This window comes from Myotis nattereri, assembly GCF_964212035.1.
Source record: "Myotis nattereri genome assembly, chromosome: 6".
Taxonomy (NCBI): Eukaryota; Metazoa; Chordata; class Mammalia; order Chiroptera; family Vespertilionidae; genus Myotis; species Myotis nattereri.
Window position 1 is genome coordinate 21,627,697 of NC_138081.1, and position 72,089 is coordinate 21,699,785.

General features: G+C 43.7%; 1 protein-coding gene across 4 annotated transcripts; it reads left to right on the forward strand.

The window, feature by feature from the left end:
- Positions 1 to 2,429: 2,429 nt before the first annotated feature.
- Positions 2,430 to 25,938, forward strand: TFAP2B (transcription factor AP-2 beta; the record flags this gene model as incomplete). Of its 4 annotated transcripts, none has more annotated exons than XM_081094911.1 (8): positions 2,430 to 2,779; positions 4,020 to 4,478; positions 9,234 to 9,294; positions 17,097 to 17,316; positions 19,159 to 19,277; positions 21,456 to 21,597; positions 24,579 to 24,838; positions 25,877 to 25,938. In XM_081094911.1, the coding sequence occupies 8 exons, from the start codon at positions 2,753 to 2,755 to the stop codon at positions 25,936 to 25,938; spliced, it is 1,350 nt and encodes a 449-aa protein (XP_080951037.1). The 4 variants fall into 4 exon arrangements, with proteins under 4 accessions (XP_080951037.1, XP_080951035.1, XP_080951034.1 ...); XM_081094910.1 differs by lacking the exon at positions 2,430 to 2,779 and adding an exon at positions 3,717 to 3,875; XM_081094909.1 differs by lacking the exon at positions 25,877 to 25,938 and having other exon boundaries at positions 24,579 to 25,756.
- Between the last annotated feature and the right edge of the window lie 46,151 nt (positions 25,939 to 72,089).

A 72,089-nucleotide genomic window follows, 5' to 3' on the forward strand; every position in this document is an offset into this window, starting at 1 on the left:
GCCACCCCCTCGCCCCCTAAGACTCCGATGGGGAAGGTGGGCAGGGAAGGCAGAGGCTGCGGAAGGCAGGGGCAGCCCTGGTCCGGAGTGTGGGCGAGGATTAGGTTTTCAGGTCTCATTGGACTCAGGCTTTCATTTTTTTTTAATTTTCAAATAAAATTTCTGAAATCGACCACCAACGGATCCAAACAGAGGGCGGAAAAGAGAAAGAGGGAGGTAGATAGATGGGTGTGGATGGAGCCCTCGCCAAGGAGTCGGCACAGTTATTTTTTTCTCTTTTCTCGGGTTTTGCTTCTCTGAGGGGCAGAGCGTCCACGCCACCCCACGTCTGGGCATTTTTAGCGAATTTGCTGCCGCTGCTCAGTGCGCGCGGTTCCCTGGCGCAACTCCCCGTCGGCGGAGAACTTGGCCGCCACCCGGGGCGCCCGCAGTCGGAGCGGCCGCGCCCGCGACGCCCTTTCGGTCCCGGGAGCCCAGCGGCGGGGCGGCTCCCAGGCCGGGCGGGCGGGCGGCCGGGCGGGAAGGAAAGGCCGGCGGCAGCCCGCTGAGCCCGGTTCCCGAGCGGGATGGCCTCGGAGCCCCCGATTAGGTGCTAGAGGAAGCGGGGGGGGGGGAGGCGTGGGGGGCAAAGATTTCCAGGAGACGTCGGGGGAGGGAAGAAAGAAAAGCCTGGAGAAAGGCGCCCCGCGAAGAGGACTTGGGGAGGGAGGTCGGAGCTGCGGGCCGGCGGTGCGAGTGCAAAGCGGGGACTGGAGCGAGGAGGGAGCAGGGAAGGGCCCGGGCGGCGAGCGCGGCGGTGCCGGGTCGGGAGGAGCGGTCGCGGTAGGACACCAGACCAGACCCCCTCTCTCCCCAACCAGTTGGGGAAACGCGACTCGGCCGCTCCGGGGAGACCCGGGAAAGCCGGACTCGGCCGCCCGGCGGACACTGGGCTCCCCGCGGCGCACAGGGCGGCCGCGAGCTCCGACGGACGCCGCCGGCCCCGGCCCGCCCGCGGGACACGGGGGGCTCGCCTGCCGCGCCCGCAGGCAGAGCTCGCGCCCAGGGCCCCCCAGCTCTGCCCAGCCCTGAATCCTAATTGTGGAGAGAGAGAGAGAGAGAGAGAGAGAGAGAGAGAGAGAGAGAGAGAGAGAGACCTCTTCCTGCAAATGACACATGATGCTTGGGGCTTTCCTTTCCTCTTTGTGGTTTTGTATCGACTGGAACCAAGAGCCTGGCCTCCGCCTTGCGGTGCCCGTTCGGTTCGGCCTCCTTTGCTCTAACGCGCGGGGCGAGCGCAGAGGGGAAGGCGGCGGGACGAGCGTTAGGAAGAAAAGGCGAGCGGCCCAGGTGGGCCGGACGCTGGCGGCGAGGGGCCTGGTGGGCCGCGCTCGTGGTCTATCTCGACGGGTTTCGGGGCGCGCGAGAAAGTCAGCAGGGCATCACTCGTTCTTCGATTGTGAAAAGTAAACTGGCTAAATGATAAAGGAGGGGGGAGAGAAGAAAGAGGGGAGGGCGAGAGGAAGGGGTGGCGTGGAAGAGGGGAAGAGAATAAAGGGGGGGGGGAGAGAGAGAGAGAGAGAGAGAGAGAGAGAGAGAGAGAGAGAGAGAATATTGCAGATATTCCCAGCTGCTAAATTTTGTGCTGAAAAATAGAGGAGAACCCGCAGCCTGGTGGAAGGAGCCCATTTAAGTTGGGAGGAAGGTTGAACTTTAACAGAAATGGCAGTCAAGCCAGTCGAACGGGTTCCTGAAATATCCGAAAAGGTTTTCTGTTGCCCCTGGCTTTGCCGGGAAAGGATAGGTTTAGTGTGCCTGAAGATTGATGGCATGTATTTTAAATTGAGGTAAAAATCACAGACTCAGTGTGTGAGCATTAAAGTGGGGACGGCTGCACGAGCCCCCATGTCGCCTCCGTCCTCTAACACATAAGCATCATCTCCAGTGTCCGGTGGATGTCCGCACACATCATTGTAAACAACGGGCCCACCGGCTTCCTCTCCTCTCCCCTCCAAACGCGGAGACAACGCCTTCTCATTCTGCTTTTTAATCTGCACACCAAGCACCTCGGGGCGATCAGTTCTTCCCATCAGGAAAGTCCCTCTCCAGGAACCAGGACACCTCCTGCTACACCAGCCCCCTGCGATGCTCTCCCTCACTGCCCTGTCCCGGGGAACAGAGGCTGCTCTGCGAGCGGCTGTCCCCAGCTCAGTCCATTGAAGTTCTGCCTCTTTCCTGCTAAACTTTTTCCCCCGTCCGCCTCTGCCAGCCCCCTCGTCTGATTACATCTAGTAATTCTCCACTGAATGAACGTCATTTACAATAGTAGGGGAGCTCTGCGCTGGCTGCTGCTTCACGCTCCATTTGTCCTCCATTCTCCCTTTAAAGTACTCGTGTAATATTAATAGTCATGAATATCAATTATTATGAGGCGGTGTAGGCAAGCGGAGGGAGGAAGGGGCGCCCGAGCAGTCTGAGCCCAGCTGCGGGTGGAAGAGGACGGCTTCTGGGGCCCGGGGAAAAAAAAAAAAGGCAGAAGAAAAAAAAAGGCCAAAAAGACAGCAAGAGACCGGTGAAGAGCTCTGTGTGTGACAGCAGTGCCAATCTTGTTTGGGGGTGGGGGGGACATTTTTTTTTTTTTGATGGCTGGCCCTGGAAACACTTCAAGCTCGGCTTCTGGGTCCAGCTCCTCGTTTCTTTGCTGGACTCCTTGATTTTTTTTTTTTGGAAATCATTGTTTGATTTTGAGCAGTAACCAGGCTTTTTTTTCCAGATGTTAGTCCACACCTATTCATCCATGGTGAGTTTGGATTCACGTTGTACCAGAACTGCATGCTCCCTCTCGCTGTCTCTCTGCGTCTCTCCGTCTCTGTGTGCGTGTCTCACTCTCTCTGTCCCTGTCTTCCTCCGAGCGCCTTTGGCTTGGTAATTTAGCACCATAATTGGACGAGGCTGCAGCTGCTTCTCTTGCATTGTGTGTTCTCCGTCTGAGCTCTTGGAGTCAGCTGGGGAGGGGAGGGGGGGAACCAAAGAGAAAACTTTTCATTTGCTACTGCAGTTTAGAAATTGAGGTGACTATTTCTCCAAAAAGAAACACAGGGACTTTACCGTGGCATTTGCACAGCGGAGAGGGAGAAACTTCAACACCCTTCTCTCTCTCACACAGACCTCCTCTTTTTTTTTTCTTTTTCTTTTTCTTTTTTTTTTTTTTCACTTAGTTTACCATTCCAGATAGGACCAACAGGGAGTTCTGGGCTTTTTTATTTTCCCTCCTTCCAACCTCAAGTCCTTCATTTTCACACCCTGGAGTATCTAATAGCATTAGATAGAGAAAGGCAACCTTCAAAATAGCTCCTTCAAACCACAGCTCAACTTCACAGGGGCTTAGGATGTGATTCCTAATGAGATCCATTTCAATCAAACACGATTTCAATTCATTCCTCTTGGGGCGGGAGGGGGGACTGGGGACCCAGATCACACAGATTCCTCGCAGCTCCTGGAATTGTCGGGCGGTGTGGGGAGTCCCTCGGGCGGCCCCCTCCCCTCCCCCCGGGTTGCCAGTGAAGGAAGAAGTTGGTTTTGAACTGGAGGAGCAGCACAGCTGACAGGGTGCAGTTTCATCTGTTGTGCTTGGGAACCCTGGCAGAGTTAGAAACAATTGCCCTGAACACCCAGAAGAGCAAAGACGATCTGTAAGCCGGCTCTATTTTTAACGAAGGACTTGAGAACCTCACCCCATGCACAGCGATTTCCCCCTCGCCCTTTTTGCTGGCTTTGCACTCCCCACGGAAGGCTCCGATGTCGGTTGTGTGGGTGATTCTCCCCATTCCCTGCCCCCCAAAGCCTTGCCTTTGGAATTGCTGAAAATCACTCGCCCTCTGAGTCAACTTGGCCGTGTAAGTTTCAGACTCCTGCTTCCCCCGTCCCGGGAAGAATCACTGAAGCCGGTTCTCCATTTGTCGCTTGTATTTTTTTTTTTCCTTCTTCTTCTTCTTCCCCTTCTCTTTCCTCTCTCTCTCTCCCTTTCTCTCGGCTCCCAGGACCGGCACGATGGCGTCCCGAGCCACAGCTCTCGGCTCTCCCAGCTGGGCTCGGTGTCCCAAGGACCTTACTCGAGCGCCCCGCCGCTGTCCCACACCCCGTCGTCCGACTTCCAGCCGCCCTACTTTCCGCCCCCCTACCAGCCGCTCCCCTACCACCAGAGCCAGGACCCCTACTCCCACGTCAACGACCCCTACTCCCTGAACCCCCTGCACCAGCCCCAGCAGCACCCCTGGGGGCAACGGCAGCGGCAAGAAGTGGGTTCGGAAGCCGGCTCTCTCCTGCCCCAGCCCCGGGCCGCCTTGCCCCAGCTCTCGGGCCTCGACCCCCGGAGGGACTACCACTCGGTCCGCCGGCCCGACGTGCTGCTGCACTCGGCGCATCACGGCCTGGACGCGGGCATGGGTGACAGCCTCTCGCTGCACGGCCTCGGCCACCCCGGGATGGAAGACGTCCAGGTAACCACCACCGAACAAACGAAAATGACAGTAAATGTATCGCGAAGGCTCCGGGAGAGGGGAGCGGCGGGGGAGGGGGGCTGTCTCCTGGGGGAGGTGGTTTGCATCTTTAGGGACCCGCTGGACACAGCATGTGTAACGGCTTCTGTCTGTAGGGACGTGTGTGGCTCTCTAGTGGTGATGTCTGGAGGTCCGATTATGAAAGTAGAACCGCTAGGAATGAAATCATGAAGGAGGGAAATATGTGTGTGTAGCTTGATCGTTTAGCATCATCAGCATCAAGGCTGGATGTGTTCGTCTCGCCTTCCTGCTACCGGCCCCTTCCTGTTCGCTGGTGTGTTGTGTGAGCGACCTGGGGACCCTCCCCACGGCACCTCCTCGCTCAGCCCGTCCTGGAGTGGGCCTGGCCCCAGGACTGGGCAGGTGAAGACCCAGCTGCCTAGGGGCTGGGGCTACTGTGCAGAGGCACAGGGTCCTCTGTAGGCTCAGAGGTTCTGCTGGATTTGCAAAGACTTGGTTAAGGCACTTTGGAAGAAAAACATGGGCTACCTTGATCCAAGCCAGGTATCCCTTAGAATGTCCCATAACCTGCAGGTCCCTTTGCCAAGATGTTTGAATTCCAGAACCATCACCCAAGAAATGGAATATTTGTGGGAGAGACCCAGAGAGCCACAGTTCTGTTTTCAGAGTCCACGAGCACAACTACTATTTGAGAGGTCCTGTTCACCTTTCGGTCCATTAAATGCCTGTGGAGCAATATTCTCCAGGTCCCTCTCAACCCTCCCCCTCCATTAATACTCTTCCTCCTCGATGTTACCATCCCAATGGAAAGGCATCACGTGTTTATTTCTTAAAACAAAAGGCTCAAAACACTCCCCCTACCCACACACCATCCCATCTGCAACCTACACAATGGAGCCTGATTTGGTTGAGAATACTTGATTAAACTAAACAAAGAGACATCAAAGAAATGCTTTTTAAAACCTGTCTGGGTGATTCTAAGCAGGTCTCCTTTGGCTCTTTAGTTTAAATAGTCTCCAGAAAAGATAAATATGGTGGAAAGGTATTTAATTGACACTTTGGTCTCCTTGGCATAGTTGTATACTTTGTGCATTATGGTAGGCATACCTCGGAGGCAAAGAAAAACGAAATGGGAAAGGGAAAAGGGTGCACAAGTCCTTCCTCTCTATTTTGATGAAGAAAAGAAATGTATGCTGAACAGTTAAAATGCGGTGGCAACATCAAATGCTGTCTGTGGGTAGTCTGTGATGGTTTACTGTTTTAAAGGAAATTCAGTTATTTATTGTTTCCAAAAAATGACGGTCTCACCTGATTTGTGGCTGAATTTACCCACCGTAATAAGAATGATAGTTTTGTTGATTTAATCGAGCTTGACTGTCCCTGTCTGGAGATCATGCTCATTTCAGAATATCATATGAGAAAAGAAATATTTAATAGTTGTGGGTTTTTTTAATGCATTGGAGTGATGTGTGTCTGGGGGGAAGGAGTTTTTAAATTAACCTTTCTGAGTACGGTTCAAAGTGCTAGATAATGAAAGTGGATCAGCTCATCACCATTGCTGTTGGCAGTGCTGACACTGGCTGTCACTTCACCCCCACCCTGCTGGCCGAGTGGCTCAGGTGACCCAACAGAGGAATTCCCCCCAAAGAGGGAACGGATTTATTTGGTTTTAGATGTTAAAGAAAAAGATCGTTGTGAGGCGCTTTGAGTGTTTTGGGTGTTTGGCCAAATGTGAAGGGTGAGAGAAAAATGGGGCTAGCATTTGGGAGAACACCCCTGTCAAAGCGTGGCCAGTGGGCCCAGCTGCTGCAGGTGGGAACACAGACCACAGAGGCTAAGGTAGCTCAGAGGGGAGCCGGTGCAGGCCCAGCCTCACGGGTTCCCCACCCCACCTCTGCCCAGTTCATGCTTTCCCCAGAAGCATCCCAGCCAGGAGTCCGGGGAAGTGGGGAGGCTCTGGGGACTTTGTGTGGATGGTCCCGGGTGCTAAGGGTGGCGAAGGATACACCCCGCACCTTTCCCAGATGGGGCCCATCTCGTGAGGTGTGCTTGTCTTGACACAGGGTGGATGACAAAGACGGGGAAGAGGAGATGTATCCAAGACCAGAGCCCAGGATCCAGAGGTTCCATTTCCAGCTTCAGGATCTGGAGCTTGGGGGGCCCAAAGTTACAGGAACCTGCTGGGTCTCAAAGTTCCCTGCAGCCAGAATGGGCTTGCTGCGCGGGGTTCCACAGGCCTGGGCTGTAGTCACGGTTCAGTATCAAAGGCCTAGTGTGTGTTCTGGACCCCCACCCCACCCCACCCCACCCCGCCCGCCAACCAGACAGATCCCGAGAGTGCTGCCTGCTGGCGGACTTCACAACCAGGGGTCCTCATCTGGCCAAGGGTTGGGGGGCTGTTGTGTGACACACACACACACTCACACACACACACACTCACGGCCACCGCCCCAACCATGAGAGGAGAGCTAATTAACCAAATGCTCCTAATATTTTTTTAAATGAAACTATAAAACCCTGTCAATTTCTATTTCAATTTACTCACAGGGGCTATTAAACTAGCAAATCGATGCTTGGGTTCTGGGTATGCTACATTTCACCGTGTGTGTGTGTGTGTGTGTGTGTGTGTGTGTGTGTGTGTGTGTTGGTGGTGGGGGGCAGTGTTTAAAAAAAAACTTAGAACAAACAGCATCAGAAAGAAAGAGGGGCTGAGATGACACCTCGTTTGGAGTTTGTTTAGTTGCCAGGAACACCTCTTTGCTTCTTCCCATCAGTTGCTCTCTCACCTCTCATCACCTCTACCACCCATGAGTATAAACACATGAGGCTGTTCGGTCAAACCTCCCAACGCGCGCGCACGCGCACCCCCCCCCCCCCCACACACACACACAGGCACACACACTCACTCCCACACACCCCAGTGTCTTAAAGCAACCCCTGGTATCACTTTTAACTAAAGAAGTCTAGTAATTACGAGTCTGAGTTGTTTTTCTGCGCTTCCGCATGCAGTCCTAATTAAATCTTTACGATCCTCCCTGTGACGATTAAGCGCCAGCATGCTGCGTGAATATCCTGTACAAAAACCCAGCAGGCGGCCGTAATTAGATAGAAAATCAGACAAGAGCCTTCTCATTAACTACCACAACTACCCCACGTCGCTGATGAGGCGTATATACATATTTACGTACCGACGTGAGGGCGAGGTGTGGGGGGCGCACTGGTCCGGGCGCGTGAGATCGCGGGGCTCTGCCCGCCCCCGGACGCAGGCGAATGCTCTGGTCCTGCGTGGACACGTCGCCACTGTAGACACGTGGGCACAGAGAGCCGCGAATCGTGTGTGTGTGTGTGTGTGTGTGTGCGCGCGCGCGCGCGTGTGGTGGGGTCTCTTGAGGAGTTTCCAACAAGTTCCATGAAGTCGGTCTTGTTTTTTTTTAAAAGGCTTTTTGCTATTTCTTAAGATGTGCCTGGCATGTTGCAACTTGGGAAAACGGTTCTTACTGAGAATAACAATTTCCCTCACCTTTCCGAGAACGGAGGAGTGACTATTAAATACCCAAAGAAACAGAGTAACGTGCCCCCTCCACGATTAGATCATCTCATCTCTAGTTTCGAACGCGCTGCTTGTTTGGGGCAGGCAGTCTCTCCCCTGGGAGGAGCACACACCTTGTCTGGGATGCCGCACGAGGGAGGGGGTGGGGAGGTGCTGTAAAAATTCCACCTCGCCACCGGGCCCTTTGCTTTGGACTTCTCTGTACCATGGGTGACGAATGGGTCCAAGCTTAGATTCCTGTGGATCAAGGAAAGCAGTTGTCCGTTTCAGAAGGACCCAGCATTTATCCTCATTGCATGGGCAGGGAAGGGAACCCACTGCTTTTGGAGGCCCAGGGATGCACAGCCAGACAGTGAGAAACCCATTCCAACAGCTATTTCCCCTCAGAAGTGCTGCCAACACCCAGGGTGGAAACTTGCCTTCTGGGGGATGAAACTGTGGCACAGAAGATGAATGCTCTTGCCAATCGCCAGGTGCTGACTGGGAGCATCCGGGCCTCTGTGTGTGTCTGTGTATCTGTAGTGACTGCCGTCCTAACAGGTGTGCTTCCTGCTGGGCAGCTGGGTTGAGAGGGGAGCAACTTGTGCAGGTTCCTCGGAGGGACTGTCGTACAGCAGGAAGGCCACAGTGCTTGGGATGTGTATGGACTGCAGTGGGTGTGCAGTCCTGGGGGCTTGCAAACATGTTCCTATGTGTTGCTGTTTGCATTCCATTCCAAATTGCTCAGACTTTAATTAAAATCCCATAATGTAAACTGTTATGTATTTGTGAAATGATTCTGGAGTTAAGATGCGCAGGGATAGAATAGAAAACTGAAATTGCTCTTACTAATATTGGTGGAAATCTTTCAGCTGTTGCCAAATTTTCACAATTCATAAGAGCAAATAATATAAAAGTTTACATGTCTTATGTAATGTCTGTGTTGAATATAATAACTGAACCAATACCACATCCCAGATGACTCTCCCAGTTTCCTTTTTCCTCTTCTTTCATGGGAAGAATGTATAATTTGGGTGAATTTCATCTCGATGTCGATTTGGAGATAATAATGATAATAATAAAACCTCCCTTTGTGAATTAATATAAATGGAAATAACAGACACTCCAGTTTGGAATGACATGATTTATGTGTGCGATTCTTTAATATCCAGTCAATTTGAATAGTGATGTTTTTATATTCACAGTCAGTTGAAGATGCCAATAACAGCGGCATGAATCTATTGGACCAGTCTGTCATAAAAAAAGGTATGGAATATTTCCCCCCAAAAGTAACCAGAGTTCTCCTGTGCATTCATGGTCTTCATGATGAGTTTTCACTTTGGGCAATTCATTATTTTATAAGACACAAATGTTTGTTAACAATTACAGAACAGCGGCTGTCTGGGTGAAAGGGCATGTCGGGAAGAAGGAAATGGGGGGAGGAGGGAAAAACAAAACCGCAGGCAGAAACCCGGATGAAAGAGACAGAGGGACAGAGACTATTGCCATTTCTCTCCTGGTACATTTGGTAGCAATTCTAAATACTCTCTCAAATGATTGCACTACCATCATGTATGGAACTAGCTGGGAAACACTGCTTTCAAAAATGTACTGTAATTATTTCATTGAAACTGGAGTTTGCTGAACTAAACCCTAGGTCATTGAGACAGTGCCCTCTCTCCTTGTTTTTGCATTTGGTTTTTTCGGTGGTACTCTGTTCCCAGGACTCTGTGTTTTATGAGTTGTTCCTTATTTTGTTTAATTGTGCCAAATGTGTCGCTAAATATGCGCATCCTGAGAAGCCGAGCCAGCCAATGCACATTTCTAAGTCTTCCTACATATGCGTTCATGATTTAGTGTGACTGTGGAATCACCCCATACTGTTAAAGGGCATGCGATATTAACAAATGTTTGCAGTCTCTTGTACAGCTGTAAGCAAAATAATTAACTAATTAAACTAATTAAATGTAATTACAATAACTCATTTCGGGCGTATTGCAGCTGCTTCATTTTTCCCCTTCTTCTCTGACTGTCACTGAGAGAACGCGTGGCGATTAGTGTGGCTGTCGCAGGGCCCCAATGTCACTCACATGCCACAGATTTAGGAGCTTGAATGTGTAAACAGAACGATCTTTAATTATCACAAGAACTGGTGTTTGGAGATACATTTTTAACTACAGTAACCCTTTCTTATCTATGCTGGAGAAGACCTGTCCTTGTTTGGTGTCAACAAGCCCCAGCCTCAGTCATTTATGATTCATGGGAGCCACATGACTTGCACAAAAACAATGAAAGATGTTTTGGAAAATAATCCAGAGTCAAGCTGATAGAGTAGGAGGGTTGTGAAGTGAGGATTCCAAGAAGGGTGAGGCATTCTACATTTCTTTTACAAAAGGCAGAGAAAGTAGCTCTGAGAGGTGGGAGCTGGGAGGTGGAAGCTTAAAATGATGCCATTTGGCTTTGGAATGAACGAAGAATAGTAAGGTTTGGGGCAAAACTACTTAAGTGTTGCTTTAAATATCTCTCCCTCTCTTCTTTAGATAGTATCGTTTCTTCAGTTTTTAATGCCAGCTTTTGGGTTCGCTCCAGTGTCTGGTTGCTTAGATTTGCAACTGTGCTGACAGCTCACTTTCACCATTTCCTCTTGGGTCTTCTCTTTTGGTTAATTGCTGGTTAATGGGGGGGGGGGGAGAGGTGTAATTCTTCATTGGCTGCTTTTGTTTCTTTCTGTTTTAGTTCCCATCCATTTTCATGGAAAGCCAGAATCCTTAGCTCAGAGTTCCAGATCCTAGAAGCAGCATTTGGGCTGGCAGTGGGGCATGCCAACCGATGACCAATCAGAAATGTTATTCATAGCCAGGCCAATAAACATAATTGGAATTTAGCTTGCCTAATCAAAGGGAGCTGAACATACAGTGGGGCCTTGACTTAGGAGTTTAATTCGTTCGGAGACCGAGCTCGTTAAGGAGCTCGTTAACTCAAATTACTCTTTCAACTCAATGCAAAAAATCGGCGGAGAGACAGCTGGTATCTCAAAAAACTCGTTAGTCGGGACACTCGTAAGTCAAGGCCCCACTGTATTCTCAGATGTGTGAGGCTTTCCTTTCAGGGCTTGTATGTGTTTGTCATCAGAATGTGAATATTTATGCGTGAAGGTATCTTCAGGAATAAGAAAAGGAGGATAGTGACTAAAGATACTGGTTTTGTTTTGGAAACATGCAGTACTTGTTATGGCCCTAAAAGGTTTTTTGGTTTTTTTTTTAAATAACGTGCAGCTTAAAACATCTAAGTGGCACCCTTGTCACTTTATTGATTTAGGAGGTGTGGTATGAATAGGAAGTGTTAGGTTTACTCCATTATTTAATATTTTAGGTATTTGCTTTATTATTACATGAAGAAAAGATCCCAATATCATATTTTTAGTTTCGGAGAGTCATGGGTGAAATAGGAGTAAGTGGTTGATTGGCTTTTGTAAATTACTATGTACCACTTAAAAAAAGGTTATGAGTTAGTTCATTAGCTCCTGCTCTGCTCTTTGGTCTCCATCTTTGTCCCACCCCCAACCCCCACCTTTTGAGGGATGTCTCCAAAAGATTAATTTCAATAAAAGAGGAGGTAAGAAAGTTTTCTGAACAAAATATTCTAAATTTCAACAACTGGCAGGGGAGTCGGTTGCTTAATTTATTTTCTAATGGGCTTTTAAAGAGATTTTTAAAAATTCTGCCTTGTTAGTAAAATTGCCCCAACTGGCCCAGGTTTGGGTGTCTCTGCCTGTTTATGAAGCCAGGAAATTTAGGTATAAAGGATCTTGATCTCTCGATCTCTCTCTCTCTCTCTCTCTCTCTCTCTCTCTCTCTCTCTCTCTCATTATGGAAAGACACCCCACTTTTAAAATTTGACCACTCCAATTTTTCAGCCGTGTTGATATCACCCCATAGATTATAGGCCAGCTCTCTCGTTATGTTTGCTATCTGGGCTTAGCTGACATTTCTGAAGTAATTTAGTTAAGAGGAAATGAGTTGTTCCCAGTAGAGAGAGCAAACGAGTGGAGTGAAGGTAGCCAGCGTGATAAATGGCTCTTTCATTTGAGGATCTCCAGAGCTCGTTTACGGCTAATTTTCTGGATTGGCCCCCTTTGAGCTATTAATGCAATGGGCAGGGACCGTGGCCCCTCTCCTCTTAGCTGCCCCATTAGAGCTCCCATTAAGCTGCCAAGTCTCAGAGTCTCAACTCCATGGCAGGAGTGGGGGGTGGGGGTGGGAATAATGAAAGGTGCTTTTTAAACTCTCCTAATCTAAACCGGCAGAGGGTGGTTAATACGATTTGAAGGGGGCTGGTCAATGAGCAATCAATAAAGTAATAATGAGAAGGATTCGGTACATTAACAGTCTAAAAATCCAACGAGACATTAAAAAATAATTCTTAACTCTCAGTTCCATTAGGATTGGGAATCTGGGCTGGTTGGGGGTGGGGGTGTCCAGCTAATACCATGATCACTGCCAACATCCTACAGACAAATTAAAAAAAAAAGTCTCACCTAGATTTTAAGAAAAAAAGGTTTGGGTGTAATCAGAGGCCAATATGCAATTGGTTATACACCTTAGGCATCAGAAAAAAAAAATGCTGGGATTTCTTGGAAAGGCTCGTGTGGCTGGAGTCCAAGGTCCAAATGTGACTGTGGGGCATTTTCGTTGGTCTTAGGGATATCCTGTTTGGTTAGTTTCAGTGTAACCTCCATTCTCTCCCTTTTCCCCGTTAATTCTGGCCCCTTCCCCACAAAAACACCTTGATTGGTGCGGATTTTCTTTTGGGTGGGGGAGAATAGAGAATTTGCCAGTTTCGATTACAGTAGGTTCTGCTGGGATTCTTCCTTCTGACTTCAAAGGTCAAAAGGACTGAGAGTCTGAAAAGGTGTGAGTTTCCTCTCCAGCGAAGAGGTGTGCCTTCCCAGAGCTGACTTGGATCCCTCTTGATTCAAGTAGGAACTCTGAGATACATTCCAGCCACCCAGGGAGGAATCAGAGTGCGTAGAATTTCAAAGCTGGGAAGGTTAGACGCGCTTCTTCCACCCCCCACCCCACCCCACCTCCGGTGTGGGAACATAGAGAATCCGTCAATGACTTTCTCGAGGTCCCACGTCCCACGCGTCGAGTAAGCCATGGGACCCAACTCAGTTTCTAGCCTCTTTAGACTTTGTCCCTAAAGGGTGCCAGCTCTGGATGTCTGCAGCTTTTCTTATGTTCCAGCTTTCTTTGTGGGAATCCTTTTATTTTTCTTTCCAGGATTTCAGTCCTCATTTTGTACAATTGTTATATATACGTTTGGAATAAAATTTAGCCCTCTGGTAGATGAGAAACAATGCAAGTGTAGGGAAAGGGGGTGCTCTGTTGGTGAGAAGTAATTATTTCAAGCAATGCTCAACCTCTTGGAGGCTTCCTGGTATAGTTTACACATCTAAGCTCAGGTACCTTTCAGAAGGATGTAGCCCTTGAATCTATTTCTTCCCCCCCCCCCCCCAGCAGATCAGATTAAGAGGGTCTGTTTCCAGTCAAACACAAAGATCTAAAAGCTACAATTTCACACTTAAGTTTAACGAATACAGATTAAGAGCTAGCCTGTTAACACTTTGGCTCTGTATAGTCCACTAATAAATAATATTCCTTCTAATCATTTTTCTTCCTCTTTCTTAAATAAAACTCCAGTCACAGTAATGGAATACTATTCAGTTTTTAAACCTTTTCCTTCTCCCCAAAATAAGGCAAGGGAAAGGGGAGGAGGGGAGCAAGTTTCGAGGGTGTTACATCCAGAAGTTGGCCATGCCATCCAACTGAGAACTGAAGAGAGAAAAAACACACACACACCACAAAACAGTTTTAATGTATGCACAGAAAATTGTAAACATGTAAAGAACTGAGAGCTTCGTGCTGAGTTTTGCTATGCTCCATTTCCTTACCATTTCCTGCTGTCGCTTTAAACCTATCTTAGTCATCTCTGGGTTCCGTGAGCAGGAACAGTGTACTCATAATTACTAACAAATCAACCGGGCCCTGTTGCTCCCTGGGTTTATTGATAAACTGGAGGAAAGCAGAAGGGGAAAGACCAAGAATAAAATATGGGGTTAATCAGCTGAGCTAAGCAGGTGTGAGAGTGGAGGGGAAGGTAGATGATAACAGTGCTATGGAGTTACAGGAAAGTTGGGACTAGAAATGTGTAGGCTCTAGTCTAGGTGACCAATGCTAAGGTCCCGGTGGAAAAGAGGTTTGTAACCTGAGGTTGAGAAAATACAGGATAGGACTATGACGGACACTTAAATTAAAAAATGGAAATATCTGATGCATGTCTGTTCAAATAGTTGTTTATGGATAAAAACAAACAAAAAACTCCCCCCCCTTCTCCCCCAGACAGCAGTGTGCTGACAGAAGCTGACTGGATTGGTGATATTTAGGTGATAATGTATATGTGGAAAGGAAGGTACAGTCCACGGGAGGGAGCAATACACATTCCCCAAAGGAAATAGCTCTTGTCAGGTAAATCAGGCAATTAACAATAGTGAAATTAGAGGGCAGGTTATAAAGTGTCTCTGAAGGCCTGGCTCTTTAAGAGATCTGGCATCTGGGGCTGTGAGAAGCAGGTACAATTCCAGTCCTCAGGAGATACTCAGTTATCCAGGAACTAGGAACTGAACTTACTATTTTTAGATGAGTGGGGTTTCTTCTGTTAAAATATTCTAAGTAGTATTTAAATATGAAAATGTTGCTGAGTAGCAAGTGTGAGATTTTCATACAGTTTACTTCTACAGCTCATACCATGTCAAAATACAAAGGGCAATCTATATTTTGGGGGAAAGTTTTCCAAGGTGATCTAATGTCAGTTTCCACGATCATAATTTATTTGTTTATAATGCTTGAATATGAATCTGACATACGGAAATCGGAACTGCTGTGAGGAACAAGATTGATTAAAACAGATGTGGATGCTGTATAAGAGAATTAAATGATAGATGGTCCCATCCCAATCACTGTCTATTAAGTGAATTTAACTCAAATTTAATTAATACTCACACTTCAACTTTTTACTGGCTCCCTCTTAAGTGGGAAGCAGCATCACTGATGAGAATATGATGAGGGGAATGAGAAAGAAGCAAGTCCCTCTGTAACTCACCACCTCCACCACGTCAGTGCACAAGATCCCCTCTGCTAGCTGACATCATTCATCTGCCCTGGGATAAGGTCTTGGACTCTGTGGACAGAGCCAGAAATCCAAAAGTATCTGCTAAGCACTGGCAGAAGGGAATGCTTCAGTCCAACACCCACTGCCCTAGGAAAGCCCCCTTCCACAAAACCTTTGTAAAGGGCCGAATACAATTCATAGTAAATGAAAGATTTGGGACCTACCTGGCTTTTAGGAGGTTCTATCAGTGGTTCTCAACTTTCTGGCCCTTTAAATACAGTTCCTCATGTTGTGACCCAACCATAAAATTATTTTTGTTGCTACTTCATAACTGTAATGTTGCTACTGTTATGAATCGTCATGTAAATATCTGATATGCAGGATGGTCTTAAGCGACCCCTGTGAAAAGGTCCTTCGACCGCCAAAGGGGTCGCAACCCACAGATTGAGAACCGCTGCTCTAAATAATCATGAAGGTCTGAATGCTGTTATCTGTGATACAGAGAATAAGCTGTTACCAAAATATTGTGCTGGTTAGTCTGTTCGATACCAGGGAAATTATACAACTTGTTTGACATGTAGAGTTCTAGGCTCCCGATGGCAGAAAGCGCATCTCTTTCTACTACCAGGATTACAGGGTGAGACAGAGTCCTTATTAAAGAGGGGGAACGGAAGCCCCCCTTTTCAGTAAATTTCCTGGACTGGTGATGAACAAATACTGCTGGAGTATTTGGAGCCTCCTTACCCAGTGGAAGAAGCTGAGGCATAGGGCAGGTCGGAAGAAGCCGCCTGCACAGTGGCTTCTAGGGCTTGCAAAAAGCAAAGTCCAAGGGAGCCAGAGTGCCAGGGAACTGGGTGGTTGACCGTTCACTGTTCCTCATTCCCAGCCTTCTGGTTCTGCTGAGCCCCGCCTCTGCCTGGGGTGCAGATGACACTGAGACAATTAAACAGAAATACAGGCTGGAGACACTGAGTGCGCCTGGGTAGCAGTGGCAACCAGCTGTCAGCTCTTATTAACTTCTGCATAAAACATACCTTGAGTGCGGTTTGTTATCAATTACTTGCCGAAATGAAACAACTGGGGCAAGGCAAGACCGCAGCTCACATGAATTAGAGTGATTGGTTGATTGATCAGGGCACCTGTTGTAAATCATAAGGGCTCCAAACAATCACAGCCGGTGCTTTATGTTAATTTGTAAACAAAATTCATGTCACTGCGGAATTGCTTTCACTGGAGAGGAGCATTTGGGTTCATTTCTAAATGAATCTGCTGTTAGGATGTAGGAAAGAATGCGATCCGTTTTAGAGAAATGAGCAACTCTGGGGCCCAACCTCCCCAGCTTAATGGTATTTATTACTTGGTCGGTCTTGGGCACAGCACCTGATGGGGCCCACCCTTTTGATTCTCTCCAGTGATGACCAGGATTTGGGTCCAACGGGAGAGGAGAGAGGCCCCACTGCATTACCATTTTATATCATGCAGAGTGACAATTCACCTTCAGGAGACAGATGAAGAAACCAGGCAAGATTCAGAGAGGTTCAGTGACATGTCTAAGGTCACCAAGCCAGCATGGAATAGGATTTTCCCGGTTCCCTAGCACAATCCAAACTCTGGGTTGCGTCTTTATGTGTGTATGTAACGAAGGGGGCCGTGGCCAGCGACACTCCTCTGTCTGCACACACGGGGTAAATTTCCAGAGGACTGGCGGCTTTTCCATTTGCTGGTACACAGTGCTCTGAACGCACCGCAGCGCCACAAACACTTCCTCCTCCCGCTTTCCGCTTAGCGCGCGTCCTGTGGCCCGGGCCCTGCGCACGCACGGACACATTCTATCAGCCGGTCACCAGGATCGAAACCCGGTCACCTTTATGGCATATATTTTTTTTCTCTCTCTCTAGTTCCGGTTCCTCCCAAATCTGTGACTTCTCTGATGATGAATAAAGATGGCTTCCTGGGAGGCATGTCCGTCAACACCGGCGAGGTGTTTTGCTCGGTTCCCGGCCGTTTGTCTCTGCTCAGTTCCACTTCAAAGTACAAAGTAACGGTGGGGGAAGTGCAGAGACGGCTCTCGCCCCCCGAATGCCTCAATGCGTCTCTCCTCGGCGGCGTCCTCAGGAGGTAAAACGCCCCCACGCTAGTTATTCTGGGGCGAGGGGGAGAGGGTTCGCGCCAAAACCTCTGGGAAGCTGGACGCGGTTGCTTAGCAACCGGGCGGCCGGAGCGCGGAGCGAGAGAGGAGTTGCGGGCCGCACGTGGTGAGGCCGGGGGCGCAATCGCCTCCTGCGGCTCCCGCTCTGCAGGTCCGCGCTGCCTTGCTCCGCCCCGGGGTGGGTGCTCGGCCCTGGGAACCTTCCACTTTCCCAGCCCTGGCCCGCGTCCCGCTCCCTCCTAGCCCCAGGACACTTCCCGGGCATGCAGCCTGAGTGAGACCTGAAAGCTACACACACTTGTCTGAAACAGAAGTTTCACAGAGCAACCCTCTTCGTACCTGCAAGGTACTCTGATCAATCTCTCTATTTTGATTAAAATGCAGTTGGCGTCTAAGTTGGTCACAACCCGCTAATGCACTGTGCCCCACAGTTTGGAACACTTTGTTCTAGACTTGTGACCTTCTTTCCTCAGTGATATTACCACCAATAATAACAATGTCACCGCTTTAGAAGTATCAATAGTTATTCCTTGGGGCCATTAAGATACGCCCTAATAGTGGAGGAAGACAATCCATAGGCTCCTTGTGGAAAGTTGAGGTGGCTTTTATCTTAAGATGTAAATAAAGCCTCCCCCAGAGTCCCTGCCAAGGCCTGAACCCTTTGGTAATGGCGCTGACGCGAAGGTGACATTGTATGAGGTGAACTTCTCCGGTTAGCCCATTTCAGGGGTTGGTGGCCCCCTTCTTTCCAAAAAGTGGCTGAGGGAATAGCAAGAGAGGTCCGAGTAACCGGTTCTCTTCTTGTGTTTTTGCCCGTACCTTAGCAGGTACAGGGAGAGCCTTGGGAGGAACTAAGGGTGTGACCTGCGGGCTTTTCTCACTTTGAATCCTCTAGCTGAGCTCTACTTCGGTTCAGTTTTCTAGTGAGTCCTTTGAGCCCCAGAGTGTGGAAGTTTCTTTCAATCACCCCCAGGCCTTAAGCGTGTGTGTGTAAAACTTGCTGTGAGATTAAGTGAGATAATATAAAGTGTTTAGCACATAACTAAACTCCCCAAAGTGTTAGTTTTACTGTTGTTATGATTAGCATCACCATTAGTTTCATGTTTCTATCTTCCTTCCCCTTTTAACCCAATTCCATTTCATAGTGACTCTTTTTTAAAAAAAATATACATATATGTTTTTTTTATTGGTTTCAGAGAGGAAGGGAGAGGGAGAGAGAGATAGAAACATCAGTGATGAGAGAGAATCATTGATTGGCTGCCCCACACTGGGCATTGAGCCGGCAACCCCGGCATATGCCCTGAGTGGGAGGTTCCTGGGTCGAAGATGCTCAACCACTGAGCCACACCTGGCTGGGCTTATAGCAACTCTTGACCCCTTCCTTGCAAAGCCCACCTGTTTCAGCTAGTGCCTCCTCCTCTCTAAACCACCCAGTTCTTTCCTCTTTTCTGCATGGCTGTGCTCGCCCAGTTTCTGCTCACCTAACTGGCTCTGTGACAAGGAAAGAGCTTGAGTGTGTGCAACATCTACCTTCTCTAGACCCACAACCTACACCCTAATTATTCCCATCTGCTATCATTTTTTCCTCATGAGATAAAAAAAAGAAAATGCGCAATTTTTTTTATGCCCTGTATTGCAGAAATTAAGCAAACCTCAGCGAACTGTCAGCAAATAACCAAAAGGAAGGGGGGAAATGTGCTAACCTCAAGTTAAAACCTCTTCAAGCTCCACTGGGCTTTAGATTGCTAAGTCTAAACTTTGTTTCAGGAACACTCCGAGGTTAATCAGAATGTTAATTCTTGCAATTTCAGAGCCAAATCGAAAAATGGGGGGAGATCTTTGCGGGAAAGGCTAGAAAAAATCGGTTTGAATTTACCCGCGGGCAGGCGCAAAGCAGCAAATGTCACGTTACTCACCTCCCTGGTGGAAGGTAAGCAAGACGTGTGGCCATTTCACGAAGTGGCTGAGCTTAACTGTCGGCTGAAGGCTGACATTTTACACATTTCATGATTAACTGGAAATCATTGCAATTGTTGTGCCCTTATGAGTGGATGTCAAGCGACTGGTGGAGAGAGAAGTTCAAAGGTCTTTTTACTTAGAGGGAGCCAGCGATTGTAGAGAGGCCACTGGAGGTCTATAAGGGTCCCTGTGCTGTGAAGAGTACTCAGGTTCAGCTTCCAAGCCAGTGCAGGGGTCACCTCTGCTGCCAGGTGCAGGGCAGAGTGTCTGAAATACCCTCTGAACTCTAGCAAGAGTCACCACTGTAAATAGCAATCCATTCTATACCCCTTCTCCTTCCCAGATTTTACGTCTGAATCAGGAGTAGCAAATACATTGTCTAGTTATGAAACTATTATTACGTTCATAATTCTCAATGGTTATTTTAAACTCGTGTCACTCCCAGGGCCCTATCTCCTGCTGATTGATTACATGGGACTTATTGTTATTGAAATACAGCTTAGTAAGGCCTAGGAGAGAATTGGGTGGGGCGTGAGGAAACATGGAAGGGAGTCATGTATGATCTTCAATATAGATCCATCAGTTATGAATTAATGAACATAGTTACAACAAATGCATTATTATTTGCTCATCATTTTGGGGTTGGGGGTGATATTTATGATATATATTAAAAAGGATCTTCTGAAGTCTAGAACAAGAGGATCTGCTGTTGAATTTGTGGGATGAGGAAAGAACAGGAAATACATCCAGATGGTCCTAATGGGGGAAGTTGTAGAATTTTGTCTAGAGGCTAACATGTATGTTTTTCCTTCTATTTTCATGGGTGTTAGATTATGACACTCATGTGGGGAACTGGTTTTTGGAGGACAGGGTCTTAGACTATGTAAGTAGCAACCATAAAGTCATCACTTTTATAGGCACCACACTTTGCCAGCTTTAGGGCAAAGTTGCCTGGCCCAAACTTACCCTCCACTGGCAACAGTCACCAAATATCCAGACCACATTTATTAGTGGTTGACTCTCAGCCCGGGGGGTTTACTTTTTGCCCTTCAGTGAATGGGTAATATCACAATCGTCATTTTTAAAAGCAGTCATGGTAATCTCAACCCAAGACAGGGATTTGGGTGGAAAAGGGTGGAACTGAAATTCCAGCAGTTGGTTGGCAGTTTTCAGTTTTTTGAATTGTTGCAAGCACCATTTCTGGTCTTTTGTTGTTACTGTCATAATGATGATTAAAGTAAGACATGGTTCTTAAAAATAATGTGGCTATGGGAGAATTCAATGTATTTCTTTTTCATGTTTGGGATCTTCCCTCGAACCCCTAAGGCTGTGCTTTAAAGGGTGATAATGCCTTGTTTGAGAGGGGCTTCCACAGAAGCTGGGACCTCTCAGACATCCAAGTTTTCTATAGCTGCCCTGTCACCTTTGTGCAGTCGATAAGTAGAAGGACGATAACAGGGACCTCTGAAGAGGAGAAACCAGAAACCTAAGTAGCTAGAAACAGACACAGACACAGAAAATAAATATTTCATTGCTGGATAGAAATACTCATATGTGTAAAATGTATATGGAACAACATCTTTAATGTTCCATATGGGACATCTTTAATATATGTGGATATCTGCACACATGATTTGTGTTTGTATATATTGGTTATTAATAAGAGACTTTTCCTAATACAAGTATAGGAAGATACAAAAGATAACACAAAAGATAGGAAAGACTTTTATATTTATCTAAAGTGGTATAATCCTACTAAGAAGAGTGGTATCTATCTTGAATATCCAACCTAGTGTCTATGGGCAATTGCAAAGTGGCTTCTGAATATATCGGCCCAGCTTTTCCTTAAGACAAAGCATGGGGTGTGGAGGCCCTGAAGCTATTCAGGGAATATCTAACTAAGAAATGGCTGCAAGGATAATCAGGGAGAGACTGGAAAAAAGAGGCAGGAGCAAAGTTTGTTCCATCAAGTCAATTACAGCCTGACACTCATTTTTACTTCAGGCATCTGTCACACCTTTGCTTTTGCCTCCCAACAGCTGGCCTCCTCTGTAAATAATAAGAATTGACCTCCTAGGGAGCCCCTCCTGCCCCGGCAGGATGAGAGGCTGGGTGCTGATGATTACCTTTGCTGCTGCTGCTTTTGCAGGAGAAGCTGTTCATTTAGCTCGGGATTTTGGCTACATCTGCGAAACAGAGTTTCCCGCCAAAGCTGTTTCTGAATATTTGAACCGGCAGCACACAGACCCCAGCGACCTGCACTCCCGAAAGAATATGCTGCTGGCCACCAAGTGAGTGTCCCAAATCCCTGACTTCACCTGGCTTGTGTGTGTGTGGGGGGGGGGGGCGGGGGGGCAGGGCAGGCGTCCTTTTTTTGGGCAGAGAAAGTGCTCAGCCCTATAAGTAGGATTGATTGGCAGCCTGTGTATTGCAGGCTTGGAAGCCCTCCCGCTCAGCCGGTAGTTCCCTCCTCCCCCTTACCCCTCCCCTCTCCCCCCTCTCCACTCCCTCTGTTAATTATGGGCTGTGGGTTTGGGGTAGCCTCTGTCTCTTCTGTTTCCAAGTTTCTGGGGAGGATGGCTTTAGGCTTCTGAATGCAGGCTTTTCAGAGTTCTCTTCTCCAACCCTGGGGATAGCAGGCCGATCTCTTCTCCGTGGGTCCTTGTTCCAGTTCTTCCCCGGATCCCGATGTGCACATTTCTGCCTGGGTCTCACCTCTCCCTGTCATGTCCACACAGCCACGTGTGCTCACTCAGGGTGTCTGTGTGGCCCCCACGTGTGCCCATCTCTACCCGCCGCTCTAATTACTCTCTTTCCAACGTTGCTGTTTGGCATCTTCCAGAGACGTTAAATTTACTACAACTCCAGAGGGGAAAATAGTAAATCTCTGGCTAAATTTAGGTCTAGAGCTCATTTGAACTTTTACAGTGGGTTTTCTATTTATTTGATTTACTCCCGTCTTTGGCTTCCGTGTCATATTGTTGGTGTTTTATGGCCGGCTCAGGCCTGCAGTGGGCGGCGCTGCGTGCGCCCGCACGTTTCTCTCGCAGGCGCGGCCCAAGCGGCGCGCTCATTTATTTAGCGCTGGAGGACGCGGTTTGCTCCGTTGACAGCGTAATTTAAAGAAATATATGGAAGGCTGAAAAATCATTTGCTCAAATTTGTCCAGATGTTTTTGAGACGTGATTGGAATTTGATTGCCCCTTTCCGCAGGGTCAAAAAATATTAATGTCCCAGAACTTTAATTGCTTACAGACCCTGGTTTGGGCTTTGAAGATGGAAAATGTTTGACTTTTAAGCATTTGTTCTCCCCAGTTCAGAATTTCCTTATTGGCACTTCGGTAATGAGTACAAACTTAAGGAAAGACTTGAACCATCTCTTCCAACGATCAAAACCTGGCACCCACCCTATTTTTAGAAGGGTTTCCTCTGATACTAACAGTAGCAATAGAATAGATCTTTGTCAGTAAATTGCCCTCCTACCCCTTGCCTTATGTCTGGTGGTGGGTGACCAGTGTGCTTTATAAAGGAGTAAAGGTCCTGGGGCGGGTGGGGGGGGGGATAAAACGAAACGTATAAAATCGATGACAGGATTCCACAAACCACTCTGCCACCTCCCTAAGGAATGCTTGGAACTCCCCCCCCCCCCCACCCCCTTGTGGCTTCTCTTAGGCCAGCACTTCTTAACCTGGGGTGAGTCTCAGAACCATCTGGGAGCTTTATCAAGATATTTTTTTCCTTTTTTTTCTTTAATGTATCAAGATATTTTTGTGTGTGGACCTAGCCCAAAGCCCCCTGAATTGGAATCAGTGGGTGCTCATTTGGACCCCACGATGCTTCTGGGATACCTCGGGTTTAAGAACGGCCCGATGTAGGTCAGAACTGGTACATGTTTCTTCTTTGGTGTGAGGATGTATGTGTGCATTTTGAATGGAGGAACCAGAAGATAGGGGGTGGAGAGAGGACGTCTGTTAGTGTTCTCTAGCCACCAGCCCTAAAACAAAAAAACCTTTCATATGGGGGGGCCGGGGAGGGGGGGGAGGTATTCTCCACCCAGGTTCGCCATTACTCCTCCTGGGGGTAATCTGGGAGGGGACGCCCAAGGGTCACTCCCATTAGCCTCCAGGTTCCTGCCTGCCTTACCTGGTGGCCAGGCCAGGTGTCAGTCACCAGGTGTCAGGTTATCCCAAGAGGGCCTGGGGCTGGAATTCTGTCGTTTTTCATTTCTCACCACCCGGGCTAGCTGTGGTGGAGGAATGAGGCTGATGGAATGAGCCTGCCAGTGGGTAAAAGGCTGTGGCCTTTGGGCGCCATGCCTCTGACTGCCAGCAGAGCCAAGCCATGGGACCTGCCGGGCTAAAATCCTCCTGCCTACCTCCTATATATAAAATTTTTCAAATAAGCTCAATCTATAGTGAGGCCCACAGGGTTTTTAAGGCTGGGAGATTCCTCTAAATTATAGGTGCCTTGAGGAAATAAAAAGAAAAAACCTTCAACAAATAAAAATCTACCCCTCCCAGTGTCTTAACCATCTACCTTTAGGATTTATTTAAACAGTGTCGGAATCCTTTTATATTGTGTTGTACAAAGGTTTTCAGTCACTCACACTTGAAAGGAAAAAAAAAGAGGGGGGGGGGCTGGAAAAATACCTCCCTTCCCAAATACTGCAGGTAAACAGATTTTTGCTTTGAACGGAATCAGCATTCTCTTCTGCAATAAACAGTTGCTTGCCCTGGGCCATGCAAGGCTCCAGCAATCTGCTTCTGTGCCAGGGACAGGCGTGTGGCCCAGGGGCTGAAATCTTTCAGGGCTTTTTGAGCCTGATAACCAAGAGGTTGGAGAGGCAGGGAAAAGGAGGAGGGAAGGAGGGGGGAAGGGTTTTTAAAAGAACAGCCAGGTGAGAGCTAAAAATGGCTGAATATTCAAAATCAATCGCTAAAGCCTAGCAGATTTCTCAAAGCAGTTACCAGTCCTGGAACGAAGGGGGGGGGGGGGGAAGACTGAAGGGAGGGGGTGGGGGGAAGATAGGCGGTGGGATGCAAGGGGTGTATACGCTCGCCACCCCCCGCTTTCCTTCCAGTCCCAGCTGCTCTAGAAGGGCGAGCGCTGGGAAAGGAAACAGAGCGGAATCGCTCACATTAGCCTCGCTCCCCGGCTGGCTCTACGGTGACCGGGCGCCTCTGGGCTTGTGTGAGCATCTCCTTTCTAATGTCAATGACAACGACACGAAGGGTGATTTTTTTTTTCCTGCTCCTCTCCCACCCCTTTGCAGGCAACTTTGTAAAGAATTTACAGATCTGTTGGCGCAGGACCGGACGCCGATTGGGAACAGCCGGCCCAGCCCCATCCTGGAGCCGGGCATCCAGAGCTGCCTCACGCACTTCAGCCTCATCACGCACGGCTTCGGCGCCCCGGCCATTTGCGCGGCGCTCACGGCCCTGCAGAACTATCTCACCGAGGCGCTCAAAGGCATGGACAAGATGTTCTTGAACAACACCGCCACTAACAGGCACACGTCTGGGGAAGGCCCAGGTAGTAAAACTGGCGACAAGGAGGAGAAACACAGGAAATGAAAAATTTTAAAAAAAAAGGAAAAAAAAATGTTTTAAATACAAAAGGAAAACAGGAAAAAAAATAATTTTAGCTTTAAAATACTGGATTGGCTTTGGAAGAATTATATTAGGTAGAATACATATGCAATCAAAATTAAAACAGAACAGCTAAGTAACTTAAAAACTGAGCCGTCCCACGGAGCAACAGTATCGGTTCTCAGTGTCTATTGCAAGATACACTTGGAGACAACCGTCCGGATTTTCCACTTCGGTTCTTTTCGAGCTTAGTCATACTGATAATAAAAGAAAACCATGTTTTTACCCCCACCCCCTTTGGAAAAATAAACATAAGACTAAACATGAGAAAACGCTAACTTATTGGAAGAAAATCGGAGAAACTGTTGGTGTCAGTGCTTTGACAGCTGGTTGACTGAATCGCACGAACTTTTTAATTTTTGATATATTTTTAGGAAACTGTCTCGCGAGTCCCCGCCCTTCCCCCCTCACCTCGCCCTTCTCCCAACTACCCTTTTCTATTCTGCCCTCCCTCCCTCCCTCCCTCGAGCTATCACGGGAGTCTGCCGGGATGAACGAGATGGTTAGGCCTTTTGCATTGTGTTTCAGGCCCCCCTGCCCCGCCCCGCGTTTCGAACTCACCGGTGCCGGCTCCGGGCCAGCCGCTTGCCTACTGAGGGAGGGCGAGGGCGGGCGGGGTGGGAGGCCATCGGAGATGCAGGCGGCCGTGGCTGCAGCTTCTGGTACCCGCCCTGAGCCAAATCCGGACCAATAGGTTGATTCAGACTCATCATCAGTTCTTTTCAGAAATGTCACTAGTTCCCAGCCTTGCCAGCATCGGCATACAGAGAATCTTGCATTTGTTATATTTGTGTCATCTACCAATTTTAAGAATAATAGTAAAAAGAAAAAAACAAACCCACACCACAATATGAATACGTTGATTAGTATGTAATTCCTTCGGAGGGGTATGTACCATTTCATTCTCTTCTGTTTTCCAAAGCTTTGCCCGCATGGTTTATGAGCTTCTTCAAAGAGGACTGGGGCTTCCTACACAATCTATAAGGTACAGAGAAAAAAAAAATCCGATCCCTTTTTAATCAAAGCCTGTGTGTCAGAATTCTGCAGGGGCACTTCTTTAAAGAAGCTCAAAGGGAATAATTTAGAAAGTGGCTAATAAGAGATGGAAGCAGCTCTGAGTCTAGTTGCTAACAGATACCTCATTGCGGAATTCTGTGGAACGGCTGAACTGCAAAATGAATGTTAGGGGAGAGGAGTAAGGGTTCTTGGAGCCCTCTATTTTAACAGTACTGCCCTGCCTTTAAAATGGGTTCTATTTCCTTGGGCTCTTTGGCGACTGCTATGTTAGCGGGCAGAGAAGCAGCTTTGGCAATGTCCTGGGGAGTAGTGGGGGCAAGCTCCCATGTTTCAGCAACAATTGCTTTCTTACAAGATGCTTTATGAATGAGGCACTCTCCCTCTCCCAGGCGTGCACTTGTTTTGGTATATGTTGCTAAAATAATGCAAAGTGAAAGGAGATGTATTTCAGCTTTGAATTTCACCGCCTGGATATACAGTACTGGGGCTATTCCCAGTGGATACAGTTTCATGCATTTAAGATCTCTCTCTCCTGGCAGCTCCTCTCCTTTCTTGAGTTTTATCTGCGCATTATCTGGAAATAAGATCTGGAACCCATTGTCCCCACCCTCCCCAAAGCGGTGGGAAGTCCCCTGGGGAGGGGTGGGTGAGGTAGTTCTCTGAATTTAGTATCATACAGACACCTCTTTATACAAAGTAGACTTTAGGACGTTTGCTACATTCCTTGAAGATAAATGGGGTTTCCAGTTAGGACCCTCTGGGACGCTCAGTTCTGCCGCCAGGGTGGGTCTTGGCCTCGGAAGGTTGAAAGGCTGGGTTTAGGAAGCTGCTGGGAGCTTTGCGTAGACATTTTCTATGGGGGAGGGAGTTAGGGAGCTAGTTTCAGGTCACCAGGAGGGCCCAAGCAAGGGTTAATGTGACACTGCCAGCTCCTTCGGGGGGCTCAGCCCTAGAAGCGTGTTAGGAGTACCAAGGCCGGGAACTAGACCTTAGGGAGCGTCATGTAGACACTCCATCTCTCCCCAGCTCAGAAGCCTGCGCCTCGGTCCGAGGGCCTGGCCGCTGGTATTAGATGTATTCTGATTGCCAAAGGCCAGGAGAAACCACACTGAAAACCATCGTCTCCTTTCCTTGCAGGGCAACGCGCCCCACGCGTGTGACGTGCGAGAGACGCGATGGACGCGCCTTGCTCTTACTGTGCAGGTCCTGAGAGCGCGTGGGCCACTCGCGCCCAGTCGTGTTGAGGACATAGAATCAGCCGCTGGAGGGGCCGCGGGCCGCCTGGGCCCTTCCCGCTCTCGGTCTCATCTTAAGGGCTAAGGCGACCGAGATAGCCCCACTCTCCAGTAGGTAATGGGGAGGCGTCCTGGGGGCTGCCGGCGGCGGGGAGGGGTCTCAGCACCGCCTAGGCGCTTTGCTCCCAGCGGCCACCCTGGGCGCCTGCTCCTGCAGGGCGGCGAGGGGCCTAGAACTGTCCGGGGAACCGGAGTTTCCCCCACCTTTGCTAGGACGAAAACTCTCCATCCTCAGGCTCCAGAAGCGGGTGATGGAATAGGAATGGTCTTACTTGGCTGCTCAGGCTTGCGTGGTCCTGCACCCTCATTCCCAAGTTCCTCCCACGCCCCGCCCAGTAGGGCTGGATGCGGTCTCCTCTGCCCCCAACCCGGGGTGGAGACAGCCCTGGCCCCCTCGCCCTTTTGCACTTCTTTCGTGTACCACCCCGCCCCCTTGCTTTCCTTAGCCAGGCCCGCTATGTTTATCTGATAATTGAGTTATTAGAAGATTGGGTTTCCTTGGGCCCATAAATCAATAAACAGGATTAACTCAAGAGTTTGCCTTTTTTTAAAGCGAGCTTTTCTGAGTTTTGTTTTCAAACCAAACAGGTGAGTTGCAGCTCTCCCCCCACCCTACCCTCTCTAGACAATTTTATCAGGCCCTGGCCCCCTCCCTGATGCTCAGGCCAAAACCAAAAGCACTAAAGATAGAAAGGAGCAGTCAGGACACAGCCCTCGGCCCCTCACTTTCCACTTTGCAAGTTCCTTTGGAGGTTCTAACGATTTCCCCGACCATTCTCGTCCACCTGCCTCTTCCTATAGGAATTTCCAGTCTCAGGGGGCACTTCCCCCCTGCCCCGCAAATAGTGGCTCTGGTTCTGGGTGAGCATCCCATCTCAAAGTGATCTTGAACTTCTCTCCCAAACTCGGAAGGTACCCCACCCCTGCCCTGCCCCAATTATCTTGAACTTTCTTTCCCCCTCTCTGGCGCCACAACCTTAGCTTTCTCCACCCCCCACATAAAGAACCGAAGAGGCTTTTCAGAGACTGGGGGCTGTTTTCTTTTCTTTGGCCACGGAAACTACTTTCTCTCGAGCAATTATTTCCTATCCTAAGAAAACGTTGGTCGAATGGAAAACCTGAAACCCCAAACTTACCTACACACGGTATCTCCGGTACAAAGCCTTACTTAAAATGGCAACCTGTTCCTCCTCGGAGTGTTTAGAGAGAATTTGTCATCACATCTGATATCCTGGAAGGGTAACACATTACATGGAAAGGAAATAACCTTAAACCGTCTGATGTTGCCTCAAGAGCCCACACAGTGTTCCCCTCCTGTGCTGATGTATGTTAAATTATGGGGGAGGCGGAAGAAAAGAAAAAAAATATATCAAAATTAGTTTTGTTTTCTTTTTAAAAGCGGAACAAGAACTATTCTTTAAAGGTCAAAATTGACTCCTCTGCTGAGTTGGTCTCTAATTCACTAAGATAGTTTTTGCCACATAACTTCAGTCTGGTGACTCTACAGGAGAAGAGCGCGGGAGGGTGTCCATGTTAAGTTTGTATATATTTATTTATGCTTAATTTAATGGGAATGTGTAAATATGGCGAGCAAGTAGTTTGGGATTATTTATCTGTGAATCTATACCTCTGTGAATGGGTGGTTAAAAAAAAACACAAAAAACCCGCTTGACCCTAGATAGAATCCTATCTGACTTTTTCTGTTCTTTATAGACAAGCTGTTATGGTAATGGGTAGAAATTGGTTTATTGTCCAGTGTTGATCTGATTTACATAAATAAAAAGATCTTTGTGTTTTTGTTGTGTTTTCATCCTCAGTTTCTTGAATATGGAAATTGTTTAATTCAGAAATTAACAGACAGAAAACCCCAACCCTAGCCAAGAGGTTTTTGTCCTCCCCTCACCAAAACACAGGCAATGTCTTTGTTACATCATAAATACAATAAATTTCGCTTCTCAGAAAAACGGACACTTTTGTTTTCAGTAGAGGTGTTTTAAAATTCCAAACTGACACTCTTCTCTCCTATTTCTAACCAAGTTGCAATAAAAGCTCATGTTAATGGTATCTCTTGCTTTATTTTGCCCTTTTAAAGAATGAGGCGTCAAACCTACTTCCTAATACGTACATTTAGTGACATGTCTCAGCACCTACAGGGGCTCTGGGTGCAAATAAAAGATGATGCTCCTCTCCTCACTGCTAGTAGTACAGCGTCAGGCACAGTGTTCCTTGAGGAGAGGGTTCACGAGAGATGCCCATAGGGCCAGGTATGGGCCGCCGCACCCCAAAAACCCTGGGATCTGGGATCTGGAGGAGCTAACTGGCTCACTTCAGGACTGAGCCCAACCCTGACCTCATAAGCAGTGCAAGGCCCTCCATAAACAAAGGAGGAAAAAGACCCTTGACCCAGAGGACCAAAGGCGGAGCTGTCTTAGGAGGTTGGTTCCTACCTTAGGCTCAGAGGCTTAGAGAAGCCAGAGCCTTTCTCATTTGGGTTAATGGGCTGCAGCCCAGTCCTAATGGGCTGCAGTGATCAAACATCTCAATCTGTATTCCATCCCAAGGCTTGGGCGTCTTCCCCGAGGCTAGGAAAATAAAGTCGTCCAAGATGTTATACAGTTTGGAGGAGTCACTGTTTCTTTTTGTAACTCAAGGTCTTTATCTATAAAATGTGGGCCTCCTAAGGTCCTTTCCAACATCAACATTGCCGAATCATTAAAAGCAGAAAAAGCAGTATGCATATACATTTGAGGAAAATAGGCAAAGTTAAATCTTGATAAGCTCAGGGTATGAGAGTACTTCACATATAGTTGGTGCTCAGTTATTTAATAAAATGCCTCCTGTATCAATTTTGTGTTTTTCAGGTAATCATTCCCAGTTGGACTTCCTTTTAGGGAAAGACAGAAGGGGCCATGTAATCTGCTTTATGTGAGATTCCCCACTCCAGGTCTTCTTTATTAATTAAAAGGGGGGTGCATCATGGCTAGAGCTATACATGATTGAATCAGAGAAAAGACCCCCCTCCAAAGGAAGGGAAGTAGAAGGAAGGAAAAAAAAAAAAAGGGAAGTGTGATAAAGAAGGCGTGCAATCCATTCATCTAGAAAGAATATAGGCGTAAATCTATGTCTCTGGCTCAACGGTATTATATTGAGCTTCCTTTTCATTTGCGTTTTGGAGAGTGAGTGTTTGGTTACCACGGGGATTACACAAAGAGGGTGGTGAGGAATTTCCATATCCCATGGCAAATGTCTCTACATAAAGTTTAGCTCTAGCTCGGGAGAAACAGACCTGCCACCTATTATCCCACAGGTAAATTATAGACCTCCCTCACCCCTACCCATCACCACTGGACAAGGAGAGGATCGGAGACAATCACCTTTACTGGGTAAATCCCAAGATCCCGATGGCCCTGAATGTAAGGGGGAAAAAACAAACAAACAACAAAAACAAAAATCTAGAGGAAAGACCTGGAAGGAAAAACTGGGAAGGGAAGGAAAGGGTCGGAAAGCCGGAGACAGCCTTGGCTAACAGAAGGGCCCTGGGCTGCCTGTCTGAGCTCCTCAGCCTCTTTGTTACTGTCTTACCCGGCTGCAGAGGGGGCGAGGAAAGAGCTGCAGCAGTGGACCCAGCGCGGGGACCCTAGGTGACCTGGGAGAAGTGTGGCTGCTGCCCCTGCCTGCCTGGAGGCGGCCCACGCGGGCAAGCTGTTTACAGTTCTCCCAAAGCCGGCCTGCCTGCCGGTATTAGCGGCTTAAGGGCCCTGGTTAAAAATAATGCGAGGAGGAAGATCCCATTATTTTTTTTATGAGGCCACGTTCTTTTTCTTCATGTGCAAATAAGGGCCCCGTGAGATCTCTTCCTAGGGACCCAGGGCGGCCTGAGCTTAGAGCCACCAGAGAAATGCGGGCCCAATGGGATCTGCCCCTTCTCGAGGGCGCTCTGGACTCCCCAACACAAGCTGCCTCTTGCGCCAGGTCTTCCAGGGCGCTTGTCTATCATGTTGAAGCCTTAGAAATTAAACGCGCAGCTCACAAGTCCATTAATTTTAGCCTCCCATTAATCTATTTATAAGTGAGCCAGCGCTGGCTCTATAAATACAGTCCTATAAAATTGAACTCCTTCCCATAAATCTTCCAAGTTGTTTATTTACATGTATTCCCTCGCCCTCTAACGAGCCTCATTTAACTTAGGGAAGACCCTGGTGGGGACGGGCGCGCTCACCCTTCGCCAGCCTCCCCGCTGGCACCGTGGGCGCCCGGGGAAGGGAGGGATTGCGGGAGTGGGCCGGGCAGAGGAGGAAAACTCATTTTTCCTTCTTGACTTGGTTTCCTTGTTTCTCTCCCAAACTCACTCTCTCCATATTTCCCATCACCAGCTCCACGTTGATTTATATCGTCATAAACAGCATTCTTGCAACCGTCCTTCCCTCATAGCTTGGGGTGAGCTCCTTTTTCACTCCCCTGGCAGCCACTATTTTTAAATCAGACCTCATAAATAACCTGCAGGCTGCCTCGGGATGAGGTCAGCGCCACGTCTCTCGGGGCGCACATTCTCAGCTCGCGGTCCTCCCTGCCCCTCCCCAGGTCACCGCCTGGCGCACTCCCGCGTTTCCAAAAGGGACGACCATGGGGAGACCGGGCTGGAGCGCCTGGACCCGCACACCCCGCCAGGGTCTGCGAGCGCACGGACCACGCGTGCGCCGCCCCCGCCGGCGCCCAGCACGCGCGCACGGCGCCGCTGCTCGCGTGCAGGCACGTTCCCGGGGTTGCGGGCAGGGTTCGAGCAGCGCGCAGGCGCGGACACCCACGGGCGCGCGCACGCACGCACGCGCCGGGGCTCCCCGGGGCGTATTTCCAGCCCCCGCACGGGCCCGGGGCTAAGCCGCCCTCCCCGCCGGGCTTCTGGCGCGCGCCCTGGGGTCAAGGCGCAGTTTGCGAAGGACTGCTGCGTGGGCAAGCTGTTCATACGCAGACTGTGGGAGCCGGTTAGTCACACAAGTTCAGCACGTTCCACGCTGGTCAGAGGCGAGCAAGGTCAAGGCCGCAACTTCTCGCCCACTTGTTCGAAACCTATTGGTCCCTGCGCGCTCTGCCTTTTCTCTTCTCTTCCGAGGGCTGGAGCTATAACTCAGGCGAGAGGCGCCCCAACCCAAATAGGGGTCACACCTGCTGCCGGGAGAGGCCTTTGCATAAAAATGTCCTTAATTTTTTTTTTTTTTTTTAAGCAGTGGAATAGCCAATGGACTTAGCAAAGCGTGACCTGCCCAGGCGCACGGAGGGCAGCTCTGGCAGTCATCTGTGACTGGACCACCAGGTAACGTCCTGGACGTGCCTGCTCACGGGGATATTAACAGACGTTGCCAGGGTGTGGCTGTCAGATGTCATTAGCCAACGCACTTAACCGGGAGGAGGGCACGGTCGGGGCATATGTGCGTCGGGTATTTTGGGGAGGTCAGAGTCTGCCCTGTGTTACAGCCACATGTTCTGGTTGCACATTTATCAAGTGGCTGGAGTAAAGGATGAGGGCAGTGCAACGTCTCTCCTCCGGGCGCTGGCACATGAGCAGCGGGATACAGAGATGTGGGAAGGGGAGCTTGGCGGGCACTGGGCATGCAAGTCCTTCCGGGGTGGAAATTAGGACCCACATCAGACGGGGTGTACTTCGTAGACTGAGGTGGAGGACCAGGTCGACCCAATGAGTTCTAGCGCTCATCACGTGAACCACGGAGCCCTTGGCTCCAGAACTCTGAGTCCAGATGTGCAATTAGAGGTGGGCAGCTGGGAAACACCCCATTACAGGAAGGGCCCGAGCTGTTCAAGTGGGCAAAATGAGTGCCAGCGAAACCCGAGTTTCCAAGGAAATAGGATTTTAGATAGTTTATACACAGCGGTGGGTTTTACTGCTAAGCTGTTCTAGGTTTGGAAAGGGGCAGAGAGGGGTTGTACCACATGGTTGGAAAAATCCCAGTCAGTACAAAGAAAACAACCATAAAATCAAGCCAAACCTCAGTCCTCCAATAGTCAGCCTCTCCATCTCCTCGCCCCCCCACCCCTTCCAGCAACCTTCTTTCCCCCAAAAGTGCCAGCACTAACTTGGAGATCAAGGCATCAATCTTGGACCAGGATGAATTTTGTGTACATGTTATCCTCCTAGACCAGTGATGGCGAACCTTTTGAGCTCGGCGTGTCAGCATTTTGAAAAATCCTAACTTAACTCTGGTGCCGTGTCACATATAGAAATTTTTTGATATTTGCAACCATAGTAAAACAAAGATTTATATTTTCGATATTTATTTTATGTATTTCAATGCCATTTAACAAAGAAAAATCAACCAAAAAAATGAGTTCGCGTGTCACCTCTGACACATGTGTCATAGGTTCGCCATCACTGTCCTAGACAAATGATTCTACCAGAAAATTAGGTGAGACCTTTTTTAGTTGGGGTTGTTTACACACACACACACCCCAAACACACACACAGAACAAACGCACAATATCACAATATGGGAACTCCCCAATACCTGCACTAATACAACAACCATATCAAAACATTTACTCATGTGAATTTACTTTGTCATGAGAGTTCCATGTGTTAAGGGACCAAGAAAAGATTTTTTCCCCCCACTTCTTGGATATTAGGGCTTTTGCTTTCAAGATAGAATTATTTTGGCCAGAGATTCCTAAAGACAGGTAATGTTCATAGTTTGAGGCAGAAGCACAGTTCACTCTTTTTATGTGTGGTTTCACACACTTCCCTTTTTGCTATTTCTAGGAGGGGGAGGTATAGAAGTCAGGAGCCCTACCAACAAAATGGGACCCCTGAGTGATTCATTTACTTTTATGTTCAATCTAAATATTGTTCTCTTCTTCAAAGATCAGGGCCATTCAAGACAATGGGGCCAAATAATCCAAAGAAGGATCAAGCTGATCTGGGTCCCTGTGACCTTTCCCCCTTCCTTTAATTCTCAATAGTGAACATCTGTGTTCCGTGGCCAGTGTCTGAAAGTAATAAAGACAATTAGAGCTTTTTATTTTTTCTTGGGGTAGAGGGGTCTGGGTGCCGGTGTGGAGAGGTGCAAACTTTGTCTATGGTACTGTGTTTGCATGATGAAACTGAGGGAACAGCCACTTGGTACTTTGCAGGGTCTGGGGAATCTAGGGTGGCAATTATGGGCACTGAGGCTACAGGTAAGTCATATTGCTCCTTTCCTTCTTAGATTGTGGACATGTCTCCTCAATCCTATCATTTGCCACATCTGTACCAGGAGAAGAAGATAATGTCTACCTCACTCCAGCCTTTGCATTTACTTCCAGCTGTGAGGACTGTTCAATGAGGTGTCTGAATACATTCTCCCTCCTTTGTAAGGCTCTTCTCTCTCTTCCACCTGAGAACAAACTAAAATCAACTAAACCCAAACAATTTGCCAAAACATAAACACCCACTACATGTTAATCAATCAAAGTGTTTCACTTTCCAGGGTGTAAAATTGCAAACCCCACCAATTTTGATGCCATTTGAAAGGGTTAATGTTCTGAAAGAAGATATTACAGATATAACCAATTAGAGACATGCATCTCCAAAATAAATGTTGAGTGCAATAACACGTTTCTCAGTACAAGTTGTCCCTATGGCACTCGGCTGTGGATATTTTATGATCCAAGGAGAGTTTCTTATAGAGGACACACATCTGATCGTAAATGAGCCACCTATGGGTGCATGAATCATAACAATTTAAAACTCCTGGGTGATGTTAAAGTTGAAAAAGTGAAACTATGTCTCTGTCTATAACTGTATATCTGTCTCTTGGAATCTCAGTTGCAATGAGGATTTGGGAAACCCATCCTCTGTCTTGTCTAATGTTCTCAGTTTGTAGAAGGGTATGTCCAAGAGCCAGAGAATGAAACTTTAAAGTGAGGGTAGAGTTTTCCTGTCCACTGGACACTGGCTGTCCTTCCTGCCTGTCATCATTCTCAGGTCTATACAGAAACATAAGTTTGCAGGTGAATTTCCTACACATAATCCCCTATGTGTATAGGCACAGACAGAAGACTGTTTTCATTCATTGTTTCTCCTTGATGCTAAACATGTGTTGGGAATTTTGGAATTCTGACTGCACTAGATCATATTTGTGACTTTGTTCTTACATATGCGGTTTAGAAACCTACAAGGTGATAACTAGGTTATTCTTTCTCTCTTTTTTCCCCCTGTTAATAACTCTGTCCTTCTTTTTTGCCTCTCCCCCACTGATTCCCCCACCCCAGCATTCTGTCAAGCAATAGGCTGTAAAATAGTTATCCAGACCAGCAGCCAGGCAAGTGCCGTTTGAGAGTAATTTCTGCCCCGAGCGTTTAGCCCAGGGCAAAGCAAGCGTGCTCTCTAACTGATCAACCTGGATATTTCATTATTCATTAATTTACTGTTTAACCAAATCCCACTCATTATCAGAGGCAACGCTTGGCAGAGCCCAGCGAACAGTAGCAGTTGGTGTCAGGCGTGGAGAATTGGCCCATTTGATCCTGGGCTGTTTTATTATTCAACACCACTGACTGAGAAAAAGGTCCATGAATAATAAAGAGCCAAAGCGTGTTTGAACTGAGAAGCATGACACAGCCTTACAAAACAGCAGTTAGAAAATTAAAGGCAAGGTGGCCCAGACTTTGCATTTTTTATCTTGGCTGTGGGCACAGACATTTATATCCTACATTGTTTTCGGTGATTTTTTTTTTTTTTTAAGTCCTAAGACAGAAGCATGTGTTTTTTTAGTCAGTCTCACCCTTTCAAAACGGACCATTGAAGAACTGAGGAGCAAACTTACACAGCAAGAAACAAACATGCCTCCAGATGGGAACGTGAAAATGTAATTTCTAACCTTACAATCGAGTCCTTTGTGGCCCTTCTCAGCTATGAGGATGATTTCGGTGATTTTAATTCTCTTATGGATCTGCCATCATTCATACCCTGGGTCGGTGTAATGATACAATTCATGATGCTGATCAAAAGCATGTTAATTTCCTTTTCTATCCAACTGGTCCTTGGACAAGTTTTGGGTCCCTAAGCACATGTCCACAAAGGGCAGAGTGTAAAGGCTTTAGGGGTCCTGTAGGTAATATACACAATCTTGTTAATATGAGAAAAGGGCCTATGAAAATCAGGGATAGAGAGAGGAGTTTATGCTCCCTCAGAAGCACCTTTTTTTGAGTTTACACAGGCAATTGTGGTCATGAATTTTTTCAGGCTTTGCTGGGTCTGTAAGTGCACAGTTGAATTAGACACACTTGTTGGATCCATTGACGGTTGGCCTGAAGGTATAACTGTCTTTAGGACTAACCTGTCCTGTTATTCTGTTCACGTGTACTTTTTATTCATTGATTTATAGTCCTTGAATAAGTATGATGAGACCCGTAACAGTAATAATAACTACCTTTTGTATGTTGCCCTCTCCCTAGCAGCCCTTTTGTTTTATCCATGCACAGCCTTATTTACTCAGAGAACTAGAGCATATGAGCTATGGCTCTTTCATTTAGATGGGTGATAGCTGTGTAGGAAAAAGTTTCTAGGGACCAATAAATCCACATGGGCTGCCCATCCCCATAATATATATATTACAGGTATATATTACATATGTAAAAAGTCTTTCAGGATTCTTTAGAGCTTAGTCAGGATAGAACTGCCTTGGTGCTAAGATACTAAGTGTGACACATGAAAGGCCTTGTCCAAAGGTGGTGGTGGTGAGATCAAACTTCAAATGGTTGTTAATGTTGAAATCTATAAACAAAGGTTGAAAGCATTAGGGGGAGGCTTGGCTTATTCTTACCTCAGGATAGTCTCATGCCTGCCTTGAATGCATTTGGAAATTGTCAATATGTTGAGTTTAAAATGGGATAGACTACTAGTATGGAAAAGCTCTTGTAACATGATCAACCTGATTACTTCATTTTACAGATGCGTAGAAAATGGCTTGTGCAACCTTATTCATGAGCTCCTGCTAGACCTGCAGTTAGAACTTTAGTTCCAGAGTGCTCTTTTCCTCTACAAAAGAGCTTAGGAATTTGGTTGTTATTTTAATACTAACATTCCGGTGCACGGATTTGTGCACATTGAAGGAAATTAATTAGAAGAAATATTTTCATGTTGCTATTCGTGTCTTGCTAATGGAAAAAAAAATAGGACTCTACCAAGTCTCCTATCTACCCACTCCAGGACTTCTGTGAGGATCACATGAGATGAGGCACGGGAAAATGCTTCACAGATGCCTGGTTAAACTGTAAAATGTTTGCACCTGGCTATAAAGCAAGTTGGGTTCCAGGGCTGAAGAAACTCCAACGAGGCAGGTCGCTAGGGAGAGGAAGCCTGGTGTTGCTACATGACATCATTACCCAGTGCCCACAGCAACTGTTTCCGGGCTTGGCTGGGCTGTGAGCTGCATTTTGTGCCATGGGGTGTTGGCAGCGTTGGCTGCGATTTGGTGGGGTGTCGCTCCGGGCTTGTGGTGGGGCCTGTCCCACTTGGGAGAAGCCAAGTGTTGATTTGTCAGTGCCAGGTCCGTGCTGCCATTTTTTAAAATATGGCCAGTGCATGTCATGACAGCTCCTGCATTGAGCATCTGCCCCTGGTGGTCAGTGAGCATCATAGCTACTGGTCGGATGGATGGACACTTAGCCTTTTCTATAAATCTATAAATCTATAAATCTATAAATCTATAAATCTATATATCTATATATCTATATATCTATATTAGAGGCCCAATGTACAAAATTCATGCACTGTGGGGGAGGGGGATCCCGCAGCCCAGCCTGTGCCCTCTTGCAGTCCAGAACCCCTCGGGGGATGTCCGCCTGCCGGCTTAGGTCCAATCCGGGGATCGGACCTAAGCCGGCACTGAGACATCCCTCATAGTCCAGGACCCCTGGCTCCTTACTGCTTGTCTGCCATGGAGGTGGGAGAGGCTCCTGCCACCGCTGCTGCGCTCACTAGCTGTGAGCCTGGCTTCTGGCTGATTTGTGAGGGGGTAGGAGCACCGCTCAACCAGAAGCTGGGTTTGCTGCTCCTTAGTGGCCAGGGGAGGGGCCGTGGGAGATTGAGGTGCCTCGATCGCATCGTTCCACCTCAGTGGAGGTGCCGGGATTGCACCGCCCCCTCTCCCATCGCCTCTGCAGAAGGTGCAAGTTGCGGGACCAGGACCACACAGCCCCCTCTCCTGCCACCTATGCAGCTACCTCTGTGGAAGGCGCGACACCAGGACCAGACTGCACTGCTGCCTCTCGACCCCCTCTGCAGAAGGGGGGGTGCTGGGATTGCCATGGCTGGCCTGGTGGCGCAGGCTTGCTGGCCCCACCCCCCGCCCACTGGTCTTTCCAGAAGGTTGTTCTCGAAGGTCTCGTTCTGCCCTCTAGTCTAATTAGCATATTAGCTCTTTATTATATAGTATAAATGTTAGTGTGGAATCTTTTTCTGCATGTCTTTCAGTAGTTTTAATAACAGGCCTTAAAAACTTCTGATCTCATAGGACTGAAGTATAGTATTTTATTTTATTTTATTTTTTTTTTATTATTAGTTAAGGTATTACAAATGTGTGAAGTATAGTATTTTAAAAATGAGATCCATTACAACAAGTTCTTTTTGGCATCACTGATTTTGGCATAAATTATAAGCATAGGGTGAAAATTGTTCCTCCAACTTAGTTGGGATTGGAGGGTCAGGATAATAAGATAAAGAACTCCATTGTTTTATTTCCTAATATAATGCACCAGGTTGTTTAGTTATTATAAATAAGAGTATAAGTTAACATAACTGTGACCATGATTGAAATTTTACAGACAATGTTTTCTCAGATCATGCCAGTGCTCATGCAATCATGAAACCATGAGTATGACTACTTACGAAAAACTCCAAAAGTGAAGACAATTAGACAATATAAGGCAGTTCATCCACTTGAGAATCACAAGGCCCTAGTTCTTCCCTTTCAGCTTTGTTTCACATTGAGATATTTAATCTTATTCTCCAATGAAGTGTGATTTAGGACTCCTAAGATTCTTTGAGGCCCCTTTAAATTCTTGGGACTTAGAACTTCAAAGGGTCTGGAAGAACAGCGTGTGGGAGGAACTGGTCCTCATAGTCCTGGAGAAGAGACACTCTATTGGAAATCGGGAAGGGGAAGAAATCTTAGCATTTTTCTGGGATCGATGGATCATAGGAATAAACAAGCTTAGTGTAATTATCACCTCATCTGGGAGAAATTTCTGTCCTAACTCTTTTTACCTCCTGTTATAATTAATCTTTTTAAAATCTCTTGCCATGATTCTCAACCCTGGCTGCACATTAAAATCACCTAGAGGGAGTTTTAAAAATACTGATGTCCAAGCCACATCCTCTGGTTTATTTAATCTGAGACACTGGTATTACTCCAGAAGATCCCCAGGTGATTCTAATGTACAACTGGTATGACAGATCAATGCCTATGTTCTCAGAGCACTTTCTTCATAATATGTCACTTACCCTTCTATTATAAGTCTCTGGCCACTTCAATTATAAATATTAAGTGTAAAGACCATGTCTTAATCAGCTTATGTAAAATGTGGCTTGTTGTACTTGTTCATTTACCCAATAGATTCTTAGTGAACAGTTACTAAGTTGTAGAATCTGGGGCTACATCAGTAATAAGACAGACTTGGATTTTTTTTTTGACTTTGTGAAATTTATAGTCTTTTATCCTTGAAGGCAAGTATGTTGATCCTGAATTTGTGAATCTATCTAGGGTTAGCTGGTAGCTGGCCAAGAGGCATGTTAGTACAACATAATTGTTGAGTGCCTCTTACTAGTATGTTCCAGACATTGTGCTAGGTCCTGGCTGCATTAGGACAGATGAACCAGGCTGGTTTGGGCAGACTGTTTTATTTGCCCTTTGGATTGGCCCATCCTGTGATTCCTAAATCCTGTACATTTGTGACAATTTTATTTAAAACCCACTTAGGTGCACAATGAATTTCAGATTTGCAAAATTTAAAAGGTTTCTACAAATTACTAAAATACCTTATGGTTTTAATCCCTAATGCTGCACTCTAGATGACAAGTGGGATGAGTAAGTATTTACAGATTTCTTTCATTTCTTTTACTGTCATTTCACCCTGAGTTAGTACACAGTATATTTTCCAGGTAATCAGAAATTAGGCATTTATATCTGGATATTTTAATATGGTATGCCTCATCAACATTTCCTTCTAAGTCAAAGACAAGTATTTATTATATAGATTAAATAATTATAAACTATTTGCATTTTACTTTATGAAATACTTTCATTTATTTAGGTAACATCATTTAATTTGATCCTTGCAACAAATCTGAGTACTCATCTTTGTAGTAAGATGAGTACTAAAGCCCCTCTCTTGATTTTACAGGTGAGGAAACCTAGGCTCTGGTTGGGACCCAAACTCACCTTGCAAGAAAGTGGTGGAGCAGATTAAGTTCTGTGCTCTTTCTATGCTCCATACTGCTGTAAGGTAAGTATGTATCCATACGTATCAGAGAAATGCAGACACACTAAGTTTTGTTACAGTACTTGAAATGCAAAAACAACGAATGTAGCATATTAATGAATAAATAACATGATATATTTTTAATAGCTTACTAATTTATATCAACTGGACAGATGTGCATACATATGTGAGAAGTTTGAACTATACAATATTTAAAAGGATTCAACTTATTTCAAATATACAGAAGAAGTGGACTTGCGGTGATGAAAGATTCTTTTTAGAAGTCCTTACAATGCTAACTTTGATTAATACCTAAGGTTGCTTTGTAATTATACTCTCAATTATTTGTATGTAAATGGGTGCTCCTAAATGCTTGAGGATACTAAAAACAGTGTATCCTCTTAAGTAGTTTATGTACTCTCCCTATAATCTTTATTTACACTAGTAATTTGTTCAGCAAGTCTTTTCTCCATTGATATGGTAAAGGCAAACTTCTGCTCAGCCAGACCTTTGTTAGATCAGAAATTCTGATTTAAGTGAGTCCGAATTAATGAGGTTTTACTTTATTTGCAATTTAATAACTTTTTGCACCATATATCTGCTTTTACATATACATATGAAAATATATGATTTTATACATTTAAAAATATTCTGCAGAGCTACTGACTTGGTTTATCAATGAACCTGAGACGTTTCAAATTATTTTATAGCTTCTTAGCATAGATTTGCCTTAGTCCATCTGTAGCAGTGGAGGGAAAAATTCTGTTTCCTTAAGTCCTTTTATGAGGGTGCCAAAAGGTATAAAAATATGAAGCCATTTAATAGCCAGGCTCTTTGAAAGTACGAAGCATGCACAGTGTGCATGCTAAGTTTAATCACACTGATGGATTTCCATGTAATGTCTCAATTCCAGACTCCCTCATTAGTGCAGTCAATCTTGAAGTTCTCCCCGGTGAGTGAAGGGTGAAGGTGACTTCAACAATGACGAGAAGATTGGCTGGGTATTGCCAACACCCAGAAAAAGGCAGTGGGAAAAATCTCTACCATATGAGCCTATAATCCTAGCTGTGGTCAATGTGTTGAAAGCTTTATATTTCCTGACCACAGGATCTTTCTATAAAATGAACAGGGAGGAGGGATATTCCCAGGATTAGCCAGCTGGCTATTTCTATATGCTTATTAAAATTTCTGGAAGAAATGGTGGGGCCTTTAAACCCTTTTAAAATACATCCGCTTGAGAAATCATAAGCTTTCCCTTTACCCAAACGATTTAGAGCAAGAGGGCCGGATAAAATATTTCCAAACTTAATTTTGGACAGTTGCAGGAAAGAAATGGGAATATAGAAAATGGTGGTAAAAACAGCAGTAGTAGCAGAAGCAAGGAAAGAATCCAGATGTCACCTCATAGGAAATCTTTTTCTCCTCTAAGGACCCGCAGGTCAGGCTTTCTAATTTTGGACAAAACAGTTTCATTTCATCCCATGCAGGGTGCAGGAGCAGCCTCATCTTTTGGAGGCTGCATTTGGAACCTGCTGCCTGTTTGTATTCAGTATCCACATGCTATTCCCTTTGCTCGCTGAGGGAGTCCCTGAACAATAGTGGCATTAAGGAAAGCAAAGCACAGGCAATGTATTTGGCTCTTTGTTTAGGGAAGAAAAACAAGCAACTTAACACGTAGCATCCAGCAGAAGACACTGGGTCATCCTCAGGTATACTGTAGAAGCAGCATTAAAGTTGGGTTCATTATATAAGAAATACTCAGTGTGTTGTCAGAACTGTCCAGACCCAGGGATATTCTGTCTTTTAGTGCTGTTGTTGGTCTTCTTCTTCTTCTTTTTCTTCTGGAACATTTATAAGTGAAACCAAGAAAAGTTTTCTCTCCCTCTGTTTGCCTATCTATCTGTCTATCTATGTATCAATGTATCTATCTATGTATCTATCTATGTATCTATCTATCTATCAATCATCTATCTATGTATCTATCTATCTATCTATCTATCTATCTACCTATCTACCTACCTATATATCATCTCTCTCTCCATATATGCACATATAATCTATTTATATAAATATGTGTAGACAGATAAAGATATAGATATAGAATACGTTCTTCTCCATTTTCTTTTTTTTAATTAAATATATTTTATTGATTTTTTACAGAGAGGAAAGGGAGGGACAGAGAGTCAGAAATATCCATGAGAGAGAAACATCGCTTAGCTGCCTCCTGCACACCCCCTACTGGGGATGTGCCTGCAACCAAGGCACATGCCCTTGACAGGAATCGATCCTGTGACCATACAGTCCCCAGGCCGATGCTCTATCCACTGAGCCAAACCGATCAGCGCCGTTCTTCTCCATTTTCATCTTCCTTAACCAGATCTTCATTTTCAAAGGTAGGGCTCCTAGGATATACATAGAGAAAATCTATGTATATTTGGTATTTAAAAATTTTACTATTCCATTTGAGATACTATGTCTTCTTTTTTTAAAACAACAACAACAACAACACATTTTTATTGATTTCAGAGAGTAAGGAAAAAGGTAAGAGAGATAGAAACATCAATGATGAGAGAGAATCATTAATCAGCTGCCTCCTGCAGGCCCCCTACTGTGGATCAAGCCCACAACCAGGGCATGTGCCCTTGACTGGAATCGAACCCGGGACTCTTCGGTCCGCAGGCCAATGCTCTATCCACTGAGCCAAACCAGCTAGGGCCACTATGTCTTCTTTTAATTGGTATATTCAAAACCAGTCCATAAGCATGCATATTAGTTTGGGCCTTAAGCAAACTCAAAGGAAAATCTTTTGTTGAAAAGTATAATGAAAACAATGGTTTATATTTGTTTAGCTTTTTATAGTTTATAGTGTGCTTTACATATTTAGTTTCATTTAATCCTCCACAAATTCTAGGAAATACTGTGGGTCACAGGGAGTTGTTTGAATAAAGGGAGGATGGAGAAAGTTAATAGGTTCTTCCAGTGATAAGCAATGAAGAGATTTTCAGATTCTTGGGAAGTCTTCTAGACTTCACATTGGCAATAGACATCCTGCCATACTAGAGTCCTCTAATTGATAATACAAAATGCACAGTTATCAGTTTGGAGCTATTTAGGTGAATAATGAAAGAATGAATTAGATGATTTTAAAGTGTGTGTGTGTGTGTGTGTGTGTGTGTGTGTGTGTTTCCAATCATCTAGTACCTAAGGAGGGTTTTTATGTCCAGGCCAAGGGTAGTGGTACAGGAGAAAGAAAGGGTACTGATTTTTGAGACATATCATGGTTTTCTGGCCTCTAACCACCAGGATTGTGAAGCATAGAAATACAAAAAATAAGTTAAATGATTGTCTAAAGTAGGAAGGATTGAAGGCATATAAGGATAGAAAGGAAAGCAAGATAGAAAGTCAGAAGAAATAAAGGAAAGATTGGCTTAAGTGATGAGCAAGTGAGTGAAATGGCTAGTAATACCACTGCTCTTTCTTACTAAAAGCCTGATCTTTAGGACTCTGAAATACTATGTTTAGCTTAGAGTCAGCCAGACATTTAAGTAAGACTCTGAGACATAAGAAGACTGTCTTTCTTCCTCCTAAATATCTCTTCTACTTGATGTTTTCTTGACATCCGGCAGTTTTCCCATTCTTTATTATAAATGAAGTATTTTAAAACACAAATATACAGGTAAAACAGTACATAGTATAAATTATTTTTAGTCAAAGTATAAAGGATAATTTCAGCTTATTTTCTGTTTGGGTTTAGGTTAAGTAAATAAAATGTTCTTTGTGTTTTCCATAATGGGATGGAGTTGCTACTGAATCCCACTCTCTTAACCAGTTCCACGTGCCCACCCCCCCCCCCCCCCGTGTGATAGATGTCACTGGTGTTGTCATTATGCACTTTGACATCTTGTAAAAAATACACAATCTGAATATGTTCACAAGGAGACATCATACAAACCTAAATTTAGGGACATTATACAAAACAAGTGGCCTGTCTGAATATCACTGTTGAAAAATACAAAGCATGGCCAAAGAACTGTTTCAGATTACATAAGACTAAAGAGACATGCAACCAGATGAAATTTATGATCCTTATTAGAACCTGGATCAAAGAAAAATGTGTTATTTTTAGGATTTACTGGGGGAAATTGGTGAAATTTAAATATGATCAATATATCAGAAAATAGTTTGCATCTATGTTCAGTTTTGTGATTTGATAAACCATACTGTGATAAAGGGCGTGATGTGTGCAACTTGTTCTCAAGTAGTTTAGGAGAGAGAGGGAGGAAAGAAGTTAAATATAATAAAATACAGAATCTGGGTGAATACAAAAGTTATTTTATTCTTGCAATACTTGCGTAAGTTTGATAATATTTCTACACAAAAAAGGTTTCTAAAAGGTGGAGAAAGCATTTTCTTTTTACAGAGGATTTTTTTTTTCTGCTGAAGAGGGGAAAATCAAATTATGCATCAGTCCTATAACTGATAACTTAGCAGCTCTCACTGATAAATAAGCTTAGATAACGTCATATTTCTTTACATAAAATGCAAAATGCTAGTCATTTTTGAAGGTCCAGTTTGGTCAGACAGCATAGCTTTCACATGTGCTATATATGAGATAATAGTATGTCCTCAGCACGAAGGAATAAGTATTGTAAGATATATTCACACCGAACTAGGCCTAGGTTAGACATCATTTTGTTTAACATGCTTACCTGGACATAAAGATCTTATTTGAAAACCTAATTTGGGACATTTTGGTAGACTTTTCTCTCTTTAAAAATGGTGACACAGAGTTGTTGAAAATATTTATCAATATTCTTTAAAAGGTAAAGAAATTAACAATTAAGTGCTTATTGTACAGTGAAATTCTGTATTTACTAAATCATTGATTTAAACACAGCTGTAGAAAAAACCAAACTCTAAGTAATATTTGGAAATAACGATATTCCAGTTCTGTGGTCTCTCTATATTTCTTCTCACCGCATCCACGGGAAGCAGCCGGCACGGCTAGGAAAACATCTGTGCCCTGCCCCAGGTCCAGCCACTTGCTTTTTCTATCACCTGGTGTCCCATCGATCCATGTCCCATGTTGATGCTTTACTATTACAGAGGTCCTTATAGGCCTGGTCGCTTATTTGTGTCAGGCCTATATACGAATTATGGAGAATTCTTACTCTATCTACTACAACAAAGTTTAGCATTTGAAGTGCAAACTCCTATGTACTTTAGCTATTTGCTTTCCATCTCCTGCTACATGGATTCATGGTAATCCTGGAAATGTGACTAGCCTCCCATTTGGTACTTGTTCAGTTATTCTACCCCTGCTTAGAAATAAATCTCTCTCCTTTGCAGTAACAATGGAGAGGATTTGAAGATCCTATTGGATTCTAGGGGTGGGAAATGGAACAAAGTTCAGGCTGAGCACTAGTTAAAAAAACCACACGAAAAAACATCTTCCCCACTACTCAGAAGTCATTTACTTTATTGTTACTTCCTGTGTGTTGCCATCAGCGACCCCCCATGACATCAGCAGCCCTTGGTTAAAAGCTGTTCACTGGTTTCCTTGACAGGCTTTTGCTCTGTGTTTCATGCCCTCTTAAATATGTCCTATATATGCCTCCCAGTGATTTCAGTGGGTTTTCACATGACATAGGTCCTAGATCCAAATTTTAATTTTAAAAAGCATGCCTCTTTTTAAAAACCAGCAGTCTTAGAATTGAGCTATAGGGAAAAAAAGCTGCCAATGCACAGAATCTATGGGACCCCCTGACAATATTTACTGTCAAATTTCCTCCATAACATAGGCAGCTGGAGAGTAGGACGACAGTGGGAGTTTTGGGGTTGGGAAGGGAAAATGCAGGGGTTTTCTGCCTGTATATAAACTTCCTGATCCTCCCTTGTTCCTGGAGAACTAAAGGCTGTACAACTGTCCAAACATCCACCAGAGCGCGATTTCTGTCATACCTGAATTAGCTTGGTACCAGATCAGTCAGAACACAGCTGCTAGCAGGAACTCACAAATGTGGGCCAGCCACCCAGTAAGAAGATTCTTCCTTCAGCAGCAGCAGTTCCTTAGGGTTTCTATAAACATAGCCCCCTGTCAGGTTGGCTTACAGATTGTCATAGTGTTTACAGATTGTCCTGAAAATGAGATGTCATGTGTGTGGGGATCCCAGGGTGCACTTCCTGAAACGAATTCAATATGAAAAATTAAAGTGATATGGGATGTTAGTACAAGTCAAAAACCTATGCAGAATTGTAGATGAAAGGAAGTTAGCACTGTAAATTATGTTATCGTGGATGGGGAACATTTATATCAATCATTAGGGATGGAGGATGAATTTATATAGAGGTAATTGATGAGCCACATTAAAGAAAAGCTGATGGAGATAATAAGCGAGTAGAGGAAAGTACACTGGGTGTTTGGGCCTGAAGCTGTTCTCTGGGTCACAGTAGCTAACACCGGGGAAATTATTTTTAACTGGATATGTAAGAAAATGCTGAGTACCTTTTCCTCTAGACATCCCTGAACATCCTAAGTCATTACAGGTGCTAAAGCCATGTAAGGATTTTAAAGTACCACTTACAGATTCCAGAAGAGAAGGCCTGTGTGGTCTGCTTTACTGCAAGCACAATAAAAATTAGTGGGCCCTGTTTATTCATTCCTAATCTGGTGGCAGAGATGTATCTTAATTCTTCGTGTGTTTTAAGAGCTGCTGCTATTATTTGTTGGGAAGTTTTCCTTCTCTCCCCCCCAACTATTAAATCTTTATTCCAGGAGTTGTGTTTATTTGGCACTAAGTTAAAAGGAGAGGATGTTGTTAAAAGAAGGGACCACTTTACTGTTTCTATTAACACAACATCGCAGTACCTGCTGCTACTAAAATCCAATTGATTCAGTCTCTGAAGTCTGTCATCAAAGGGTAATTTGGGAACTATTAGAATTCCCAGATATAATTTTTAATGTAAAAGTATACGTCAGGGTAAAATACTTAAAATGTTGTACAGCATATTTCCTTTCTCTAGATTTTTGGTATTATGATATTAATCATATCATATTTTAATTTTATTTTTGTATGATATTCATAGATTACTTTAGAGCTTGTATCCTAGAGGTACAAATGCATTTAAAAAAGAGGAAAACTATTGGCAAAGTGTTCTGTGTGTCTATGCTGACATGCATACATAGGAGCATTTTAAAATTGGAGTAGATTATGGGCAGTATCTGAAGTACCAGAAGATTAAAGTGGTTAATAAGGATGCATTTGGCCATATTTTAAAACTGAAGTACAAAGCACAAAACATAAATGTAATGGAATGTAAAGAATTTCCTTGAAAATTCATATTTTGAAACTTTATCCCCCTTATTAGGAGGTGGGGTCTTTGGAAGGTAATCAGGATTAGATGAGATCATGTGGTGGGAATGCATATAGTGAGATTAATGCCCTTATAAGAGTCATGAGAGAGCTTGCTTCCTTTCTCTGCTCTTGGCCATGTGAGGGTATAAGGACAAGTTGTCAGCAGTCTACAACTTGGAAGAGAGCTTTACCAGAACTCAACCATGTTAGCACCCTAATTTTAGACTTCCAGCCTTCAGAACTGTGCTAAATAGCCTTGGCCAGTGTAGTTCAATCAGTTGCATCACATGCACAGAAAAGTTTTGCACGAAAGTCATTGGTTCAATTCCTGGTCAGGGCACTTGCCCAGGTTGTGGGTCCAGGTGCATGCGGGAGGCAACTGATCGATATTTTTTTCTCTCACACTGATGTTTCTCTCTTTCCCCCTTTCCCTTCCTCTCTCTCTCTCTCAAATCAATAAAAACATATTTTTTTTAAAAAAGAACTGTGAGAAATACATTCCTGTTGTTAATAAGCCACACAGTCCATGTTATTTTTGTTATAGCAGATTGAGCTAAGATGCTTCCTGAAATAACTCCTTTACTTTTAAACCTGGAATCCAACTTGATGTTTTCTTCTAGTTTGGGCAAATTTACACTGAGGACATTGTATCTCACCAGCCCTTACTTAACTGCTCATTTAAGGTCCTCAGAAAGACCGCCTCTGGTACTGGCCAATTTGATCTCAACCTGAGTTTTGGATGTCCTGGGAATACTGCAATTTAAAGCTGGTGTGATTTTTGAGGACAACTGAGAGTCAGGTAAGTGCTGTGGTTTGTTGGCTGCTCCTCTCGTTACAGGTATTCTGGCAATAAGCAATGGCCACTCATTGTGCCCTGGAATCGCTGGATAGAGAACCATTTTATGATTATTGAGGTAAGAGGCTATATTTTTTAATTTTTTAAAAAATATGTTTTTCCTAATTTTAGAAAGAGGAGGAGGGGAGAGAGAGAGAGAGAGAGAGAGAGAGAGAGAGAGAGAGAGAGAGAGAGATATCAAGAGAGAAAGAGAGAGATAAACATCAATGTGAGAAAGAAACATCAATTGGCTGCCTCCTGTTTGCACCCCTATCTGAACCTGAAACCTGGGCATGTGCACTGACTGGGGATCGAACTGTGACCTCTCAGTGCATGGGATGACGCTCAACCAACTGAGTCAGACACATGGGCCAGGGAAAAGGCTATACTGTATTTGACTTAAGTTTGGGTGGATCTTACATTGATTTGTCTGTCATCTCTTTTCTTTTCTTTGCAAAGGCTTTTAATGGTAGTGCAAAATAGTATGACTCGTTTTTCTGAAGAAAGAAGTTTCCTTTCATTTAGCCATCTACATAATGGTTTGCTCCTGGTGCATCTGAAATGGGCTCTGCAAATTGGGCTCCTCTGAAGCTTGATGTAGGGGCTGCTGAACTCATGGCTACTCCAAAGATTTTCATGGCCCTATGTTTGCCCTTTCCTATCTATTCTCATGTTCAAACAGTTAAGGGATGTTCAAACATTCTTGAAATTATGACTTTATTTATTTACTTTTGCTCACCAAGGAAGTCTTGTATAGGAATTCAACTTATTGTAATAGGAAAAGAATGCCTGTTACAGGTCAAGGATTATGCACAAAATGAGGACATGATAAAAGAGAGGAATTACTGCATCCATGAGGTAATCAGAGAGCAATAAGAAACAACAAAAACTAGATACTGTTATGGTACAATGTGTAGTTTTATTTCTGTAAGATGATAATTTTGGAGAGAGTATAGGCTGAGCCTTGTGACTGTGATATCAGTATTCTTATCAGAAAATGGGACCGTAACCTTGCTTGCAGAGACGACCTTCCCATGAGAACATGCTTCCCATAAGAGATTTATTTTATCCCTCTCTAGAAGAAAAGAGGAACTACAAGAAGTGCCTGGTGCAGAGCCCCAATTCCTACTTCATGAATATGAAATTCGCCGGGTGCTATAAAGCCATCACTGCCAGTAGCCATGCACAAGGGCAATTTTGTGTGCTGGCTGCTCCACTGTGCTCTCTCAGCTTCCAGCATGAAAAGCAAGGCTGACAGGAGGATGCTCCTTCAGCAGGAAGCAGCCCTCAAAGCCCCTGAGTGAAGATGTGTGGGGGACCTTTGCAATAAACATTTGGGCTAAAAAAGAAAATGGGACCACAACATTTACGTTTTAGTGACATTATAGAATTTAAGTGGTTATCTGAAAGAGCAATAATATGTGATTGCTAAGTATAATTAAACTCTTGAGAAACACGAAACAAATCACTGTTTTAATTCTAAGCTATGAAAATAATGAAACAGCTTATTAGAGATTATTTCTATCAGTAGGAGAAGAATCTGAGATCAGTGGTTAGGATACTGGGCACCAATGCTGGTTCTGTGACCTTGTATAGCTCTCCTTACCTCCTTGGACCTTAGTTTCTTCATCTATAAAATAAGAGAGCTAGGGTAGACCAGTTGGACTTTATGAACCCTTTCAATTCTGACTCCATGTCTTACAAAGACATTTTAAGAAATAATCACCCGACCTTCTTTATTTTTAAAATTCTCCTGTTGGGTCTGTAACCAGATAACAGACAGCTGGGGGCTCTGTTCAGTCAACTTATTAATGAAAACTAGAGGCCCAATGCATGAAATTTGTGCAAGAGTAGGCCTTCCTTCCCCCAGCTGCCAGCACCAGCTTTCCTCTGGCACCCAGGATCTGGACTTCCCTTGCAGCCCTGGCTTCATCCAGAAGGTCATCTGGAAGGATGTCTGGTCTAATTAGCATATTATGCTTTTATTATTATAGATATTACTGAGTTTGTTCAGAAAATTTGCAGATATGCTAATTGGCAGCTGCTCCATTCTTCTCAAGGAGTGATTCCAAGTGAAATATTTGGAATTGGGTTTGAAATACTTCTTCCTTCTTCCTGCCTGGGGGACTTACGTAGAATAAAAAATAAAATTACCCTAAGTCAAGATCCTCTGGTATGATTCACCTTTTCTAGGACTTTTATGAGCAGGAAGGACGGTTATGGCAGGTTTTCATTTTCTATGAGACTATCAGAACTTCTGGAACAATAATGGAGTTTGGAATTGCTCTGCATAAAAGTGTATGAAATTATCAGCAGAATGGAAGGGAAATGCAGCAGGTGAGATCTGAGATATAAAAATAATTTTCCTATTACAAAGTAGTTTTCTTTCTTTAAATGGCATGCAGGGCTAATCCACCCAATATTCATGCTGGTTATTCATCTGGTAATTCATTTCTTTGCAAATCACTTCATACTATATTATTATTGTGATAGATTTTTCTCTATCTGGAGCTTTCCCAAGTGGTGTAACACCCAAAGCAAAGTTGCTTCTGTTGATGATGCACGTGACTGTGCACACAGTTTAGAACTCCAGACCAGCGGCACTTCATGAAACATAACATCCAAAAGACTCATAAAAATCATGAACTTTAAAATTCTTGACTAAGTTTGCAAGAGAAATGGGGGTAAAGTTACTCAAGTATCTCAGGACGAGCCAGCCACAATGCCTGTGAGGAACTGGCATTCATGTAACCCTAAGAATGTAAATTGAATAATAATTCTGTAGACTTTAAAGCCACAGAAGATGCCTGGGGTCAATATTAAATGCAGGAAAAAATATACTGTTATAGAAACTTGAAGACTGTCAGATTTCCAAGGCTTTCTCTACATAGAAAAATTCTGTTGAGCACAGGCATGATACATTATACATGCAGACATTCTAGGGGTTTATGGGTGGTGGTAGAGGGAGTAATTATGGACTGCTGCTCAGAGAATAGGCAAGAGGGAAGACAGAATTGCATTTTAATGCCACAACATTTCAAAGACAAGCTGAAACATTTTTAGAAAGGGAAGAAGCTGAGCAGGAAAATGCAGAGCTGTCTCCAAAGAGATTTGCTCAGAGCGGAGAGTCTTCCAGATCATTCTCTGGAAAGTGGTCTTAGAGTTAGAAAAAAAATCATTGAAGACCCGGAGCTTCATTTCCAGAACCTGCCATTTCCAGACTTCACTTTGCTGTGTTTGCTTTCTCTCTTCTTAAGAAAAGATAATTAGCCCTGGCTATTTATTCCTCTTCAGAACATTTCTTTAATTTATAAAATTAAAAAATGTATTTCTTGCATGGATGGAACTGGAGAGCATTATGCTAAGTGAAATAAGCCAGTCAGAGAAAGATAAATACCACATGATCTCACTCATTTGTGGATTATAGAGAACAACATAGACTGATGAAAAAGGACAGACCCAAAGACTGAGAAACAGCGATCAGGCTATCAATCCCCAGAAGGAAAGTAGGGGAGGGCGGGGGTAAGGGGAAGAGATCAACAGAAGGACTTGTATACATGTATATAAGCCAAACCAATGGACATGGACAACGGGGGGATGGGAGCATGAGTTTGTGTGTGGGGGGGAGGTTGGGGGTTAAAGGGGGGGATGAGGACACATTTGTAATACCTTATCTAAAAAAAAAAAAAGAAAGTTCAAAAAAAAATAAATAAAAAGAAACAAACATAAAAAAAAAATGTATTTCTTTAGTTCCAAATTACTTGTATTCCAAAGTCATTAAGCCAGGCCTATTTCAGTCAATATTTATGTAATTCAATTTAACTCAGAAACACGGTCTACAATTCTCAATGTGTGTGTAAATATTGGAACGTGCAGGAATTATTCTTGTTACTAAGCTAGTTAGACACCACATATCACACTTCTGGCATCCTTGTAGAGGCAGCACTTCTCCACACGTGAAATCTGGGATATAAATGAAAAGTGTGGTAAGACTTTTCCCTGACTTAAACAAAAAGAGAGATGAGCAGCCTTGTGTAGTGAAAAAGAATGATACGGGAGTCAATCAGGCCTGTCTGGCTCTATCACTTACTAATTATTTGGTCTTGGGGAAAGTTGCTTAAAACCCAAGCTTCAGCTTTCTCATCTGCAAAATGGATTTATAATATTTACTTGATATGAATATTCCAACATGAGTAGGCAGTCTAAACCATTTAGCAAAATGCCTGGCAAATTACAGAATCCATACTAGTTTAGGTAATCCCCCCTCCTCCAATTCCTCCCTCCCTTCCTCCCTCCCTCCCTCCCTCCCTCCCTCCCCCTCAATTGCACTCACATTAAAGGAGATGTGTACTAGAAGTTATGTGCCTCAGCAAGGGTTGAACCACTTTGTGTATTAGCAATGCAGCTATATTGGGCTCTGAAATGTCCATTCCCCTTTTGGTGGGCAGAGCTCCTAACATCTCCCATCTTTTTGTGTTTTATTAGTGCCTGCTTCTTTTAGTTTTCTTCATTAGGACCACAGATCTCTGTCTCGAGGAGGGTAAACTAATTCAATTCTTGTTGATTATGGCTTATAAGTAACCGTGGACTACTTTTTCTAACTGGCCTTCAATTAGTGGTTGAGAGGGATAATATAGAATCCACCACCGGCTAAGCCATATCCTTTTCTTGTACATTTCCTCCACTTAAACTTCAATATTACTGTTCCACTCTGTTATCTAACTCATTGAATTGAAGATTTTATTAGTCCTTTATATACCTTTGTTATTAATAATTATATTATTAATAATACATATATGTACTTTTATAAGTGATAATATCTATAAAATTATACATTGGTACCATTTTTTTTTTACTTATATGTCTTGTTTCCTCTTTTAAACAAAGGCCCCTGGCATTTGATTTGGTAATAGGTCAGGGGAATAACACCTCACTGAGGCTGGGAGTCTCCTGAACTAATGTCAGTTATGATGAGACCTTTTCATCAACAGATTGCCCCCAACATAGCTGAAGACTGGAGGCCTTCGATATAAACCTGACTGACATAATCCGGTCATGAAACATACATTTTGAGTATGGAGCCAATGCTATACTTGAAGTGCATGCTTTTTGCTGTTTAATTTTTTATTTTTACTATATATTTTAAAGGGATAGTGACACTTCATGTGTCTGGGCATTAAGGGATTCATCCTGTTGACCATAATAGGCCAACCCTCTGGGACAACCTGAGGCCATGACCTGCTCCTAGGGTGTGTAATTATATTCTGTAATCTGCTGGTAGACATTAGTCTGTCCCCCTCTTATAGACGCCATAAGACTTGACTCTGCTTGTTATCTTGGTTAGTGACCCCAAGTGAAAGGAGTGAGGGACTGGGAGGTGCAAAACCAGGGAAAAGGGACAGCCAATCAAAAGGTGCTTTATGGAAGTGCTCTTGACTGCACAATCTAGGTGAGAGAAGGCCATGCATGGTCCTGAGTTGCTGGTGGGGTGAGCTAATTGCTGCACACTTCCAGCTGGGCTCATGCTCCGGCGTGGCTGCATGCTTCCACCGCAGCCCTCCTGGTGCAGCTGGAAGCGGCTCTTCCTGGCCACATAGGGAACATCTGAGGGGAAAAATGTCCTGGAGAGGCCTAAGTATCTCATTCAGTACTGCTTTTTCCCTTCCAGACCCTCGAAGGACCCAGATTCCTTGGGAACATTTCTAGTTTGGCGAGGAACTGAAAACTTTTGACTTCGCTCTACAGTAAGTCAGTAGCTTCAACTTCTTTAACTTAATGTCTCTTTAGAACACAGCCTGAGACAAAACTTGGATGGAAGTAGTTTATTTGGGTATTTTTTCACTCACGGAGCTAGAGTGCAGGAGAGGGAGTTGATACAGAGAACAGGGAGAGCGAATTCAAGGATGCAATAGGATGCATTATTGTTTGGTCACCCTGGGGGACGCTGGGGCTTGATCCTGCTGGGACTTTTGAGGAGCCTTATGAAATGTGATCTCTTTCATTTGCCACCAGGCTTGGGGCACAGGGCTAGGAGAGGCAGAGAATGGATTTTAACCCAGGTCTGTGTGACTTCCAAGGCCTTCCACTTAACTCCCAGGCTATAATGCTTTGCCTGTAGTTGCATATTTTTCTCAGGACAATCGCATGCCTATTCAAAACCCACCAGTCTGGAAGGTAGAAGGTAGGTACGAGCAAAATTATCATACATTCTTAGTTACCAGGCATAGATTTGATCTCCAGTGGAATCTTTTGTAGAGTGTTGTGTCATTACGTCTATTCAATTCTATCCATCATTAGACTGCTACTAGGATTTAAGATGTTAACAAGTAGATTTTCCTGCCAGACTAGTAACTAGTTCCTAGACTAGTCACAGCAAATGTAATAGCTATGGTCTCTTGAAGGAAAGCATTACTTGTCACATGCATTGTCATTGTGTTCATGGAAAACAATTAGGGAATCTAATGCCTAGGGATATATTTGTCATTATAATGACTTAATAGTATATGAATATTATACATCTTGGACAGTTTTTCTGTAATGAGAATGAATGCCACCGTCAAAATAATATTTTGCTTAATCATAACATTGCTGATATTTCTGAGATTGTCTAAGTGTGTCTGTGGCTACAGTGTTTATGTTGTAGGCAAGCTTAATCATATGTGGATGGTGCTTTTTGATGTTAGCAGGGAAGTTGTTTATCTATCGCTACAACTGCTTAGGACCTGCTTAACCAAAATTACAAAGGAGCAGTGCTTGTCTTTAACGGCTTAAGCTTCTTTTTGGAACTGGTCTTCCTTTTCTCCACGCTCTTAGATGTCAAGTGCCTCTATTCAGTCAGAAAGGCTTTGCTCTCTGTCATATGGATAGTTCAGTATGGACTTAAGTCAACATGCTGGTGTTTGTTACCTTTTGGCCCTCTTTGTCCCACTCTTCTGCTTCAACAACCCTGAAGTACCTACAGTGGCTGACGCCCAGCATGCTGACTCTGCTTTTTGCTCCACTGACGCCATCCCCTCCTTTGTAAGGGCTTCCTCCCTTTTCTTTGCTTGGCTATCTTCTCATCTTTTGAGACTCAGCTCAGAGATAACCACTTTAGGAGGTCACCCTCTACACTCCTGGACTTCGAAGGAGACTTTCTTTTCTGGTCCCATGATGTTCTGTATAGATCGCTGTTGTTATACTTGTCACATTGTTTTATAGCTGTTGTTTCTATTACAGAGAGATCTTCTTGAGGGCAACAACTGTGTTTTAGTCACATTCGTCAACTCAGCACCTAATAAATAGTAGGCGCTTCATATATGTTTGCTCAATTGAATTTGAACTAAATTTAATATTTTGGGGGCAGAAGTTCTTCTCTAGCTTCTAAAATAATATAATAAAAAGACTACAACATCTTGTACTCAGGGTTTACAACTTGGTGAAAAGTTAAGCTGGATCTACATAGTTTCATTTGATTAAAAGAATTTTACATAATAGTGTGTTGGGAGGGGGGAGATTGAGGTTGGAGTAGCAAATGTGTTTCTGAATTTTAGCTGACAGAAGAAACCAATTTTCAAACCAAAAGCATTTTGTTTGGTTATGGTGATGCTGTGTGCCAGTTCTGAGTCATTGCAGAGTTAACTGCAAGCTTTAGAATATCTTAAAAATGTGCATGCTCTGTAGATAGTGGCATGTTCAGAAAGTTATAACCTTGAACTTTCGTACTCACTGCTTCTGTCCCTGGTCCTTGCAGTTCCTTCACATATGGGACAATTACCATATATATGTAATCGTTTATTCTTGAATGTTCGAATATAGTGCTTAGGCAACCTACATAATTCTAAATTTTAAAGACTGCATAAATACATGCTCATGGATATTAAGGGACTTTCCAATTCCCATTTCATACATAATCATGTCATGCATTCTAAAAGCACAGTGTTGGGGGAAAATCACTAACCAAAGTCATTTATATCTAATACCATTAGTGAGAAAACTTTAATATTAAAATGGTAAACATCAATTATTCCTACCACTATGACAGCTTGATAGAATGAACCAAAAATTGAGAACTTGGATAAAATACATGCTTTGTTGCAATTTAATTGTTTGGAACTATGTTCACATAAATATGTGGATATACATATGGTTCATCGTTTACTTGTACTGCCACTGTTTAAGAAGTATATTTTTCATTTTGTTCTCCACTATCATCCCAGCCAGTTTACATTCAAAATTTACTCAATGAATTCATTCAAAAGTTTTCTTTGTACAGGGTTCATGATTTATACTGGCTTACTCTTATAAAATTTTTTTCCTATTACTCAGAAGTTGTTTACCCAATTTATCCTGAATTGTTTTTCATGTATGTAATGCTTTGTTACAATTTTAATGTCTTAGGTTTATTCAGTGATACTAATTATGTACGTAAAATGTGAATTTATATGTATGTGTGTGTATGTTATATATGGTGGGAATTTCAAAAAGAAAAGATGGTTCTCTTCACTTACTGTTGAATCGGTCAGCGTTCAATATCCCTGGACTGGTCCCATTCTGGGGGCTGGCCCTGCCCAGCAGAGTCCGGACCTCCACGCTCTTGACTTGCACAGGAAAGAATTCAATAATTAGCTCCAGTGAGGGTTTGAGTGAAGCAAAAGCAAGTTTTCTTTTAAAATTTAATTTTATTGATTTGAGAGAGAGAGAGAGAGAGAGAGAGAGAGAGAGAGAGAGAGAGAGAGATGTTGTTCCACTTATTTATGTATTCATTAGTTGCTTCTTGTCTGTGCCCTGACTGGGGTTTGAACTTGCAACCTTGACATATCGGGATGATGTTCTAACCAACTGAGCTGCCCCATCAGGGGCAAAAGCAGGTTTTATTCAGGTGGAGACAATGAGTCTAGGACAGGGGTGGGCAGCCTTTTTGTGAGTGCATGCCAAAACCAGCAAAATCTCTGATTCAAAATTCTTCTGCGTGCCAGTCCTAATTTTTTGAGAACATGCTATGCCTAGTTGATATCTCTTAAGGTGTACGTATGTGAAGAACCTTGAAGAAATAATAAAATTCATTCGAGCGACAGACACACAGTATATGATGATGAAAAATACATTTATTTTTTTAATGTATACATGTTATGTAAAATTATTTATTTATCTAAGATGCACCTACACTGAATTTATCTGAAAAATAAAAAATTCAATATTAAGAAAAAAAAATTGTAAATGGAAGATTATAAGAGAGGGTTTTGCGTGCCAGCAAAAGTTACTGGCGTGCCATGTTTGGCACGCGTGCCAGGGGTTGCCCACCTCTGGTCTAGGACATGAGTACCTGGAAACAGGGTCAAGGGTTGATCTGCCGCTGCCCCCACCCCCTCCATCCCTTCACTCCCCATTGCAAGTCTCATAGGGTGCTGCTGTGAAAGTACATATCTGAGTGGATGTGGGCAGACTAGGTGAGTCAGTTCCTCCTGAGTCAGTCAGTCTTGGGGGATTTTATGTATTTCCAAGGGTGGGTTGTTTCTGAACTTTGTGGTGCCAAGTTCTGACTCTGCCTTTTGTTTGGAAGGGGGTCTTGTTCCTAATATGGTTGTCCAGAAGTGTCATGGCGTTCCTCTCCCTCGTCCCCTTCTACTTGTGGTGTCAGTTTTCATTATAAGGGTGATGTAATGGCTTTGGTCCATTCTCTCGTCAGTTTTCTTCCATCTTGGGTTGATCTGGTTTTAGCCAGTCCTTGCTGTTGTTGACTTCTGCGACCACCAGACCACTGCAGGAGCTTCCTATCATAAGCTGCTTTCCCTTTGATCATGCATGGAGGTGGGGGCTCTGATGAGAGGACCTAGTGGCTTATCAGCCTGTGACGTCTGCTTCTTCGTCCTTATTTCACTGTCAGGAGTTTTCCCTAACTTCTTTCTATCCCAGCCATGGGCAAACTATGGCCCGCGGGCCGGATCCAGGCTGTTTGAAATGAATAAAACTATTGAAAAAAAAGACCGTACCCTTTTATTTAATGATGTTTACTTTGAATTTATATTAGTTCACACAAACACTCCATCCATGCTTTTGTTCCAGCCCTCCTGTCCAGTTTAAGAACCCATTGTGGCCCTCGAGTCAAAAAGTTTGCCCACCCCTGTTCTATCCTGTCTCACCACCAGAGAAGTAGAATCAGTAGGATGAATGTGTGTGTGTGTGTGTGTGTGTGTGTGTGTGTGTGTGTAAAACAAGGAATTGTTACAGAGTGTGAGGGATGGTTTAAGTTCAAAATCTGCAGAGCAGGCAGTCAGGAAGGGAATAAATCTCTTTCAATAGCTGTTCCTCACAAGCTGCCTACCTTGGCCCAGGCTTTGGATTTCCTAACATCTCTCAAAGGTCCACAAATTTCAAGCAAGCAGTGACTGGCCTCGGCATGCCCTCTCCCTCGTGCTAAGTGGCCCCAATCTCGACACTCGTGGCAACTTGCTTCGGTTCACAGCATAACTCTCTCAGGCACCTCTAAGTCCAGCACAGGCAACTACCAACCACAGATCTCCTTGTAGCTCCTTCCAGGTGGACCCAGGACCGGGGTCTCCACTAGAGCTACTGCCAAGAGGCTTCAGAACTAACACACATGATGACCGGTTTCAAACCACATGAGAGCACCACCCAATTAGCTCCATAAATGGCACTCCCAAGGGATGGACTAGGCAGCACCAGAGCCCTGATAAAGCGAATCCGGCTCTGTGGGGTCAACCTCCACACAGCAGCTTGTTTGCTGGAGTCATGGCCAGTCCTCCTGGCCAGTCATCCTGAGGGTCAGTCTGACCCACTGATGTGCCAACAGCAATCAAGACTCAGCTACAACAGGAGGGCACACATAATCCACACAACGGACACCCTTGAAGTACCTGGCTCAGGGGGCCAGGGAATCTGTGCTACTGGGCCCACAGGGTATCTACTATGTAAGACCATCCTGCCAAGACTAGGAAACATAACAGATCTAGATAGCACATAGAAATAAACAAAGGGAGGCAGTCAAAATGATGAAACAAAAATGGAGTTTTAAGCAATTTATTTGTATCTGTGATTTTCAATAGGTGTGCTTCAAGAATTTCTAAAACACACAAAAAATTGCTCTGGCCAGGTGGCTCAGTTGGTTGGAGCATTGTCCCATACACCGAAAAGATTGCAGATTTGATTCCTGGTCAGGACATATACCTAGGTGGCAGGTTCAGTCCATGGTCTGAGCACGTATGGGAGGAAACTGATTGATGTTTCTCTCTCACATCTATCTCTATCTCTTTCTCTCTCTCTAGCTCTATCTCTTTCTATCTATCTCTAATCTCTGTGTATCTCTCCTTTCCTTTTTCTCTAAAAGTCAGTAAAACATATCCTCCCATGGGGATTAAAAAAAAATAAACATGAACTACCTATTTGGTCAGGGGCACTGACCTCTTTTCCCTTAGATTGTCAAATAAAAATGACAATAGCCAACACAACATGTGAATGAATCAAAAGTATTCCTATTTTTTTTTTGTCAGGTTGGCAAAAAATAGAATATATGTTTTGGTGCACCGCAGAATTTTAGTAATTAGTTTATGTATACCATGAGATGAAAAAAGGTTGAAAATCACTGATTTAGATTCTTATAATTTAAAAAATCACTACAGCTATTCCAATCATGATTACAAATATAGTAAAATATTTTTAAAATATTAATATATTAAAATGCATAGGAAGAAATTCTAGAATGAAATATCTTAGAACATGGAATAATGGATAAGTTAAAAATAATTTTTTTCTGTTTTCCAAATTTCCACAATGAATATGAACTATTTTATAACACAGAAAAATAAAATGAGCATTTCATTTTAAAAGCAGAGAACAGATACCTATCGTGTTGAACTGAAATGGTTTTCTAGGATGGGAGTGATCCAGCTAAGGCTGTTGGTGCTGATAACATTTATGAGCCCACTCCCCCATTCACAGTATCACTTACGGGTACATTAGCTAAGGTGGGACAGTTATTTACCTCTTGAATACAAGCAGTAAAATAATGCACAGATATTTTAGTGCTAAATTTTCATATGAAGGACTCCTCTTGGCTGTCAGGACCACTTTGGAAGACTAGAAGACAAATGAGGAAAATCTCTGGGGAACCCTCCCCCCCAAGACATTAGAGATGGGGATGGAAAGAGTCCAAATTATATTTAGTGAATATTGATGGTGGAAACTTAAAAAATTATTAAGAAACATTTTTAAGAGCAATTTTAAATTTAGAGAAAAACTGAGAGGCAAGTACAGAAAGTTCCTATGTACTCCATACCCCTCCATATACACACACTATCCCTTATTAACATCTTGCACTAATGTGTTGCATTTGTTACAAATGATAAGCCAACATTGATGTAATATTATTAACAAAGGTCTATTGTTTATATTAGGGTTCACTAATCGTGTTGTACATTTTATGGATTTTGGCATATGTATAATGACATGATCCACCATTACAGTATCATACAGGATAATTCTGCTCTAAAATAAAACCTCTAAAAATTTTAAAGCCTAAGGAGTCTGTATTGACTTCCCATTCTGGTCTTCCTCCCTCTCATTTTTCTTTTTTTAAAAGATTCTCACCCTAAATAGATTCTAAGTCTGTGGAAAACTCCATAGATGCTCCAGTTATGACCCATTAGGGGAAGTAAGGCACTGAAGCAATTATGTCACTCTGAAAAGAAGTTCTAGGGTTTGAACATGGTTGGATCTAGGGACTGTGCATGGAAAAGTAACCTCCCCAAAGGGACCGTTCATACACATGTAGTCTCCCAAACTTCCTGATTTCAGTCATGTAGGTTTTCTTGCGTGTTACTTCCCCTTCCACCTATCTTCATTCTACCCATACTGGAATGGAACTAAAGTCTCTTTGATTCTCTGAAGCCATCTCAGAAGCTCAAGACCTTATCCATTTAACTCTTTCTGTATTTAGATAACACTTTCCAGCCTGTAGCCCTCAGTTCAGTATTTAATAGGATATTATCACTGTTTGCTGATGTTTAAAGTAATTTGATCTTGTCTCCATAACCGGAATGTAAGTTTCCAGAGGGTAGTGATCAGAGAGGTTGGGGCCATCTATGTTTATATATCTTTGGTAATTCCTACATATAGTATAATCTTCAAAAGCATTCTTAATGCACTAGTCAGTATGGGACCTCAGACCAGATGAAAAGTGGAGACATAACCTGCACCATCCAGAAAGACTCTCTGCATCTTCTCATTCACTCACAAATTGTCAACTCTTATTCACGAGGATCTTTTAGACCTAGGTATTAAAAATGCATAGAAGGAACATGTTTGTTAGGCTCAGCATAATTATTCATTAAACATTGGCTACATTGAATTTATTTGATTTCAGAAGTAATGTGAGGACATGGTAGTTTTATGTTTAGAAAGAAACAGGAGAGAAGTCGTTATATGAAACGTAGAAGAAAAAGTAGGTTGACAAAAATTATGCCTGACCCATTTTAACTTCTATAAGTATATGGTAAATATAAATAGTGAAAAGTTCTCCAGAGTATTAAATATGTTCATGATACAAATAAGAGAAAATAAGTGTGTTTAGTTATAAATGTCCTAGAGATCTATAAATGGGAACAAGTCCCATTCTTGTTGAGCCTCAGAACCTCTTCCATAAAATAGGACTGATGCCGTTCTTAAAAGATTATTCCAGATAATTTTTTTTGTGTGACCCATCTTGGCTCTAAAATCTCAAATTCTTTTTTATATTTTTACATGCTCTGCATTGAGTAGACAAAGTTCATTTCTGTGTGTGTTGGGGAGGGGACAGTTTCCTGTTAAGATCTTCTTATCTTAAAGTGAGATAGTACAACCAAAGCATAACCCTCATAGGAATCTGTGGAAATACTGAGAGATTAGCAGCAGGATTAAATTCTAGGGGTGCATCTTAGAGTTCAGATGAAGACATCGAAAACCCTGGGGCAACTCAGAGAGATCATTAAGGAATGATTATTAAAGGAACCTGGGTAGAATATAAAGTGTTGCCAAGCAGCATCTCCCTGTGTGGAGGGACTGCTATTGGTGATAGAATGAGGAATGTTCAGCCGTGGGAGTGTCAGAGGGGAGTGCTCTTTGAGACCTCGGAGTGAGAGGACCCTGAGCCAGGCAGTACTGGTGTGCAGTGGTCCTTAATTATGTTCCCTCTTGCATTGTTATTAGAAGCTTTATCTGTCTAAGTCTTCCGAGTAGAATATAGTCTTTTGGTTTTGGCATTGTTGTTGTGGTATTCTCCACAGTACTCAACATGAAGCCCATTCTAGGTGCCCAATAGCTACTTGTGGAGTGATTATGTGAATAACTGCTGGGGGTTGACAAAGGGGCCATAGCTCTTGATCTGCAGCAGTTGGAAGTAAGAGGGAAGTGGAAAGGCAGTGAAGAGAAGGGCTGAGTTCTGTGAATAGACACAGTAGCTGTGAAGGGAAGACTTTGCCACCTGAGAAGATTCAAAGTGTACCTTTGGTCCACAAAGGTGGCTGATGGAGGCAGCAGCTCTCTCCTACCTCAGTGGCAAATTCGAGAGCTAGAAGAAACAGTTCTTAAGTCTCTGAGGTCATTTGCTTTACTCTTTTTTTTTTTTTTTTGAGTTGAAGTTCATTAGTAATTATGTTAGAAGCTCAAGTAACAAATCTAAATCATTTTTTAAAAAGATAACTATAACTAGTTTTTAGCTAATAAGACCCAACCTGAAAGGCACTGTCTTAATACCAATGATCAGATTAGACCAGCAGTTCTCAACATGTGGGTCGCGACCCCTTTGGCGGTTGAATGACCCTTTCACAAGGGTCACCTAAGACCACCCTGCATATCAGATATTTACATTACGATTCATAACAGTAGCAACATTACAGGTATGAAGTAGCAACGAAAATAATTTTATGGTTGGGTCACAACATGACAAACTGTATTTGAAGGGCCAGATTACAGGGGTGGGCAAACTTTTTGACTCGAGGGCCACAATGGGTTCTTAAACTGGATTCAGAAGAAGGAGCTGTGGCCATGTTTCCCAACGTTGCCATGTTAACACTGATGCTGGTGAAGGAGCGGAGGGGAGAGCAAGAGAACCCTCCGCTTTTTCGGCTCCGCGGGCGGGGAAAAAGGAGACATGTAATACTTTAATCAATAAAGAATTAAAAAAAGAAAATGATGATGTATAAAAAGAAGTTACCTACTTCAATTAATTTATCAAACACTCAGTATTTTGAGCCTCAAATAGACTAATGTCAGGCAATTTTTATGTTATTTTTTCTGATGGCATGTTTTAGAGATTGCCCCTCCATTAACTTCCTTCTCTACAATTTATATGTGCTTATAACTCTACAGAGTAGATTGAAGCTGGTCCATAATCTTAATAGGAGATTAATGTCTTCTAAATCTAAGGTGTTGAATCATGGCCCCAAATGAAATTCTCATGGCCCCAAATGATTGCACACTGTGAGGGAACACACTGTGGGTAACAGCAGAGAAGACTGAAATAATGAGGAAAAAGGAAGGTGCCCATCTTGTGGAAACAAATCTTTGTGGGCTTCTCATGAACCAGGAGGGTGAAGGCAGTGGTGTGGTGAGAGAGATATTTGATCTGTAAAACTCAGGCTATTCCAACAAAAATAAAATGAAACATCCAAAACTTAATTTCTGTGAGAATGTCTAACCTTCCATAATAGCTAATCATTCAAAGAATGAAGTCCTTAAATGCTATCAAAACAGGGCAATTCTCGCCACCCCCTCACCACCACCCCAAGGAGTAGGCCAATAAACTAAAATCAATGGTTTGGAGCTTTCTTCCATTCTGAAACATGGCAATGTCTTCACAGTAATTTGAATAGAAATTAAATACGAAGAGAGTAGGAGAAAAGATAAGCTAAATCATATCAGCTCTATATTATTTTCAGCATTATATACTCTTATATCATGCTGTGATGCAGTTTACAAGTTTTCCAATTGTATTTTATTTTTACTACCCACTCTTCCCTCTTTTTGGGTTACATAAATACCAAATGGATGATCTGAAAATATATTTCCTAGTCTCTCTCTCTCTCTCTCTCTCTCTCTCTCTCTCTCTCTCTCTAAATAATAAGGCAAATGCCAATCCTACCGATCTAATTTGGCAACTTCTATTTCTGTAGTTCAGCCGATTTTATTCTCATCCATTTTTATAATCATTATTTCTCAGCTATAACGTTAACACAGGTAGCAGGAAAGCTACTTTGAATCTGGACCTGATGCTAGAGGTCACAGGAAGATTATGTAACAGGGCTGAGAAGCTTTGCAAAGTGTTTGAAAGAGGAGAGCATTTAGTAGAGCACAAGAACATAAAAGTGAAACCACAAACCCCAAACATTTTGCAATTACTGACAGAATTGTGCCTTGTCAGATACTGCTGCGCAATAGCTCAGGCAGAGGAGAGAGAGAGAGAGAGAGAGAGAGAGAGAGAGAGGCGCTACAATGGCAATAAAGACCATACATCCTGATTCTGTAACAACTGATGGTTTGTGTCTGATTTCTTGCTGAGATGTTTTCCCTTGAAATTTTGTAGGATAGGCAGATAAGACAAAGGAGAAAAACGATATTCTCCATGTGAACGAAGTGATAGAGAGAATGGATTATTTTTGGAAGCAAACTAAAAACCTTAGTTCCGAAGCTTAAATGTGGACTGAGGGACTGTGTCCTGTTTCTCCCTGCTGGGTTCATTTAGGATAAATCCCAGGCTGTCCTGCGTTTTAGTCGGAGACTCTCACCGTGGGGGTGATTGGACTTTCTCTGCCCAAGGCACAACATATGCTACTTCCCATCCCTTTAATAGGCATTAGTTCTGCAGACAGCTCTGGTCAAACGTACATTATTCACAATCACTTTAATGCAAATATGCAAGGCTGAGGGAGAAAACATGCCACAAAGAGGCAGCCATCCATTTCTGCTCTTTTCTGGCTTCCTTTTTTATAGGCTCTCTAGTATACCTTGGGTTTTAAAATAAATATAGTATAAAAATAAAGGAATATATAGCATCCACTGTGAGAACTATAAAATTGCTCCCTAAAAATTCCCTTGAAATGCCTTTTGTTAAATGCCAGTAACTAGAACCCTATAAATTGTTTTGTTTTTATTGTTCCTTTTTTTGTGTGACTATTTTTTTTTTAATTAAGTGGAATCCCTGCATGTACTCTGACACTGTCGCATTTATAAGAAATACAAGAGGACTCCAAGCAAAGGGTAGAACTATATTTAATCTGTTAAATGAAAATAAAACACACAATTAGCTTTGTACTGCAAAAATTAGCTTCTGCCTCATTTTCAACCTCTATTTAAAGAACTTTGATTTCTCAATAACAAGGCATCTGATCTGAAGCAGAACATTCCTAAGACAGATTTGCAAATGTACATTACACAGGCACGCATTTTAAATCTGAGCAGAGATTATGTGGTATTTATCTGTCTAAACCCTGAAGATATAACTTACTTTGCCAGCAGTGAACCCGAGTCTTACAAAATCATCTGCCAAATGTGGGAAAGACTCCTGGTTTTCTGATACCCTATTTCTGAGAAGTTAAACATTTCTGTTTTGTTTTAGGGTGTATCCGGTGGATTTATTTATATGCAACTATTTGTCACACAAGACAGCTTGACATGCTAAGCCTTGCTTTACATTAAGCACATGAAAGTTCTTACATGTGCAGAATGAGCAACTAAAATATAACCATCTGCACATATTCCGAGGTACATAAAATTGTGCCAAGGACCCTGAGAAGCCCATATGCATGAACATTAATACAGAACTAAAAAATATGCAGAGTAATAGAACATTTGGAAGACATTGCACTTCTGAGAACAATACAATTAGAATGTTAAGCAAATCCTATGTTAGTCTAAGGTACAAGTGTAGCAAACATTTGCCATATGAAGGGAACAATATGCTTTTATTGTGACTCCATTCGGTTAATTTAATGATCTATGTCAATGTGCTTACATATCATATAATGCACTTTCCAGCCTTTTCAAAAGCAGTCACTTTAATTTACCTTTCTGCTTGCTTATTGTTACGCTTATGATTAACTTAGAAAGTTGGGAAAATAAAAGCCCAAGGAAGTGTGAGGTCCCCCATTATTCTTTACTATGCCATTTTAATGTAGTCTTAACCTAAGATAATTACATTAAGAGCATAACTTATTCTTTTCTTTCTCCCAAAATTATTTTTTAACTGAAATAGCCAATTACCCGATAGATGGGGGAAGGTCTCTTCAGCCATTGGTGCCTGGTGATTTACGTGGACACCTATTAATGCTAATGGAAGGTATGTGCATAAATCTCCCCACTCCAAAAGGATAATGGCCTTCTATTAGTCTCCTATAAAAGAGGCAAAAGCAACGTCTGTCTTTATAAATGACCTAGGTAGTGAATTACTTAAGGGAGATTTACATCTCAACTAATTAAACAGTTTTAACAATTTTGGTAGCATTTTGTTTACCTTGTTATACATTTTTTTATTTTATTTTTTAAAAATATATTTTATTGATTTTTTACAGAGAGGAAGGAAGAGAGAGAGAGAGTTGGAAACATCGATGAGAGAGAAACATCGATCAGCTGCCTCCTGCACACCTCCCACTGGGGATGTGCCTGCAACCAAGGTACATGCCCTTGACCAGAATCGAACCTGGGACCCTTCAGTCCACAGGCCAATGCTCTATCACTGAGCCAAACCCATTACAGCTATACATTTTTTAAAATGCCAAATATCTCTTTGACGCTATATATACTGCCGAAATTGATTGAGGACACTATCATTGTTAATGAAGTACCTGTATTTTCATTGGCAAATATATTGCAGTGCTGAAAATAGATCTCTCATTGTTCCTAGGAAAATAATACCAGAAACTTTTGTTTTATTCCAAGTTTTTAAGAAGCATTGTCACATGCCCAGTCCTGACGAAGAACCAAAAGGGTTATTTTGGATTGAATTGTACCCATTTCAGTTAAATTTAAAAATCAGGAAAAAGAAGTAGATTTGAAATAAGAATGAAATGGCTTTTTCAAGTAAATAATGCACCCAACAACAATATTTCACAAGATTGAGATGAATAAGAGGGAAAAGGTGGCTAGGCATCATCTCAAAGACTCACCTAGCTGTCCTTAAGTTATTCTGGCACCCTAGAGTAGTCACAGTGTTACCTTAGTTGGGTAGTCACCTGCACAATGCTAAAACTAATGTTTGTCAAATGGAGGTAATTTACATTTGTTTCCAGCAGCAGTGCCCCATGTCTACACTAGTTTCTGCTTCCCTTACTATTCTTTTGCTTCTTTGGGCATTTAATATCACACTTACCAGAAACAGTTCTTTGGAAAATGTCATTGCAAATCAGTCATCTAAGTCTTATTGGAAATTTGTTAATGTATTAAGGCAGAGTCCTTGGGATCATATTAACTAGAGGCCTGGTGCACAAAATTCGTGCATGGGTAGGGTCCCTAAGTCTGGCTGGCGATCAGGACTGATCAGGGCCTTCGGGCTGCCGGCCGGGGCCTTTCTTCCTTCCGCATTGCCCCCTGGTGGTCAGTGCACGTCATAGCGAGCAATCAAACTCCTGGTCTCCTGGTCGAACTCCCAAGGGGACATGACACTTGCACATTAGGTATATATATATATATATATATATATATATATATATATATATGCTACTGTCTAACTTGACTTTGACTTATGGCATAATCTGAACTTTGCTGGAGAGAGTGCAGAATTGGGGTGGGGTGGGGATATGGGGGGTAGTTTTGAGAATCCTGGAAACAAGCTGAGCATCATAAAGAATAATGTTACTGTTCTAAAACTTACATTTTCCAACTGTTCATTCCTTCTCTCTCTGGAATATCTGGTGACTACTGGTCTTTTAGCTATCTCTATAGTATTCCCTTTTTCAGAATGCCATGTAGCTAGAATCAGATAGTATGTAGTATTTTTAGACTGGCTTCTTTTTCTTAGAAATACACATTAAAGATTCCTTCATGCCTTTTCATGGCTTGATAGCTCATTTTTTCCTGCTGAATACTATTCCTTTAGATGTACCACCATTTCTTTGTCCATTTACCTCCTAAAAGACATTTTGGTTGCTTCTAACTTTTTGCTATTATGAATAAAGCTGCCTCGAAAAGTCCATGTGCAGGTTTTTGTGTGAACCTAAGTTTTTAGTTAGGTTGGTTGTTTTCTTTTGATTGAGTTTTAAGAATTATTTTTATATTTCTGATACAGCTCATTTATCACATATGCGTTTTGCAAATATTTTCTTCTAGTCTGTGGCTTGTCTTTTCATACTGTTTACTTTTTATTTAATGTTTTGTTTCCTCCATTTTCTCATATGTAAAAGAGGCATAGTTATAGAATCCCACAGGGTTATTTTGAGGTTCATATCAATGAAGATTCATGCTTTAAGCAAAAATCACTTTGTGTATTTTATATAGTGAGATATTTAATACAGTTTAGTTAGGTCTCTCTCTTTCTCTCTCTCTCAAAAATCAATTGATCAATAATAAAAAAGAATTAGATGAGAGAGCACCTGTGACAAGACCGAGCACCCAGTAGCCATGGTAGTGCACACCAGAGAGCAAAAACTAGGTCGGACCTCTGCTAAAGCCTCTTAGAATAAGATTACTTACTGAATTGGCCTGCTGGGTGAACTGCCTCTGTCACATTTAGGAAGTTAGAGATTCAAGAGGCTGTCGCTGGAACCATGAGTCAGAACCATGAGTCTGAATGGAGCCTGCCATTGCCACTGTCATCACTATCACTGTATATCTGTAATGGCCTGAGCATTGGGAAACTGAGCCCTATACTAGTGCTCCAACTCTTTATCAATGTCCATAGCCGCCCTGCATATTCACTTCACAGGCTTGCTTGTCAGAAAAAAAGATGCTGCAAGCCATTGGCATGTGCTCTCAATGGTATTTATTTATTTAATCCATCCTCACCTGAGGATTTTTTCCCCCCATTGATTTTTAGAGAGAGTGGAAGGAAGGGTAGGGGGAATAAGAGAGAAAAAGAAACATCAGTGTGAGAGAGACACATCAGTTGGTTGCCCTCCACATGTGCCCCAACCAGGGCCGGAGATCAAAACTGAAACCCAAGTACATGTCCTTGACCAGAAATCGAACCTGTGACCCTTTACTGCGTGGGCTGACACTGTACCACTGAGCCACACTGGCCAGGGCTCAATTTTACTTTTGCTTTCTAAATTTCAGGGGAGTGCTTCTAACTGGTGGGATCTAATTGGCAAATCTAATGTGCTTTGTTAGTTGAAAAGAAAATCTGGGAATGTAACTTTTTACTTTCCAGTTTTTGTAATGAAGTAAGGTACAATAGAAGAAAATGGGAAAAACTTCTGAGTACCATTATACCACTCCCAGCTCAAGAATTAGATGGCAGGCACTGGCTGGGTACCTCAGTTGGTTAGAGCATCACCCTATAGTGCAAGTTTGTGGGTTCAATATCTATTCAGGGCAAATATAAGAATCAACCAATGAATGCATAAATAATGGAATAAAAAATCGAGGTCTCTCTCAAAAATCAATCAATAAAAAGAAATAAAGAATTAGATGAGAGAGCACCCATGACAAGACACAGTACCCAGCAGCCATGGTAGTGCACACCAACAGCTAGGGCCAATGCAGTTGCTACCAACACTATGTGTGTGTCTGCAACCATCTCCCCACCACACAGGCACCTGCAGCTGGCCACCATGTCTGAGTGTGCGCATAACACCAACTTCCCTGTTTTGGCTGAATATTTTATTTTTATTTATTTTAATATCAATCTTTTCATTGAAATAAAAACTGCACGGGCTTTTTGAATTTGGAGACCGAGAAATAGACATTATTAGCTCCCTTCTGAAGCAGATTTTTTAAAAAAGTAGCATTTTATTCTAGCTGTCACAGAACAGGAGGCAATCATACTGGAAAGACAGAAAAGAAGGAAGGAAAGAATCACCGTACAAAATCCCATTTATGCCATAATGAAATTTGATTATCCTTGGTTACATTTGATGTAAGTAATAAAGTTATATTCTTTCAAAAATAGTAGATAGATTTGTAAACCTAGGGATACTGCAGTTCTGTCCAAGCATTGGAATAGAACTTTCAAAAGGGAAAATGTACTGAGTTTCTTCTTCAGAGCTTGCCTAGTGTTTCATTGAGCTTTGAAAGAGAGACAGTATTTTCATACTGTTTGCAACAAGAAGAGCTTTTTGAGGCATAAAAGGGAATAGAGTGTTTTTCCTTATATAGGGTGTCCCAAAATTCACTCCATACAATTTGAATGGAGTCATTCTGATTGGTCAATAAAGATGTTGATGGAGATGTAGCTGCACAGCTGTGATTGGATGGGGAAAGCCTCAGTCCTATTGATTGAAATGTAATCCCAGGAACTCCTGTATAAGGGCTGGCTTAGATGGCAGGAACACAGCTCTCAGTGCAGGGTTCTCCCTGAAGTTTGGTTTGTGTGAGAAGTCTCTGTTTAGAAATGGCTGCTAGGCTTTTTTAAATTTGAGCTTCTTGTTAGGTATCTTCTTTCTCAGGGTTCACAAGGTGTATCCCAGGAGCTTTGGATGCATGGAGGGAGGTTTTCTAGAGCAGGTAACTGGTTTCAGAGGACAAGAAGAGCTATCCAGTGGAACAATTGGGGAGTTGTGGGGGAGGGTAAAGAAAAGAGCAGATACTGCTAAGGGTGTATCAAGCCCCACTTCCTTTTCCTTCTGGGAACACTTCCTGCCTGGTTGCAATTACATGGGGCTATGTGATTGTGTTCTCACTAATGGACTGAGGACAGAAGCGATTGACACTATTTCCAGGCACATCCCATAAGAAGACCTCCTCTGTGATCTTCCATGCATTCTTCCCATTCTCTCTCTCTTATGTCTTTGGTGGGTTGGGTGTAGATGATCTCACTAAAAGTTCTGAGGTCTCAGATCAGAGGCTCTCAGCTTTAGCTACCAGGTGGTTCTATCATTAAGCCAATGTTGAGCTGGAGAGCATTTCTCAGAGGATTCATAGAGAATCAAGCCCTGTAGGAAAATGATCTAGTGACGATTTTCTCAATTCTTGCAAGAATGGTGCTTAGCTGGCATAATTATAGATTTGTGGAAGAAGGTTAATTCATCATATACAGTGGAT